The 72,089-nt window shown below is 38.3% G+C and overlaps 1 protein-coding gene across 1 annotated transcript; it reads right to left on the bottom strand.

The window, feature by feature from the left end:
* Window positions 1-21,608: 21,608 nt before the first annotated feature.
* LOC128579265 (band 4.1-like protein 2) lies at window positions 21,609-68,777 on the bottom strand. Its single transcript, XM_053581436.1, has 9 exons — window positions 68,720-68,777; window positions 62,033-62,108; window positions 60,318-60,542; window positions 49,840-49,927; window positions 44,893-45,030; window positions 44,250-44,347; window positions 39,546-39,706; window positions 33,562-33,708; window positions 21,609-21,736 (listed from the first exon to the last, which is right to left on the bottom strand). Exons 1-9 carry the CDS (start codon window positions 68,775-68,777, stop codon window positions 21,609-21,611), a joined length of 1,119 nt encoding a protein of 372 aa, XP_053437411.1.
* Window positions 68,778-72,089: the final 3,312 nt, after the last annotated feature.

Genomic DNA, 72,089 nt, shown 5'->3' with positions numbered 1-72,089 from the left:
AAAGTAGGGCAAAAAAAGGTTTTAGCTTTAAGAGTACTTTGTTATTTCATAATAATAAATCAATTTTCCTTCAAGATCAGAGTGCAATAACAATTTTCTTCCAATGCTACCTCCTTGTATTTCTCCAGGTTTATATAAATGACTACCGTTCACACATTTATATCACAAGAAAGTATTCATTTAAAGTCAGGGAAGAGCTCAAGAGCGAGGCAGTTGAACATTCCATGCACAATGTTAATACAGTATCCATAAGGGCCAGATAAATTTTGCACTGAAGGGATCTCTGGTACCACAGGCAAAGACTGTCTGTGATCCAAGTAGCCCTCTCACATGCATTCTGTGGGTCACCCAGGAACTGGACAAGCATGTGTGGGTGGTTCTGCACAAACTTCTCACCATTAGCTTAAAAACAACTGAAGGAAAGGTCCCAGAAATGACAGTCAGAATGATGATCCAAACAGATGAGAAACAGTCCCTGAGCTAATGGTAATATCTTTACTTTTATAAGGGAACTTGCTCTTATAGTCCATGTTAAAGCATATAGAATCAAAAAGAGAATGTCTTAATTTCAGAATCCTGCTATATGCTCTTCAAAGTGAAGTGGGTAACTGAAAATTATTATTGGGTCACCAGAAAATGCTTCAGAGCGTAAACTTACTCATAGAATTTTTCCTAATTAAACACACACACACACACACACACACGCATCATACACATATACACTGATAAGAATGTACACAAAAGTACTTTATTTTTAGCAAAATCTCTATCAATGTCTATAATCTATTGCATTATTTATCACACCTATAAGCTTGAAGAATTTAATTTTTGATTTTAGTAATTCAGCGTTGGAAATGTTGGTGTTATTTTTTAAACTGTAAATTTATGCACCGTATCTCTTTTGAAGCATGCATATTTTATTGGATGCATCTGAATTTTAAACAGCTTTCTCATCCAGCACAACTAGTCCTTATTACTGCAGCTGGCAGACAAATAACTATCGTGGTTGTTGCCAGGCCTCATGTTTGCTGTGTTCTTTTATTTCTTTTCATGTATCACTGTCTTCAGTCTTAACCATCCTAGGTACCTTCTTTAACATAAATTGGATGGGATTTTAAAACATCATTTAACAACAACAAAAGAAGCTTTTTACTTCTTGACAACCCAGAGAAATGGATTCCTCTAAAAGGAGCAGATTGCTTTAAAAACGACATGTCACAACTAAATGGTCATGCCATTGAGCTTTATAACAAAAGGTATTAACCTCTTGGGATTCCTACATGACCTCTCTTTGGCTGTCTGTGTCACCATCTTTAGTAAAGCACTGGCAGGTACCTGGCTACAGGCTACACTTATCCAGAAAGAAAGGTCAGAGGCGAGACGGCTGCAAAGATGAGCAATTCACATCTTCTTCTCACAGCCACCTTGTGATGCTGCCTACAGACAGAGTTCCTTTTGCTTATACGCACCTCTGAAAATTATGCCTATTATGCCATGATCTTAAAAAGGCAAATTGTCATTATTATTCATTCTCATAGCCTACTTTCATGCTGAACAATTATGACTTCAGATGAGAAATAACAGTTTCACGTCAAAATGCTCATACATTTATGGAAATACATAGCTGTCATTCTGAATAAAATTAGAAGCCTTCAATTTTCATCTCAAAATCATTCTGCATGCAAATAGTGAATACAAACAAAAAATTTGTATCATTGGTTTGAAATGTATTCTACACTCATAACAGAAAATCTCCAGCTAAAGCAATTAACAGCTAAATTATTATAAGCCTGTGCTTATCAGTGCTTTGTAAATGATGAGCCATCAATGGTCTACATTCAGAAGACAGAAAGGGGAAGAAAATGAGAACCTCCAAGCCTTGGTTTTAACTGGGATGTTGTAAAGTTGAAATACTCAATAAAGTTGAAAATCTTAGTAACTTCTTCTTTTTTTTTGGTAGAGACAGAGTCTCACTTTATGGCCCTCGGTAGAGTGCCGTGGCATCACACAGCTCACAGCAACCTCCAACTCCTAGACTTTCAGCGATTCTCTTGCCTCAGCCTCCCAAGAGCTGGGACTACAGGCTCCCGCCACAACGCCTGGCTATTTTTTGATTGCAGTTCAGCTGGGGCCGGGTTTGAACAAGCCACCCTCTGTATATGGGGCCAGCGCCCTCCCGACTGAGCCACAGGCGCCGCCCAGTATCTTCTTAACACCTAAAAAATATCCATGTAGATGTATAATGTGTAAGAAAAAAACAAATCACTTCACAATAAACTGTCAGAGCCTGGGATTGGCCAGGCCTGGGCCTGGCTTAACTATGTTCCGAACTCAGACCACTAAGCTACCTTGCTCAGGAGCAATTTCTCTTTGGTGTCTGAGGGCTATCTACTTCAGCAGGAGACAGAGAGACTCTTAGAGTAAAGCAGTCTTCTTAGAATAGACAGATCTTAGTCTTTAGTAGAGCTTGGTAATCTTCAGCAGAGAGATGCCGAGCTGGCGTTCTGCAGGCAGAGAGGAGACAGAGTCAGAGTAAGCAGGTCCATGATAGAATGCACATTTTCCTGACTGCCTTCTCCTGCAGCCTTATATAAAACTCATCTCGTGCCTCTCAACACACAGGCGTAGAGACTGCCAGTTCACCACTGCTCTCATCTCACGAGCTCTCATGCTTGTTAGGAGAGCTAAATCCCTCTCCATGCCCTTTCCACCCAGGTGTTCCACTGTTGAGCTATCCAGGTATTTCCTATAACTCTCACTCCTCCTAGCCTCAGGCTATATGGGCTGCTGCAATAAACATTTCCTTGTCTATTATTTTAGATAGAAGTTCTAGAACATCAAATAGTCATATTAATAAAATGTCATAATATATTTTATTTAAATATAAAGATTAAAATTATAACAAAAATATGTTCCCTTCTATTAAGTTTATGATGTTTTGGAAGCAATTAAGTATAGCGGCCTTCCATATTCAGGAGTTCCGTATGCAGAGATTTGTATCTATGATTCAACTGACAATCAATTGAGTTTATTAAGGAAAATAAAAAATAATAAAAACTAATACAAATAAAAAACAATAAAGTATAACAACTATTATATAGCATTTACATCACATTAGGTATTATGAGTAACACAGAGATGACTAGAAGTACAGGAGAGGATGTGTGTAGGTTACATGCAAATACTACGTCATGTTGTATAAAGAACTAGAGCATCCTAGGATTCTGGTATCTACAGGGTCCTGGTACCAGTCTCCTGTGGACACTGAGGGAAGACTGTATCTAATGTGCTTTAGGGTTTCTATTATTGAATCAATCTATTATTAGATTGACAGTTTCAGATATACCTACAATTGAGAGTCCTGAGAACAGAATAGTGTGTTGTGATTCACAAAGACTTTATCACAAGCCTTATGTGTGTTTCACATACACGGGCACGCTGTACTGTCACTTACAATAAGCAATTACTATGGATGTTATTTATCCCCATTATTTTAAGTAATGGAATACAATTTGAATATCAGCTAAAAGTTATATAGAAAAATTCCAATTAAAATTCATAAATTATTTCCTTGATAAGGAAAATGTGGAAAATGAATCAAGAAATTTGGACTTTCTGGTAGAATTCTTCCTCTAATTAGCTGTAGCCAATTTACAAAATCATAGTGAGGTAAAAAGCGGGAATTAGATAACATATTTCAAGACCTCTTCCAACTTTAAAATTTAAAATATTTGATGTTTTAGACAAAATTTCCCATTCTGTTGCATAACTAAAAATAAGTTTATATCCTGACTGCACTTTGTCATTGCAATCAAATGTTTAGCCACAAAGGTGAAAGAAAAAAAACTGAGAAACGATATAATCTGAATTCTGAATTATTAAAGATTATAGAACTGTTGTGATATAAGAAACAGAACTAGAATCCTCCCAAGAAGGACTTTTTATTGTGATCACGTCCTGAGAATAAGAACAGTAGATATCTTTACTCTTGAATAGTGTCTACAGAGTTTTCAAATAAAACATTATTTAAGGATTGCAGAGGTCAGCTGAAAAATGTACTTTGTCAAATGAGATGAATAAGCTATATCTACCTTACAAAAATAAGTGACAGTGATAAAAATTGATTATTCAAATTTTGATTTACATACTAAAAAATGAGCGTCTCAGGAATAGTGCTTATGGCAAAGAAATGCAGAGATATTTTGTCTCTGACAAACTGGGAAATGTATTCAGATGAATGAGTTGTACTTTTTTTTTTCATTAAATCATAGCTGTGTATAATAATGCAATCATGAGGTACAATGTGCTGGTTCCATATATAGTCTGAAATATTTAAACCAGACTGGTTAACATAGCCTTCATTGCATTTCCTTAATTATTGTGTTCAAACCCTTATACTCTACACTTAGTAAACTTCACCTGCACTCTTCCAAGATGCACCCTAGGTGTGGACCCACCAATCACCCTCTACCCTTCCTCCCCCTCCCTTCTAATCCCTTTCCCCCTTCCCCATATTCTTGTACTTAGACCAGGTTATAGCCTTCCTATGAAAGGTATAAATTACTTTCATTTTAGGGCTGAATACATTGGGTACTTTTTCTTCCATTCTTGGGATACCTTGCTAAGAAGAATATTTTCCAGCTCCATCCATGTAAACATGAAAGAGGTAAAGTCTCCATCTTTCTTTAAGGCTGCATAATATTCCATGGTGTACAAATACCACAATTTATTAATTCATTCATGAGTCAATGGGCACTTTGTTTTTTTCCATGACTTAGCAATTATGAATTGGGCTGCAATAAACATTCTGGTACAAATATCTTTGTTATAATGTGATTTTTGGTCTTCTGGGTATATACCTAGTAGAGGAATTATAGGATCAAATGGCAGTTCTATTTTTAGATCTCTAAGTATTCTCCAAACATCTTTCCAAAAGGAACATATTAGTTTGCATTTCCACCAGTAGTGTAGAAGTGTTCCCTTTTTTCCACATCTGTGCCAACATCTCTGGTTTGGGGATTTTGTGATGCGGGTTAATCTTACTGGAGTTAGATGATATGTCAAAGTCGTTTTGATTTGCATTTCTCTGATAAGTAAGGATGATGAGCATTTTTTCATGTGTCTTTAGGCTGTGCACCTGTCTTCTTCAGAGAAGTTTCTCTTCAAGTCCCTTGCCCAGCCTGAGATGGGATCACTTGTTCTTTTCTTGCTAATACGTTTGAGTTCACTGTGGATTCTGGTTATTAAACCTTTGTCAGAGACGTATCCTGCAAATATCATTTTTTCTTCTATGTTTAGTCTATTTTGTAGTATGAGATAAATCATAATGTGGATTGATTGTAAAAGCATGTAGTAGGTTGAGGTTTATTTTTATTTGTTTCAATGATCTTATGCCCTTATATTTCCTGGGAAGTCAGGAGGCTACTTTGTCTCAAGAAATGCCTGAGTTGAAACACTAGGGGATATTTATAAAACTGAAATATTTTGTCATTTTGATTTTTGCCCTCATTGATATTTTAGATTTTATTGGTAAAATGTTATTTTTGCTTTTAAAATATCTTGCCTTATATACAGTGTTAAGTTCTCATCTGATAATTTAAGAGCTACATTTATTTCAACCAGTGTGCTGTGAGAGGATCTTAGGTGTGCCATAAACATTTTTGAAGATCATTAAATTATTTTTGAGGTACATTCAAAGCATAGTAAGTATATCTTTTAATCACTGAGTATTTTGAGATTAGAAACAGATATTTGCTGTCAATTCAATTTATATTTCTTTAAAAACAAGTGGGATTACTCATTTTTATATATTCATTAATTATATTGTTCATAATTATCACTTCATGTCTTTGTCCACTTATGTCCATAGTTTTAAAATAATTCCAGTTTTTAGGAATTCTTTAGGAAATGAAAAGCTATACTCTTTATTAGCTGGAAATAAGATCTATTTTTATCTTTTCACCCCTACAATTTATTCTTCCATATGTTGTCTTTGTTTTCTGAATTTTAATATTTGGTGGTTTAGAAATACTCAAGTGTTTAACTAAATATTTACTGAACTGATAATTATAACATTATAAACTTCATTTCCTTTAGACACTTATCACTTGGCCATTTATTGAATTTTTATTATTGATACTTATTTAAAATATTTTTAATATGGTAATATGTCAAATTCTTATATATAACTAGCATATATTTCTAACTTAACTATATAGCACTTACTATTTTAAGTATTTTAGGTTTTATAATATGTCTTAAAATGTTGCCCTTGCCTGTATACTCTGATTTGGTAGTGAAAATAAATGACTTTAAAAAGATTCTTTAAAGTTTGTAGCCACTTACTATATTTAACATAGATACTTTGAGTTTCATTTATATAAATTGCTTCAAATGAGCTAGGTGGATGTAATGTATTTATGAAAAAATAATGGAATACAGTATATGTTCTAAGTTGTGAAGAATTTATTAAAAAATGCATTAAATAATAAAATTAAAAGTATGGACAAGTTGAATAACATAACTTCAAAGTGAAAAATTAACTATTTCCTAGACTCCTCAGTGAAGACCTTTAGCTCTACAGAGATAGTGAGATCTTAGCCAAATTTCTTACCATTTCTTCTATGCTTTGAATGTAATCACCAAAATTTACGTGTTGAACTGCAATCACCAATTTGATAATATTCATGACAGTATAGCTCATAAGAATGAGATTAGTATCTTATAAAAGAGCTTTGAGGAGCAAGTCCCTTCTTTCCCTCTCTTCCGCTGCATGAGGACACTGTGTTCATCTTCTTCAGAGGTTGCAGCAACAAGGCCCTCTCCTGGAAATGGGGCCATCCTAACAACACACTGAACCAACCAGCACCTTGATCTTGGACTTCCTGATGGAGATCGGTTGGAAATAAATTTCTATCATTTATAAATTATCCAGTCTGTGGTATTTTGTTGCAGCAGTACAAATGGACTAAACATTGGAAGATTTTATATATATATATACACACACACATAATATATATACACAGACATTATATATATAATCTATATGTATGTATATATTTTATATGTATGTGTATATGTATGTATATATATTATATAATTGTAATTATATATATTTGCTCATCTGATTTTAGTTCATATGACATAAAAATAATTATGTAGATATAGATGAGTCTAGATTCTTATAGACATGCATATGTAGGGAACTTCCTTTTAGTTTTCTCCATGTACTGTGTTTATATGTGGGTGTAAAAATTTCAACTTACCCCAAAGTATGTAAGTTCTCATTCGGTAACCACTAGCAGTCCTCCTATCACTCACTGTCAACAATGTATTAGCAGGTACTACAGAAACTGTTATATTTATTTTTCTTACTTAAAGATCACTATGAACAGATACAGGGCACATGATAAATCTGAAATCACCTTCTCACGGTGCCTCATTAAAAATAGCTCATAAAGATAAAACTTTCCAACTAGGACTGGATGTTTGAGCATTCCAGGAATGGAAATTAAGTGCTAGGAAACAAAATCAGAAACTGCAGCTGATTCCTTCTATTTGATTTTCTGCCTTTCTTTTTAATTTTTAAATATCTATTTAGAGTTTTATCTCCCAAGAATTCCTGTCAATTACAGAGCAGAGAATTCCTTTCAAAGGCAATGAAAGTTAGTAAGGCATAGCAAACAAGGGTTTTCTGTTAGCATTATAAAGGACAAGAAACATCCTATGATAATTTAATTGCTAATGATTATTTTAATTACAAAAAATGGACGTCAGAAAGAAATCTTAGCAATCTTTAGTTTTCCCTTTCCTAAGTGCAAATGGGAAATTATATAGTCAAAAAGAAAATAGTTTATTATGATTGGACATTGTTATTCAAAACAAAGAGAGAAATACGGGAAGGACGATTTTTCATATGAAATATCAATGTGATTCTGTCTCCATTTCTATTACCAAGCTGAAAATATTTTCATCTTTAAAAGTCATACAATCCTATTTTTTTCTCTTTTAAAGAAAACCATTACAAAATTACTTTGAAAATATTTTGGCCTTGAATTTCAGCATGGAAATTTATAAATCTGTATATATATAATAAAGGGTTTTAAATCAGAAATTGGCAATGACACAATGTACACATATTTCAAAACAGCAGGTTGTGCACCGTCAGTATACAGGCATACCTCATTTCATTGTCCTCTGCTTTACTGTATCTTGTAGAGACCACATTTTTTAAAATTGAACATCTGTGGCAACCTTGCATCAACAAATCTGTCTGCTCTATTTTTCAACAGCATGTGCTCACTTGATATAACTGTGCCACATTTTCATAATTCTAATAATATTTCCTTTTATTACTGTTATATCTGTTATAATATGTGATAAGTGATTTTTGATGTCACTATAATTGTTTTGCAGCACCACAAACTACATCCAAATACAAAAATAAACAGTCAATAAATACTGTGTGTGTTTTAGCTGCTTCAATGACTTTCCATTCAGTTATCTCTCTCCTTTTCCTTTGACCTCCCTATTGTCTGAGACAAAATATTGATGTTAGGCCAATTAATAACCCTCAGTGGTCTCTAAGTATTCAAGTGAAAGGAAGATTCACACACGTCTCATTTTCAATCGAAAGCTAGTAACGAGTAAGCTTTGTAGGAAGTCATGTCAAAAGTCTAGGTAAGTCTGAAAACTAAGCCTTTTGCACTGAACAGCTATCCATGCTATGAATGAATAGGAAAAGTTGCCGAAGGCAATTAACAATGTTACTCCAACAAACACACGTATGATAAGAAAGTGAAACAGCCTTTTTGCTGCTATAGAGAAAATGTTAGTGGTCTGGATTAAAGATCAAACTATCCACAACATTCCCTTAAGCCCAAACCTAACCCAGTGTAAAACCCTCTCTCAAATATGAAGGATAAGAGAGGTGAGGAAAGCTGGAGGTGTAGAAGCTAGCAGAGGTTGATTCAGGTGATTTATGAGGTTTAAGGAAAGAAGTCATCTCTATAACATAAAAGTTAAAGGTGGGTGGCAAGAGCTGATGTAAAGTTGCTGCAAGCCATGCAGAAGATCTAGTTAAGATCACTGTTGAAGGTGACCACACTAAACATATGTTTTGTTTCCATTGCACACGAAACAGCCCTATGTTGGAATATAATGCCATCTCAGACTTTCATCGTTAGAGAGAAGTCAATGCCTGACTTCAAAAATTCAAAGGACAGGCTGACTCTCTTGTTAGGCATCAGTAAAGCTGGTGACCTTAAACTGAAGCCAGCCAATGCTCATTTACCATCCAAAGTATCCTACTCTACCTTTGCTCTGGAAATGAAACAACCAAGCCTAGATGACAGCACATCTGTTTACAGCATGGTTTGCTGAATACTTCAAGCCCATGGTTGAGATCTATTGCTCAGAAAAAAAAAAGGAAGAAGATTCTTTCCAAATATTACTGCCCATTCACAATGCAAGAGCTCTAATGGAGATACACAGATGAGTATTGTTTTTGTGCTAAAACAACCATTCTGCAGCCCATAGATCAAGTAATAATTTTGATTTACACGTCTTATTATTTAAGAAATGCATTTTTCGGGTGGCACTGTGGCTCAAAGGAGTAAGGCGCTGGCCCCATATGCTGGAGGTGGCGGGTTCAAACCCAGCCCCAGCCAAAAATTACAAAAAAAAAAAAAATGCATTTTTCAGGTTATCAGCCACAGACAGTGATTCCTCTGATGGATCTGCACAAACTAAATTAAAAACCTTCTGGGAAGGATTCGCCATTGTGCGTGGTATAAGAAACATTTGTGATTCATAGAAGGAAGTCAAAATACCAACATTCACAGTAATTTGGAAAGAGTTGATTCTAAATATTATTGATGATTCTGAGGGATCCACAACTTCAATGGAGGAAATAGTGGCATATGTCCAGAAAGTATCCAGCCGTAAAGTCTCTTTTCCTATCACATGACTGGATACTTTCCAGACAGCCCTTGTACGTTGTAGAAATACCCAGGAAGGCATAAATAGATGTGGGGTGTCTGAAGATGTGACTAAATTGCTGCAATATCATAATCAAACTTTGATAGATAAGGAGTTGCTTCCTAAAAGTGAACAAAGAAAGCGGTATCCATCAATTAATAACCCCATTCCCTCCTCCTCTCAGCCTGTGGTAACCTATTTTAATGTGTAAGGAGTTTCTGTCTTAGGGTGATGGAAGTTTTAAAAATAGAAAGTGGTGATGTTTTCACAACTCTATGAATATACTTACTGCCTCTAAATTGTACACTTGAAGATGATTAAAATGGCAAATTTTATATTATATACATTTTACTAAAATTTAAAAAAATTATTAATGTAATATACCACCTCAAAATAAAGAAAGTAGTCTCTTAAGATGGAATCTACTCCTGGTGAAGGAGTGAACACATTGAAATAACAAGGCACCTTGAATATTACTTGAACTTAGCTGATAAAGGAGAGGCAGGTATTGTGAGACTTGACCCCAATTTTGAATGAAGCTCTACTATAGATAAAATGCTATCAAACAGCATCACATGTTACATGTGAATCTGTACTAAAAGGAAGAGTCAACTGATAAGTGAAATAAGACAACTTCATTAATTAAGAAGAAGCCACAGCACCCCAGCCTTGAGCAGCAACCATCCTGATCAGTCAAAACTGAGGCAAGATCCTTCCCAAGCAAAATGGTCATAAGTCATTGAAAGTTCAGATGGTCATTAGCATTTTTAGCAATAAAGTATTTTTTTTCCCCCAGTGGTTAAGACAGGATTTATTCAGAGAAACAAAGAATACAAAATCGCCAAAGCTCCTGGCAGAGAGAACCCAGGTCGGAGAACAAGTTCTCTCGCTCCCTCTGTCTTCGGGCTCTCTGCTCAGGGGAATATACAGTCGCAGGGGGTTATTTTGCCAGAACTCAACGGTTACATTTAAGGTGTGGGTACTCTAAAATGACAGACAGCCTTACATTTAGCAGCAGGGGGCTGGAATGCAGATGTTACATTTAGGGCCTGGGTCCTCTAAAGTGACATTAAGCCTTCCATTTAGCAGCAGGAAGCCAGAACTCTTAGGTCTTGGAAATTTATATGAAATTGACCAGCCCTATTGTATGTATTTTATAGACATAATGCTATTTCACATGTAACAGCCTACAGAAGTGTTTTTTTTTGTTGTTGTTGTTTTTATAAAGATGGACTGTCACTATATCACCCAGGCTTGCCTTGGCCTACCACAGTGCTAGGATACAAGGCATAAAACATTGCACCTGTCTTGTGATACAGTATAAACATAACCTTTACAGGCACTGGGAAACCAGACCAGTTGCTTGACTTGCCGTATTGCAGTTTTTGCTTTATTGTGATATTCACATTATTGTGGTGGTCTGAAACCAAAACATATACCTGGGGGTATGCCTACATACTATTTTTACGGGCGGTGCCTGTGGCTCAGTGAGCAGGGCGCTGGACCCATATACCGAGGGTAGTGGGTTCAAGCCCAGCCCTGGCCAAACTGCAACAACAACAACAAAAAAATAGCCGGGTGTTGTGGCGCGCGCCTGTAGTCCAAGCTACTTGGGAGGCTGGGCAGGATAATTGCTTAAGCCCAGGAGTTGGAGGTTGCTATGAAATGTGTGACGCCACAGCACTCTGCCGAGGGCAATAAAGTGAAACTCTGTCTCTACAAAAAATAAATAAATAAATAAATAAATAAAAATAGAGTGGTAATGATACAGTTAAGAAAACAGAAAATGTCATCATTTTGTTTTGTTCTCTTTTTATATTCTAGCTCCTACTATTAATCACACAGTTTACGTATAAGCTATATATATCTTTTTCAAATAATTGGAGTATAATACAATTAAAGTTACCTAAAATATCTTATGAGTCAGAATAAATTAGTCATTTACCTAAATTTATTATTTTTAATGTTAATCTACTTTTATGAAGAAGAAAACCTCTTTGGAATATCATATGTATTAATATACAGAAAAAGGGAAATGAAAGAACTAACAATATTCATTTACAGAATATAACTATAAAGTATAAAATTTAAACAAAGTCCAAAGAAGCAATATGCCCAAATGATAGTCTGTTCTAAAAATTATTATTACTACTCTGATGCTCAAAACATTTTAAACCCTTTCAAGAATGAGTTTACATAGAATTATATTTATAGTCATTGCCCTGTTGTACCAACTATCCCATAAATGGCAAATAGAAATTCTACAAAACACGTCAACTATCTTGAGATTCTGGACAACACCCAAAACCACGGCAGATACACCCACATTTGGAAGCACACAAGAAAATCGAAGTCCTTACATTCCATCATTCATGATGTCTAGCACATCAACCAAATTTCATTAGAAAAACATGATCAATATTCAATATAAGAGGCAACTAATGAAAACCCATTCTAAAGTAACCCAGATGTTGAAATTAGTAGGAAAAATGTATAAAGAGCTCTTACGTTTATACTCAAGGATGTAGAGGAAATTATGCTCAGTCTTAATACAGTAAGATACTTCAGCTGAAAAACAGAAATTATATTAAAAATCAGCCCTTCAGAACTGAAAAATGTAATAGCTGAAATAAAATTTCAGCAGATGAGACTAATAGCAGATTTAATAGGAGATTAAATCAAGGATGATTTAATTTCTGCTCTGTAGTATCCCTAGTATGTAGAATAGTGTCTAGCAAGCAGTGGGTTTATATATATATTAATATATTCAATATTTAATATTGACATATATTTTAATGTGAAATGTTGATATATATTTTAATTTAAAATACTAATATACTTCTACAATATATTTTATATATTAATCTTATATATTTATCATTTTTTCATTCATATATAGGGCATCCATAAAGTTCATGTGCAATTTAAAATAGTTATACACAAACTTTATGTGCACCCTGTATATCAAGTATGAGTGGAAAATGATACAAGAATACACAGTATATAGAAAGAACTTCATAAGAGTATTGTTTCTAAGAAAACAGAGCCCATTTCCAAATAGATGCTTGACTATAAGTCAATTCTAAGTCTATTGTATTCATAAAATTAAGTGTTTTTTCATATCAAAAACAATGCAGAAAAGTATAGATATGAAAAGATATTTGTGATATAATAGTCAATGAAAAAATCCTGTGGCAAAACAGTATTACATGTCATATATATTAATAGAGTTAAATATTTAAAACATTTTCTTTAAAAGTTAAATCAGTTACTTTAAAAGACTACTAGAGTCATTACTTCTATATGACCTGACCACCTTATTTTTTATTTCAAACTGCATAGCTAAGTTGGCCTGAATGATTTTTAAAAATCAAACACATTATCAAAAGACAAACATTTGCTAACATTACTAAAGCAAAATTGGGTAGTTACCACAAATATTATATGGTCTGTGAAGGCTAAAATATTTACTATCTCTCCCTTTCAAGAAAAGGAGCAAACACACTTCTTTATTGATGTTTTAATTCCATTCCTTTTAACTTGAATGAAATTCAAGATCAACAGTTTTCTTAAGGATATCAAATAACTGCATAAATTAATTATGAAACGTGCAAACAAGGAAGTAAGTGACGCCCATGCAGTCAGCTCAGCTCAGACAGATCACATGTTCACATTGCCCCTTTTCTCTCAGTGTCTGCAGCCAAAGACTCTGGAGCAGCTGGGGATCTTCTGCTCCTCCCGCCACAGCACAGAGGATAAAAGCACAATGCTCTGGAACTATTAAAAAGAGGTTAATAAAGATATGCACAGAACAGGAAAAAAAGAAGATACTTCAAAATTTTCTCTTTTTTCTTTGTGTGCTAAAAACATAATTTTTCAAGTGTATACTTCTAAAATGTGCCCAAGTTTTATGCACTCTGTCTGACATTGCTTCATTTTCTAATTCTGAGAGGCTCAAATGACTAGAATATCTGAACCTCCTAGGGCCTGGCTGTAGTTTTGGGTGCCCCTGTCACAGTGGAAATATGCATATGCCCTAATGTCATTTGTTCTGGTTATATGCAAACGTAGGTAACTAACTAGGGGAAAAGAAAATAATTATTATATCTCCAAATTAAGGGTAGTGGGCAGCACCTGTGGTTCAGTGGGTAGAGTGCTGGCCCCATATACCGAGGGTGGTGGGTTCCAACCCAGCTCCAGCCAGCTAAAACAGCAGTGACAATTGCAACAAAAAATAGCTGGGCATTGTGGCAGATGTCGTAGTACCCGCTACTCGGGAGGCTGAGGCAGGAGAATCACCTAAGCCCAAGAGTTAGAGGTTTCTGTGAGCTGTGATGCCACAGCCCTCTACCCAGGGTAATGAAGTGAGACTCTGTCTCAAAAAACAACAAACAAACAAACAAAAAAACCCAACAAATTAAAGGTAGCCAAATATAGACAAAGGTAGATTTTGAAAACTCATACTGTATTACTTAATGTGGTTTCGGAAAACTCGTGATTGCTTAGGTTTTCACAAGTATGGGGTCAGAAAAAGAAGGAAACTAACTTCCCAATTTTAACAAGCAAGATTTACTTGGGGTTATCTGTCCCAAACCCAGAACATGTTGAGGTCTTCAGAGCATCGATTTTCAACTGGTGGGCACAGTGGTCGAGGAGGCTCTTAGGTGCATTGTGAAAATTTTTAATGATCTTTAAATTATTTTCAATAGAAGTTCAAAGCACGGTGTATTCTTTTTTTTTAATCTTTTTATTTTTTCAACACAATTTAAGTGTGTTATATGAGTTTAGCTATAGATTTAAGTGTACTGTGTCTTAAAAAGGTTGAAAAGCACTGCTTTCAAGGTTCTGGGGAAGGTGAACATGCAAAGTTCAAAGAACCAGAGGAGCTTTGATCTTGGGTTGGGGCAGTATTCATTTTCAACAGTAGAAAAATTCTGGTATATCACTAAAACAATTCAAGGTTAATTATCATTGTATCATTTTATCCTGATAGCATGCCTGATAGGGGAGAATGTGGTAACCCTTACTGCAGCAGAGAAAAATGTGGTAATTCTGAAATGACTTCCTAAAATGCATGAAAGAAATAACGGATATGGCCAGATGTAAGACCAAGTCTTCTGACTTTAGAGTCTTATCTTTTAGAACTATTCTTCCAAAAAATAATACCTAGAATTCAAGAAAAGTAGAAATGCTTTTAGGACTTTAGATCATCTCATTTAAAGGACATATTATTTGGCCTATCAAAATCTAGAATAGAGATGTACTTTCTCTTACCTTCTGGAAAAATCTCTTCTCCTCATGTTTAACATGGAATGCATTAGGAATTCAATGAATGTGCTCTTTTTAATAAACATATGTGCTACTACAGTAGTGGCAGGGGGATACTTGTTTCAAAAACTAGTAATGAAAAGATAAAAATATAAACAATATTTTAAAACTGGCATGATTTCCTTCTGTTTTCTTTTGTGTGTATGTTTCAGTGGTTTGGCATTTTTTCTTTCGTATTAGATTTGAAAATTGCAAAGTTACTGTACATCTGTTTGCAATCTCATTTTGAAGTTTATTCCATTTGTAAGCCACCCCTAAAGAATAATTCTTACTTTGTTTCTTCAGGATATTGTGTGTGTAGGACTAGGTATATATAATCCTCTTCTCTAAGATTACCAAGTGATAAAGAATATTATTTGGGGGCGGTGCCTGTGGCTCAAAGGAGTAGGGTGCCGGCCCCATATGCTGGAGGTGGTGGGTTCAAACCTGACCCTGGCCAAAAACTGTTTTGCAAAACTGAAGCGTGAAATAGTAGTAGCTCTCTTCTTGGTACTCAAGACATCCTGATTTGATGATTTCATTTTAGAAACTTTACTGGAAAAGGGTCTGAATTTACACAGCAGGCTTAATTTCTTTCTCGAGAATAGGCCCTAAAATGCTGTGGAATTTTATTGATTTACTCTGAGAATCACTGCACTGCCCTTCAGGAAATCTGAGCTGAATTGAGAGGACACAGTGCGGTTGCTTTGTCAGACTTAGAGCTGTTTGTCTCACAACATTACACAGTATATATCGAGACTGCAGATACAGTTTGCTTGTCAAAAATACAGCTTTTATATTTAAGTCATTTTAATGGCAAGCTAGCATAAAAACTGATGATGAGATCTTCTGATGTAGATTTTATTGTGACAGGTTTATACTTTGCTTGGCATCCAAAATTTGATTCCTTACACAGATAGCCCTTGAGAGAGTGTTATTTGGTTATCCAAATCAGTGCTCATACGTTTTCAAGAAATCTTCTTAAAAAACCCAGTTCCACGCAGTGTGCCGTATCCCATACTCCTAACTTCCTTTAGCTTGGATACTTCTCTCTAACGTTTCCAAATTGCATAGTTTCCCTGCTCCTCTGGTTTGGGCCTGTTAGAGAGACTGAGTCTACTTAGAGGTCACAGCTTCTGATGTGGGCTTGGCCTTCCCACGGGGATGGATAGATACTTGACAGGCCCATGTCTTCACTTCCCTACTCACTGGTGAGGATTTCAGAATTGATGTGAAAATAACTGACCTTTGGCACTGATAATATGATTTTTAAGAGAGTTTATGTGAGAATAAAGAAAATGTAATATCCCAAAGTTATAGGTCAGCTTGGTCAAGCTGATTTCAGTTAGCCAAATTTTATTTAAAAAAATAAAACAAAGAAAAGCATAGCGGGCTAGAGACACCAAAGAGGGACTCTTTGCACTTTATGCGAACAGCTGGTAGGCTGTGCTTTCTGCTGGGGACACCCGCAACCCCACAGCTCACATGCTCCCTCCAGGAAGTCCCCTCTGAGTCCTCAGCACATCTGGCTCCACCTTCCTTCCTGGTTCCACCCCAAGCTCAGTGCTGCCTCTTGGCTGCTTGTTACTCAAGCTTTTCAGCACCTGGCAGGTACCTGGCACACAGCTCTGCCTAAAGCTTGGTGAATCCGGACCCTGGGGCGAGGCAGGGAGCCTCAAGAGAAATCAGATGTATTCTGAGAACCACCCCTTGAAGGCTACCACACATCCTGAATTCCAAATGCTGAGGGCCTGGGGACCTGCATTTTGTCTCTCCTATTGGATGGTTCTTATTCCCAGGCACTGGGGAAATGCAGGGTAAAGGACACACACCCAGGACCTTCTGCTACTGGACCTCTCAGCAGCAAAATCTCTAAAGGGGACAAGAGGACTGGGCCATCCTCCACTACTGAAACTTCCAGGATTCCTCAGAGCTCCTTGTTAGCCCCCTGGGCTCCTTCAAACCCTTAGACCCTTACTGCTTTGGGGTTTACTTCTGATTTTTGTTCTCTGGCCATCTGTTAGTTAAATATTTATTCAAAAATAAAGAGAAATGCATGCCAAATATTTAACAAGTTCCAGAATATAGTTGTAGGGTGGCTTAACCTTCTTAAGCATAGAGCCGGTGGAAGAACACATGATTTATTCTTCCATACAGATGAAAGGGTGGAGTGACGGTCCAGGCCTCAAATCCCACTGCAAGATGGCCATTCAATAAAAGCTCAGGACTTTCTTTATTCATTCATTGGCCTTATTTTTTATTTTTGAAAATTAATACATCCATGGGATGGGTTATTAATAGCTCTTCTCCTTAACCACTGCTCCATAAATGTCTCTGAAAAAGGAATGATTTCATAGCCACAGCTAGACTACTGAGTGAGGCCAAGAGTGATGAAGAGAAAGAGAGCAGGCAGAAGTGTCTTTATTGGCTGCCGCAGGGACCAGGGATACTAGGGAGGGAGACCAGGAAAGCCTTGGGCTGGAGGCCCCAGGTGTTTTTGCCCAGAATGAGTGTTGCTGCTGCAAGAACAGTTCCTCCCTGCATGGGGGAGGCTGAGCCCTTGCCAAGGGGGTGCCGGTAGGCCCGTGCTTGTGAAGTGGCTGTAGAAGGCAGTCTCAGCAGGAAAGCCAAGGGCAGGTATATGTCCACTGCTAACAATCTGCAGACTTGATTGGCTTTACTAACCCAGAGCCTCTGAAAGCTTGAAATTGGTGGTTGATGTTTAGAACTCCAGGGATTTCACATAAAAATGTTTCTGGCTTCTTGGGAAATTTCAAAAGGCTTTGGGCCCTCAAGCTGTTTGGCTGACGACCCATGGTCAGCCAGAGCTGCTGGCCTTGTGACAAAAAGGGCCTGGCTCTGGGTGCCGAGTTCCCCCCAGACCAGGTCAGGAATCGGAGTTACATGCTATATGCTTTGCTGGGTGGGCTTCCTACCACCTGAGCATCTGGTCTTTCTTCACCCACTGGGAAAGACTCAGACTAAGGGGAGGCAGGGAAAGCCAGGGAACATGGGACAAGGCAGGGGTGGATGCTGTCAGGTGGAGTAAAGGAGACACTCGCAGGTCTGAAGGCTCAGGTGACCATCCTGGCTCTGCTCTGTTATGCCAGGAGCAAGAGGGGAGAAGGCCAAGACCCATCTGTAGACTCAGCTGTCCCTCAAAGACATTTGACAAATGTCTTTCTACAATCCTTACAGATCCCTAGCCTGCTGGGGGGGCTCTCCACCCCATCCCAGCTGTGCAAACCCCAAGGCAACCTTAGTAGATCTGGGACAAATAGGCCTGTATCCTTTAAGGACAGGCAACATCTACTTTAAGGAAGTGAGTGCCCAGGAGGGTCATTACTTGGTTTTTCTGAAGAAAAGGAACCCAGAAAGGTCCTGATTCACCAAGCTTTAGGCACATCTGTGTGCTAGGTCCCTGCCAGGTGCTGAGAAGCTTGAGTAACAAGCAGCCAAGAGGCAGCACTGAGCTTGGGGTGGAGCCAGGAAGGGAGGTGGAGCCAGATGTGCTGAGGACTCAGAGACGACATCCTGGATGGAGCATGTGAGCTGTGGAGATGCTGGTGTCCCCAGCAGAAAGCACAGCCTAACAGCTGTTAACATAAAGTGCAAAGAGTACCTCTTTGGTGTCTCTAGCCCGCTATTCTTTTCTTTCTTTTAATAAATTTTTTATTTCAAATTAATATGAGGGCACAAATTTTTAGGTTATATTGTTCTTACTTCCAAACTAAAGTTCAAGATGTAGAGGAACCTCTCACCAAGGGGGCTTGCTAAACACTCTATCATTGTGCACATTAGGTGGGATCCACCAAATACCTTCTCTCCTCCCATCAACTGCCCTTCCCACATCCCCCTCCCATTTCCTTCCTCACCTCTCCCCCTTTATAGACTATATTTTTCTTTTGTCATTTATACAAGGATGTAATTGTTTATATATTGGTTTCATATTGGTACTGAGTACATAGGACTTATTTTTTTGAGATACTTTACTAAGAAGAATGTATCTCCATCCAGGTAAACATAAAAGATGTTAAGTCTCTATCTTTTTATGGCTGAATAGTATTCTATGGTATGCATATACCACAATTTGTTAATCTGTTCATGGGTTGATGAGTGTGTGGGTTGCTTCCATGACTTGGCAATGATGAATTGAATTTCAGTAAACACTCTGGTGAAAATGTCTTTGTGGTAAAATGATTTCATAGATGCCTAATAAGGGGATTGTGAGATCAATGTGAACCTCCATAGAGTTTATATTAGTTTGTAATCCCACCAGCACTGTAAAAGTGTTTCCTTTTCTCCACATCCACACCAGCATCTGCAGTTTTGGGAGTTTGTGATGTAGGCTAATTTTACTGGAGTTAGGTAATATCTCACCTGAGTGGTTTTGATTTGCATTTCTCTTATGATTAAAGACGATGAGCATTTCTTCATGTGTTTGTTGGCTATTCATCTGTCTTCTTTAGAGAAGTTTTTGTTCAAGTCTCTTGACCACATAGAAGTGGGGTTGTTTGCTCTTTTTTGTGGTGTTTAATTTGAGTTCTCTATAAATTATAGTTATCAGGATTTTGTCAGATTCATCACAGGAGAAATTTCCTTCCATTCCTAAGGCTATCTGTTTGCTTTGTTTGTGGTACCCTTAGCTACACAGAAACTTTTAGCGTGATCAAATCCCATTTATTTATTTGTAGTGTTGCTAGATTTGCCATGGGTATATTCCTCATATAGTTTTTCCCAAGGCCAATATCTTGAAGTGTCTTTTCCTCAAACTCTCTTCTAGAATTTCTATTGTTTTATGTCTTAAATTTAAATCTTTTATCCAGCGAGAATAAATCTTTTTCAGTGGTGAGAGGTGCTGGTCCAGTTTCAGTCTTTTACATGTGGCTGACACGTTCTCCCAGCATCATTGGTTAAACAAGAATTATTTTGCCAAGTGGGTCCTTTTTTTAGGCTTATCAAGATCATATGGCTGTATGTGGCTGGGTTCCTCTTTAGATTCTCTAATCTATTCCATAGATCTGAAGGCCTCTTCCTTGCAAGTTTTAGGGCAACACTCTGCCTGGTAGATGCTGGTGGTGTTAAATGGTTTTCTTGAGCTTCTATCTCCTATTGTCATCATTAGGATTCCGAAAAGCCAGCCTGTTGTCTGGTTTAGGAGGCTGGAGACTCCTGCAAACTTTTCTCATTTGATGGCTCCTAATTACTCAGGAGCAGAAGTGGCTAAGTCTTCAAGGTCCCTTTCCATCCTATAGTCGCTTGGTACCCACCCCCGACGGCATTTCCACTGTGTGAAAAAGAATAGCACCCTGGGAATCCACAGTGGTGTCAGCCAAGCCAATATGGACTCTGAGAGTCATTAACTGTGTCCTAGAGGAGGCTTTCCTGAAGATGTGGTCACTCCACTGTGTCTTCTGTAAGTGATTTATTCATAATTGACCATGAAAAGAAAATGGAAAAAGGCAGGGCAGTCCCAGAAAAGTAGAGTGGAGGGAAGACAAAAGAGCCTGTGTGGCCTTTTGTGGCCTGCTGAGAAAACCAGGAGGAAGGAGCTTGAGGACCACCCAATGCAGACAAGCCACATCTTCAAATCCCCAAGCCATGGGTCTCACCTACTCCTAACCTGGGCAGTCAGGGGATCAAATAATAATTGGAACTCTTAGAACACTCCCAAGTTTTGGGGTTGCCCATGATCCCACCATGAACTGAGGACTGGAGGCAAAGGTGTGTTTCCCCAGTTTAGAAGGATGTATCGAGTGATTATAAGATGTACTGAGAGTTGCAGAGACAGGTGGCTTTTAATTCCATCTTTTCTCCCTTATTTGTAAAATACTAATTACATTACATCATGTCTTTTGATTAGTGAAACTTATTTGGAGTAGTCTATCTGATCCTTCCCATCTCAGGAGGGCAAGTCAGTCCTTCCCACTGACTTTTGAGAATTGAGAGATTTCACTTAAAGCAGAAAAATAGGCCCTTCAGCCAGGAAATTGTGAGTCTGTGATTCTGTGGGAAAGGAGGACTTCACAGAGCTGAGTATTAAAAAAGACAGGCTTCCACCCAGGCCATGCGAACACTGGGCTGCTAATAATGCAATGATCAGACCCTGCAACTTCTTTTCATTCTTCATTTTGTCCCATTTTTGAAAAATCTTACACATATTCCTGACTTGCAAAAGAGTATGTGAAACAAAATTTAATTGAAATAAATTACACATTGCCACATTCCCACATAAAGGTTGTGAGAAGCCAGTGAAATCCACACTTTGATGAATTTCAGCTCTCGCTATGCCAGGAGCCTTTTGCCATGTACAGGACAGGGCATCAAATGGGTGTTTTGCCGTCCTCATCCACCATGAGGAGGTGTTTGTCCTTGAATGCTGAATTAGCAGCCAATATCATGGCCATAGCCACAGATAACGGTGTTGGTCTGTCGGACCTGGCCTCTGTTTCTGAGAAATATGCAAGCATTAGTACCTTTGACAGATGAGAAAACTGAAGTCTTAGCATTAGGAGCTTGCTCAAGAGCATGCAGCTGTTAAGTGCTGGAATTGGAGCTGTCTCCCAAGATGAGAACCAGGTGCTCTCCTTGCTCCTGGGAATCCACAATGGTGGCAGCCTAGCCAGTTCAATCATTTGAATCTGTTTGAAGTAATTTGGGGCTTCAAGCTAATGCTGGACATGACATTAACCTGTTGTTTTGAGATGTTTATCCTTGATGCATAGTATGCTGAAAACTTGTCTGTGTTTGCAGAGAGAGGAGATATGATAGACCTTACCCAGCCAAAAAAAGCCTTTTTTTTTTTGTTTTTTTGGAAGGATGCTCATTGCTCTTTACCCATTCCAGTTTTCTAAACTTCTTTGATAGGGGTGAGGGGGAGGAGTTTAGAGAGTTTAACCATTTGGGTAAGATTTCTGAATGGTTGTGGTCAATGCTGCAACAATATGGCTGTCAGATAGGAAATAAAAGAAGGACAGCATGGGCCTTGGTCAGGTACATGGATACACTTGTGTGTTTGGAGTGACCATCAATGACCAAGATCAGACTTCCTGAGGCTGCATCCCTGTGCATCATGCAGAAGAGTGTGTGCAAAAGCTCTTAGCAAGTGAGACAGCAGGGTGCTAATAGTGATGGTGAAAGGAAAAAAGACATAGAAAACAAAAAAGAAAGGCTGACATGCTTTTTTATTCAGGGCTTCAAGGAACAGAATTGGGTTTTTATTTCTAGATACTAGAAAGTGAAAATTTCAGTGTGGCTTTTTGTTTCGCATGTATTTAAAAAATAAAATAAACTACTGGTTGTTTGAAAGCAAATGAGGCTCCATCTGTCCTTCCTGAAACATTTGCCCATCCCCAATTTTAGCCAAACCGTGTGTGTAAACAGTGTCTTAATTGACTTCAGGTTAAGGAAGTCTGGAAAATAAGTTAAAATTTATAAAACCATAATGGACATCCTTGAGAACTCTTCACAAATCCAACTACAGGGATTTATTTACCAACCACAAACTGGGTGCAGGATGTTTGCTACATATTCAGTGGGTGGAAACAAATAGCAGAAAGATTGGACTAGTGTGCTAGAGGACTACATTTGGGGAGAAAAGATTCTCCCTGCAAAGCAGAGGGCCTGTCCCAGATGATCAACAGATGGTCCCAGATGATCAACCCTCACAATGAAGTTGGTAATGGAGGCTCATTTAGATCTCTTTCATGTCTAATCTCTCTCTGTGTTTAGCGTTGTGTCTATTTTGAGATTCAGAAAAGAAATATTTGAATTTGCAAAGTAAATTGTCTTTTGGTTGTTTATTAATGATCATGTACACTTTTCTGTTTGATCCCTTGGAACTAAATCTCGGCCTTTAGGTTTCACATGTAAAGCGGGATCATGGACTTCTTTGGTAGTTCAGAGAGGCAGCATCTGGAGCCACAACGCCTGGTTTCAAACAACAGCTGCCCCAGTTCCTGCTTCACCTGGGCACATTACTCACTGTCTTTCCTCCTCAGTTTTTGCACCTGAAAAAGGGGAGGATCATAATGGGACTTACCTTTAGGGTGGTGTGAGGGCTGAATGACACACAATCTCTCATCCCATTCTTAAAACAAACAGATAGCATCTGATTAAAAATAATCTCTCACCCATGAATGATTCTTTCCCCCTTTTGGCAATGTTGTATCTTCTTTCCTTTTCATTTTAGTAAATCATTTTGAAGGATTTCCATAGCTTGACTGAATATACTTGCTGGCTACTAGGAGTTTTATGACCTGGGGGTGGGGGTCAGTGAGGTTGCTTCTAACAGTCCGAGTTGCAAAAGGTAGAAGAACATGTTTGCAGAGGAGTTTAGGGGGCAGGTAGGGGAGATCAATTTGTGTAGACTAGATGCCTCCTGAACAAAATCCCCAGTATCTTAGAAAAGCAAACTAATCCAGATGGCTGACTGGCTGGAGAGGCAGAGTTTAGCCGCCTCTTTCTGTAATAGGAGGTCACCTCTACTGTCCCCCACTTCAAATACACATGCCAAAAAAGACAGACTTAGCATCTGGGACATTTATCCCAAAATTTAACATTTGTAGTGCTCCACGACGACTGCACATTGAAAAGTTTATGCTTCCCCATCATCCCTTTTTATTTTGTAATTGTCTGTTGTTCACAGTACTGATTTGTAGAATTGGGCATGATAAAGAGTAGCTATTTTAAATTTCTCCAACATGCCCATCTATATGTATATATACTGCGGGTATGGACCAAAGTGTCTCATTTCTTTATGAAAGGAGAGATGTGCCATTCCCTCTCACACATTCTAGACTGACGTAAAAACAATACAATGGCCCTGAATGTTGGTAAATGTGACTGCTCTTGTGATACTGTTTTTGGTGAGATGAGTACAACCCATATGGGCTCCAAGAAATACATTAATGTTTTCATGAAAGATGTTCACAGGTAGTAAATTATCTGCAAATAACCTTGGGTATCAGCTTTCAGTGGACTGGATATTTATTTACTTAAAGCATTTCGTGTTGGTGGTTTCATAGGTCTGCTCCTACCTCACATGTCATTTTGGAGGAGGCAGTGCACAGCACAACTTTGGCAAAAGCCAAGTTACAATATTGGCTCCCCTCCCATTTTAAAATTGTATGATGAAACAAACTACAATTAAGGGTTGGTGTGTTCATTTTAAGTGACACAATGCAAAACAGGAAATGACTGAACCAGTAGAGATCACTCACTAGTTTATTTAACTGGGTGTGTACGGGCAGGCAACTCCTCTGCTGAGAGAAAAAGCACACAAAACATCACCCAGTCCTCCTGACATTGCTATTTAGACAAGGGTGCTACAAAGCAGAGATTGGAAACACTTAACACCACAGATGCCTGGCTGCTGAAGACCAGCAGAGATGCCTCTTGGATGCCAGGCAGCACTTATCACTAGGACCTGGCACTGTGGTGGCTGTTTCCAGAAAGTTCTTGCCAGACCTTTTCATTTCTCAGGAGAAAATGGACATCCATTTGGTTATGTGATTTTTTTTTAAGTTAATTTGGGCCATTCATTACTTTTTTTTTCTTTAATAGTTTTGGGGACAGAAAAGTAAAATTAAATGTGTGAGTGTCTCCAGCTTATAACTTTTGGAAAGGATGGATGCATTTATGTGTACAGGAGTGATGGGATCTATGATACTGCCACTGGGCCACCATGGGGAAAAGAATGTGGACTTTGGGGACTCATAGTCAGATTGGGCAGACATATCCCTGCCCCATGAGGAAGCGTTAAGGTGGAGGGAGAAAGTAGTGAATGAAAAGGCAAACAGACCCTGATTTGCATTCTCTTCCCCATCCTCTTCAGCACCCCCATGAGCACATAGGCCTTGCAGAAATGGGCTATTAAATAAACATATTCTGCTGAGACAGGGGATTAGTCCAAAGTTACAGCAGATCCTTGTAAAAGGGCATTCCTATCCTCAGTTCCCCTGGTAACTAACCAACACCCAACCCTGTAAATCTAACCTGGCAAAGGCTTGCTTTTCTTCCCCACCCCAACTGAAAGAAAGGTATAAAAACTCTCTTCTTTTGTCATGCAGGTGCAGAGAATTTTCAGATGTGAACCTTTTTTGGTCATCCAGCTGATAAAGGACCTAATACTCAATTGAAACAGTGTGTTGGCTTTTTCTCTACAATTCCACTTGCATTGGGTACAGCATTTGGAGGCCCCAGTGAGATCTCGCTAGCTGGAGTGTCCGAATACATGTGACGCCCCCTGGAGAGGGCAGAAATTAAGGTGAGGCACATCCCTAGATATTCCAGGCCCTGTAATTTCCTGAAATCCTCTTGAGGGCTCTGAAGAAACTCAGATGGATTCCACCAAAATCCTGGGTCTGAAACTCTCTCTCAAGAGGTAAGTGTTCTTATTCTAAGTGTAGTTTATTTATGTTCAGGAAGTAACCTTACATTACCAAGAACAGGCCACCGAATAGTCACAGAGACTCCAGTGCCCTGGGGATGCTGCTAAGTGCCCCAGGGAGCCACGTTAGTGCACAGGAAGAATGACAGGCACCCAAGAAGGAGGCACTGGGACTCCTGAATACTGCCCAGGAGAGACCCATGAGGGAGAGACAGGAGCTCCTGAGAGTTGGCTCATGCTGGATAGACCTGTCCCAGGTTCCTGAAAACAGCAGGATGCCAGTGGGGAGACTCAGCCTCAGAGGCACATTTGATCTGTTCTTTGTTCATGAGTTTGTTTGTCGTTATTGTCATCAGTGTGCTAACTATTCTTAGTGTCTGTTCTGATTTCTATTCTTTTTGATTGGGTTCACAATTGTGGGAACTCAATAAAGTGAACACCTGACACCCCTCCAGTGCATGTTAAAGAACTCAGTGCTGGCTTCTCTGATGATTATGGAGTCCACTATTCTAAGAACCATCTCTGAGTCCTCTGTGAAGTTCAATGGCCCAGATTCAATGTAGGGTGGCCTTCTAATGGCTCCCTTGACCCAACTCTCATGACTGTGGTCCATCAAGTGGTCACTGGGAAGCCAGGTCATCTGGACCAGTTCCCATACATTGATCAGTAATTGATTTTAGTCCACAATCCCCTTCCCTGGCTTTGTGTATGTGCAGTGGGTACAACAAAGCGAGACCACTCAAGGAGAGAATAGGCTCAGATGCACCTTGTAGCTACCAACTGGCCGGAGGAAACTGGCATCTGCCCTGGGAAATATCTAAGACAAAGTAAAATCGATGCAGGGTCCCCACTATTTTAATGGAATTAGGTGTCTGATCAACCCCTGGATGTTAGATTGCTGGCAGGACTGGTGAGAGGTGTAGGAGAGTGTGTGTGTGTGGTGGGATTGAGACTGGACACGAAATGTAGATTTCCCCATTTCCCCTCACAAATCCTAGGAGAGTGTTGGTTTACCTTCTGTGGCTAAGTGACAGTTTGTGTAAGAAATCGAGGGTACCAAGGTTAAGAAATGTGTTGGAATTGTGTGCATGTGAATGCTTGGAAACTAACTGAGATGGGTAATAATAGGCAGGAGGAGTTCATGCCCCCTTCCCCTTTTCGTAGGGAAAATAACTGTGTGCTGGCTGCTGTCTGTATCCCTGTATATAAAGTGTTTGCAGTTTGTCTGAGGGAAAGGGATGAGAAGCATGTGGAGAAAGGCTGCCCTGTTAAGAACTGTGCTGAAAGATTTTGGAAAAGGGCTTGTGGAGAGACTACTGCAACATGTCTCCGGGAAGACTGAGAACTTTAAACAAGAATAACTTACATGCCCTGATGTTCAGGTGATTGTGGCATTATTTAAGATAGAATTTGTTTTAAACCTGTTACTAAAGTTAAAATGTTCAAAGTTTATAGAACTGCTACCTCTATAATATTTCTAAGCTTGCTGGATTTGACCATGAGCTTGTGTTCTTGATTTTAAATCTCTGAATTGGGTGAGCTCATTCCCCTACTTAGGCCAGCAACTGCAGGGCGCAGATTAGCCCACATGACTTTTTTCTTCCCTGCTCCAACTTTTCCCACTGGCTATTCTGAAAGAAACTGGATGTTCCAGGTTTTCTGCTTTCTGTTTTGGATGCAGATCCTGTCCTTGATGGCCATCTTTACTATGTGGCCATGTTTGACTTACGGGGACAATGAAAAGACATCAGAAAGAATACTTATGTTATGGTATTGTTGCTGGAGTTTCTTTCTTAAGTGAATACTTAGTCTCATGGTCTAAGAGTTGAGCCTATGGGACACAGATGAATGATAAATTGTGATTTTGTTGGACGGAGGTGCAGGCAGACAGAGTGAAAAATGCCAGAGCTTCTGGTCATAGGGAAGAGGCCCAAGACAGAGGTCTCCTGAATGGGTCCTTTTTCTAGGATTAATATTGACACTAAGAGAAATTTTGACCAGGCTTGTTAGATGGGAAGACGCCTTTAAAGCTGATTGAGTGTTTTAATAAATGAATGAATGCAGTCCCTTCACTGGGGCAAGGTTATTAGGTTTTTGTCATAGGGAGGGGATTAGGATATTTACTCTTTGTTCAGGCTGCTTTAATCCTGGATTTGCTTAGTTCAGAGGGTGTAGTCTGCAGGGTGCAACCTGTTTGTGCCTAGAAATGGGAATGTGATTTCTGAGCTCATCTGAGCCTAAAAAATGGGGTGTCCCTGTCTAGCTCTGAGTGGAAAAATCCTGTATCAATATTATATTCCACAAAATGTCTCTCTTTTGTAAAACATAATAATTTGATTATTTAAATTATTTGGGAAACTAAGTCTTTGTCAAAGAATAAGATTCTTGCCTTCTAAATTTTCTAATTATTAGTTTCGCCAAGTAAATAATTAACTTCATAGTAAACTGTGATCTTGTTTTCTATTAAGTAGTTTTTTTGAGAGTAAAAAACAAATAGGCAGAAAGGAAAATAGCATTGTGTAAGAAAAGGATCTTATGTGGTAAATTTTCTCCTGAAACAGAGTGATTATTTAAGAAAGTAATAGGCAGGAAAATTTAGAACATTTAGAATGTTTTCAATTGTCTGTGCTGGATTGAATACAGTTCATAAAATTATTATTGAAAGAATTTACATATAATCCAGATGACTATCCAGTACTGCCCTTAAAATCTTTTGACTTGTCATCTTGTTAAAGAAATGTTTTCAGCCTGTAATATTTGACAAAACTTCCAAAATAAAAAGTTTAAATTTGTTCTTTTTGAAATATCAAGACCATTGAAAATCTGAGAAAGACATATTAAACTTACTCAATATACCAAAAATGTATAGAAAATATTGTTAAATATGAAATAATTTTATATAGATTATATTTATATGTATATTCCAATATATGAAAAATTAGTCTGTCTTAATATATATTATCATTAATAATTTTAATTCATCACAAAAAGTATGTTTTGTAACTGACTGAGTTTAAAGTTTATCCTTCAAGAGAAATTATTAAAAAAGAATGAGGAATTCTCTCCAATTCAAAATTTTGGTGTCTTTGATAATTAAATAGCATCGGGCTAAAGGCAAACTTCTAAGACTTTAATTAGAAAACTAACCTGTCTGTAAGTGTTCTTAACCTAACTTCAAACGGAACAAAAATCAGTTACATGGAACTCAGCTGGTTTGTTATGTTTTTTTGTTTTAAACATTGCTGATTCTTTCTGTGTTCTGTTTTCCAGAAGTCAAGAAAACCATTTTCTGTCTTTTGAGCTTCAGGAATGTATATACTTATAGGCAGAATGTGAAACATTTGTTTTTCCTCTCTCCTTAATTTCTCTTGAATTTGAAAGCCATCTGTAAGTATTCCTAATTTCTGACAATACAATTATTTGCATAAGTTCAATAAGAATATATTTGGTTCTATAGGATATTATAAAAACACTGGTATTTTACCAATGCTTTGACTGGAATAGCATTTTCAGAGGTGTCCAGACTGCCTTAAGGAATTAAAGTTGACTTTATAAGGCCAATAAAAAATAAGTTCATTGAAAAAACTGGACAGATACCCATCAATAACATTTCCTGGTCTGTATTAAATAAAGAATGTCACTTTTTGACACGTCTGGGAACCAAAATTTGCTTGGGCATCTCAAAAGACAAAGAATTTATCCAATGCATGTAGGTATCTAATTACACATATGAAATCTGGGCTCATGGAAGGCTTTCAACTCTAACCTGAGATTCCTTATAAAAAGTTTCAGCAAAGGCAATTTTAAAGGGAAGAAAGGCCTAGGTAACTAACAATTATTTTGATGCACTTTATGTAAATGATCACACCCAGTATACTGAAAGTACAGCTTATTTTTGCAATTGAATTAGTTCTGCTATCATTTGTTTTTAGTAAGGTGAGAAATTAGAAAGAGAAAAGTAGTTCAAAGAAAAAAAAGAAACTGTAGCCCACCTGTATTAGATTCCAGCCTTGTCTGCAATGCCAGCTCATAAAATGAGACATAGCTGTTTTACTAAACTGATCTGTTCAATTGGGACTAAGAGACGGGCCAAAGAATAAAAAGCTATATACAGTAATTATATTTACTCTGAAGACTTAAGTGTCAACAAAGGTCACCTGTTGGCCACACTGAAAACAATTGTGTAGTATTAAACGTTATCTGTTTTGTCTATATAGATACCTTGAGAAAAAAAACTGGAACTTGAATGAGAATTTCCCAGTAAATGATGTGAATGTAACATGGCCTCATAAAAGGCCCAATATTCAACTGATGTGCAAGAATATTCACTTCAATTGTCCAGAACTTTGGATCAGTTCCATAGGAACACTTAAACCTAGGTATTATCTTAAAAACTGTGCTAAGTCTGTAGATAAGAATACTAATGTTCTCACTGTGAATTTCCAGGTGAATCTTAGCCTTGAAATCCAGAACTTGCTGATATTTATACTTCACTGCTAAATGGTTTCGTTCTCTTATACTGAACGCAACTTTGACTATGGCCTTGTCAGTATAACAAAGCCAGAGAGCCGCAAACATATCCAAGGTGGCTGAGGTCAGGCAGAAGCCAGATGAAAGCCCTGAGAATTTCTGTGAAAGACTAAGTGAAACATACAAACTGGCCAACCATTATATGAAATTAGTAAGGGAGGAGAGAAAGGGTCAATTGAGTAAAAATCAGCCAACCAATAGCCTTTAAGCTGCTAAAGGAAAAACTATGAACAGCCCTGGTGTCAGGCCTCCCTGACCTGGCCAAGCCCTTTTGAACTATGCATATTAGAGAGAAATAGAACAGCTGAGGAAGTGCTCAACCCAAATGTATTATCCTTGGCAAGACCAGTTGCTTATCTCTCTAAGCAACTTGCCAAGGGCCCAAAGAGATGGCCTCCATACCTAAGAACACATGTAGCCCCTGCCATACTACTGCTGGAGGCTGATAAATTCACTTTGGGACAAAACTTAAGAGTCCAAGTACCATATGAAATGGTCACTTTTATGAACACCAAGGGTATCATTGGTTGATCGACTCATGCTTCACCAAATACCAAAGCTTTCTGTATGAAAATCAGAGGTTGGTTATAGAGGTTGCATATATGAGGCCATACACTTAGGAAAGAAGCAAAAAGAGAATTAAGAGACTTCTTGAGAGACACTTTTACATTCCTCTACGTACATTTGCTTGACTGTAAGCAAGGAAAAAAATCAATGAAGAAAACACAAACACTTTTTACAGGTTAGCAAATATAAAAAGGAAAGTGGTATATGCTGCGGGGAAATGGATAAAACTACTGATCAAATTGGATTTGGCAGTTACATGAGACCTTCAGTCCTCCTGCCTGTTCCTGTTCTTTGAAAGGTGGTATCTGTGCTTCTATGCTCAGTGAATGTGCAGCATTTGTTGAACACAGCTTCCATTTCCCCAGCCTAGATGATGTCATAGAAAATAAACCCCTGATATTACCAGGACCTGAAAACCTACAGGGAGAACAATGTGTAGGGATATATTCTCTGACTGTTACTTTAGTTCTTTGAATCTGCTTTTATCAGATAAACATTTCATTTTTTAATGAGTCATAAATTTGTAAGGAAAAGCTAAAATTAAACTCCCTTTAGAATTATTGTAGGAATCCAGCAATATACAAAAATTGAAAGAAATAGATCTTGATCTTTAAAAACTTTCTTTACAACAAATGGTGCTGGCACAACTAGATAAACACATGTAAAAGACTGAAACTCAATGCACAACTTTCACCACTTACAAAAATTGATGCAAGATGGAAAAGAGACTTAAATATAAGACACAAAATGATAAAAATCTTGGAAGGAACTGTGGGGAAAACTCTTGACGATGTTGGACTGGGGAATGATTTTATGGACAAAGACTTCAGCAGTCATTTCAACAACAAAACAAAAAGACAACTTCAGAACAGGAAAAGATATTTGTAATGTATGTATCTGACAAAGGGTTGATAACTAGAATCTACAGAGAACTCATATTAATCAACACAACATAAACAATCCCATCTACCGCTGGGCAAGAGATATGAACGGAACCTTCTCTGATGATGACAAATGCCTAACATTTGAAAAAAATGCTCATCATCCCTGATCATCAGAGAAATATAAATCAAAACCACCCTGAGACATCACCTAACCCCAGTGAGAAGGGCCCACATCACAAAGTCTCAAAGCTGCAGATGCCGGTGTGGATGTTGAAAGAAGGAAACACTTTTACACTGCTGTTGTGACTGCAAACTAATAAAACCTTTGTGGAAAATAGTATGGAGAATCCTCAAAGAACTCAAACTAGACCTCCCAGTTGATCCTGCAATCCCATTACTAGGCATCTACCCCAAAGAAAAAACATCCTTTTATCATAAAGACATTTGCACTAGACTGTTCACTGCAGCTCAATTTACAATCACCAACATATGCAAACAACCTAAATGCCCAAACACACAGGAATGGATTAAGAAGCTGTGGTACATGTATACCATGGAATATTATGCAGCCATAGTATTCTTTTGTATTAATTAATTATTATATTAATCTTTTGTATTAACCTGGATTGAGTTGGAACACATTCTTCTTAGTAAAGCCTCACAAGAATGGGGAAGCAAGAATCCAATGTACTCAATTCTCATATGAAGGGAGTAGATGACCTAATACAAGGTGGAGGTGCTTTAAATTAAGTAGGCAAAGTGCAAAAGATACTTCATGATACGCTGTGCTCTTCTGTTTCAGATCTAAGGAGTTACTCTACTGGGTGAATTGTTGGAATGATTACAAAAACATGTTTCTGACAGTGTCTCAGAAGTTGAAGGATACCACCTTATTGGACATAATTTCTATTGTTTCAAATCTAATGTTTAAACAAATAATACTTCAAGATTAAAGTCAAAAATTATTTTACAATGAAATGCAAACAATTTAATGTCTCAGGCTATATGAATTACTTGTACTTGTGGCATGAGCCAAGGTCCACATGGTCCTTGAGACCTCCTCCATGCTGCATACTAGGGGCTACTGGTATAAGATTCCTCAGGCACTGGCAGCTACTTTATCTGGCAGGTTCACTATAAATTCATGTTGCATGTCTTTGAAATTTTCAAAGTTAGTTTTAGAAAACATTATAAATGCACAGGCTGATTTCATTTTTTTTTTTTTTTGTGAGTATGCTTACTTCCCATGTTATGTTTAAAAATAAAAGTTACTTTGTGCAGACACGGGAAAGAGATCTGAAGAAATCCAAGACTCTTCAAATCAATATTCCAGTGATTTTAGTCGTAGTTGAAAAACACTTTATAGGTTACTTGTTCATTCACTATGGTGTATGCACAAAATAAAGCCAATGGCAACACACCTTCTTCTACTCACTCTTCACAAAACAGTTACATTTCTTTAAGGATGACTTGATCAGTTATAGTTTAAAATTTTTCATAAAGAACATCTTTGTTCTTGTTGAAAATTGAAGTCAACATAATTAAAATCACCAAGTCATAGGGTCCACTTTAAAATGTACTTGTAACAAAAAAAAGCTACATTTTGAATCATTTTAGCTTTCATAATTTAGGAATCTTGCCAGATGATTATGAAGACAGTTGAAAAGTCCAGTAAATTACTTACTGGAATTAATACAATTTGCATGAAAATATCTTGCTAAAAAGTTTAGAGACCACAGTGAAAGCCAGCAAGAGCCTACACATATTTGAAAGTTGGAAAATTTTATCAGTTAGAGAAAATACATGGCTAATTTTGAATATTTGATTTCTGAAACAGAAAATGCCACAGATAACCTTGAGTCTAGGCAAACACTTAAAACCACATATGGTACTAATGTTCTGTACCTTTCAAAAAGTGCAGGACTTTAGTCCTCTTGGTGTCTTTCTGCTGGCCCTGTGTGATACGATGGCAAAGATGACGACGCCAGGGCCATTTGATGTTATCTCTCCAGGAACGTCCTTCATAGCACTTGTCCAAAGGACCGATTTCATCTAGTAAGGAAGGGAAATTTTCAATTACTTTAGAATATATAAATGTTAACATTTTATGGAAATCCCCATTAAACAGATCAACAGACAGCATGTAAACTATTAACAGGAATGGAAATACTGACTGAGTTCTTTGAAAATGAGACTGTATACAAGAAACTTAAGTTTTAGATTTTTACCAAAGTCTGAAAGTACTCTGCATTGTAACCAACTGAACTACATAAGGGTCTCGAATCACAGATTTATAAAGGATATACCCTTATCATGGAGCAGAACAGTGGGAGGGTCTGTAATATCAGCTGAAATACCACAATCTGGGCAAAACTTCAGAATTAAAATTGTAGAGTACAATTCTTTGGAGTTCCTTTGATCTTGCCTGGATACACTTCTGAATCTATCTAGTGCAACGAATAGTTATATATTAAAATGATTCCCTTCAATAAATATTAAAAATTACTCCATAAGGCCATTTTTAATGTGAACACCATTCAAAAGATAAGAAAACCAAGGTGAATTTGAGGAATTTAACTATGTTCATATTTAACAGTTTTCTTTTTTTAAATCTCTGTCTTCCGTGCCTCAATACAATGGACAGTAAATCAAATATGTAGCCACCTCCCCCGCCTAGCATCCCTGGCACTCGTGTGGTCTCTCTTCATCTCTCCTACTCGATGACACCATAGGGAAGCTACTCTCATCTTTCCACTGAAGTATTTTCTTAGGCCAGGGACCTGGACATTTTCTAGGCCTCTTCTTCATCCCTTATTACCATCATTCCCAACAGGGTCCTTAGATACATTTCTGAATGTGAACCATTAGCCCTTTTCTAGTTCCACTTCACCTTTCAAAAACTCACCATCCCTTAACAAATTTTCAGAGGTTTTCTTTTTAACTTTAATAATATTTTAATAATTTTCCTTTGGAAATTATGTGTACGGCCATGATTAACTCCTTATCTTATGGTTATGATTTCAAAGCACCTATTACAAACACTCAGGAATGTTGGATAATGAAAAAATATACCATACACAGCAGTTCTCAACGTTTGTGTCATGACCCCTTTGTTCAATTTGTAACAACGTGGCCTTTAGGAAGGTTGAGAACCACCGCCATAAAGAGAGAGACAAGATGGCTGACCAGATACACTAATGCTGGATCATCTGAGAAAGTATTTTAGATGAAAAATAAAGAATCAATCACAGATTGGGTATAATTTCTATAGAAAAGCATCAAAACCTATAGATGATTCCATAACAAAGTTTCAGAGTAGAACACAAAGGAGGAAGACATCCTAGTGTACAGTGAGAAGGGTAGAGAGAGCAATTTCTTCTCTTTCCCCCACATCTCTGGCAGTTGATGGGCTCTGTACCTGCTGGAGAGACTTTCTCCCCACATGAGCACACAGGCTGCTGCCACCAGTGAGCTGGGAACTGCTTGTGGACAGGTCATGGGCCTCCCAACCCACAGAGAGTACTTTCTGCCCCCAGAGACTCAAAAGGGGATGGCAGGTGCCATACTGCTTCTCTACCTAACTTGGGCAATTGTCCTTCTCAGAGCTCTTCAATTCTTCAGGTTTTGTTCTGTTTATTTCCACACACAGATTTCTCCAGCCCAGACTGTGAAATCCACAGGGTTCTAGGTGATTTGCTTGACTCCAGAACAAGGACCTTCTGCCCAGGGTGGGCATCTATTTGTACTCCTGCAAACAGACTCTTTTCCTGCCCTTCTCACACATGTCACTGCCAAGAGCAACCCAAAGGCAACTCAACACCAGCCCCTTTCTCCCACACATTGTCAGGACCCATTCTATGCAGTCTCAGAGACATGCCCATAAACAAGCACTAACAGTCAGATTAGGCTTCAAGTTCTTCAAAAGAACACTTGCAACATGAATGTTTATACCACCACAGTCCACAACTGGAAAGATGTCAAAACAACCCAAGTGCCTATCAATTTATCAGTGGATAAATAAAATATGATATATGTATACTATAGAGTAGTGATCATTCATTAAAAAAATGGTGATCATCTATGTTTTTTAACAACCTGGGTAGAACTGGAGGCCATTCCACGTGGTATATCACAAGATTGGGAAAAACAGCACATATACTTCACACTAAATTGCAACTAGTAGATCGATAGTTATGTGCACATCTGGAACTAAATAGAAATCAGGTAGGAGGGAGGGGAAAAAGACGTTGAGTAAATTCAACCTAACTGGTCTAATGCACACATTCTGGGTGAAGGGCACACTTACAACTTTGACTTAAAATGTATAAAAGCAAATTATGTAACTAAAACATGTGTACCCCTGTAATATAGTGAAATAATACAAAAGACCTAATACAGGTTCAAATGTAACATATTAAAATTTGTAGGAATGTCAAAATAAAAGCTGACAAAATGCTGACTCTGCATCCTTTAAGCACTCAGCTCTCCCTCACTTACTCCCTTAGTCCTGCCACCTCTGCTTCCTACAATGCTTTAGAGACTCCGGCCGTTCCACTGGCTGCCTCCTTCTCACACTTCAAGTCTCAGCGGACTTGCTTCTTCCTCAGTAGGCCTCCCTTCCTCTGTGATCCAGTCTAAGAAGCGCCCCTGCTCATACTTTCTACTTTCAGAAAATTATTTCCCTCGCACACCCCATCGGTCACCATGCAGCTTGGTGATTTGTTCTCTTAAATGGATGACTTGCCTTCTTTTTAGTTCAATTTTCTAATCCTGGAGGATTTGCCATATTAAATTGCTGATCTACATTGATTTTTATTTTGATATATGTTCTTTAGATAGTACATTTATTTTTACTTTCTATGTAATTACTAGAGGATTTATTTTACCTTGCCAAACTTCAGTCGGAGGATTATTTATATACTTAAATTATTCTAGTGAAGAAAATAATGCTCAGTTCCAGGCTACTGCCTAGCTTTTCATGGGGTAAAAAAAAGAACACAGCCCTAAACCAAAAGTTCACTGATTGTTTGGTCATGTGTTGGCATCAAAGCCTTCCTTTTTTTTTGGAGACAGATTCTCACTATGATGCCCTGGGCAGAGTGCTGCGGCGTCACAGCTCATAATAACCTTAAAGCCCTAAAGTCTTAGACTTAAACCATTCTCTTGCCTCAGCCTCTCAAGTAGCTGGGACTATAGGCAACCGCCACAATGCCGGGTATTTTTTTGCTGCAGATGTCATTGTTTAGCTGGCCAGGGCTGGGCTCAAATCCACCAGCCCTGGCGTCTGTGGCTGACGCCATAACCACTGTGCTACAGGCGCCGAGCCAAACGTATGGGAGAGGGCACCTGAATTTGACTTCCTATTTTTTACAGTAACAATAATGCTTTTGATGACTTGCTCATCAGAAAAATTACAGTGTCCCAAGCACAGCTGGAAAAATAAGGGATTACTATGCTGTACATTGCTTTTCCTTATAAAAATTATTTTTTTCAGATACAAACCTTCTGTCACCCTCTTTGCTAACTGTCCATACGACATGGTGGGATTCCCTGAGCATGGTTTATACAAAGAGAAAAAAAATCCATTGGGTTATTGTTCTCCTAAACACTAAAATTCACCACATAGGAGTTACAGAGCCTCAGAGTTTCAAATAACTGCTGAAAACAGAGTTCCAGAAAGAGCTATAATTTCTCATGGGACATTAAACAACAGTGACTTCATTGATTCAGCACTTGCATAAATTCTCTGTGGCAAGGGGTAAGACTTGTAAAATATTTACATGGAATGGCACTTTTCTTTCCTTAAAAAAGGCTCAGAGTAGGTAATGAGGTAAAAGATATTCTGACATATGTAGTACATTCATAATTCACTTTCTTTTTCTTTTTTTCTTTCAGATTAATACTATAGTACAAATGATTAGGTTACAGTGTTTCCATTAGTTAGGTAAAGTCCCTGTTGTAGTTGTGTTCTACACCCGAAAGGAGTGCCATATACCTTTATGTTGTGCCTGTTAGTTGGGGGAGTATAAGTCACTGAATTTCAGTTCTTACTATTTGCAAGTATGGACATCTGTTTGAAGCATGGTTCATGGTTCTCTTATATAGTTATGTTTTTTCCTTTTTGTTCTTTGGAGACAGAGTCTCGCTCTGTCTCCCTGAGTAGAGTGCTGTGGCATCATAGCTCACAGCAACCTCAAACTCCGGGACTCAAACCAGCATCCTGCTTCAGTCTCCCAAGTAACTGGGACTATAGGCATGTGCCACCATGCCTGGCTAGTTTTTTCCATTTTTAGTGGCAATTATGTCTTCTTCTTGCTCAGCCTATTCTTGAACTTCAAGCTCAACCAATCCACCCACCTCAGCCTACCAGAGTGCTAGGATTACAGGTGTGAGCCACTGCACCTGGCCTTGTATAGATTTTATGTGGCCTCATGATATTACATGGGACCTTCACCAGAATCAAGATTTAATAACTATATACAAAAATGCCCAGCAACAAATTCTAGGATAGATCTGTCTCTATGTGTCCACCTGCATCAAGGTGTTTTCTAGGAAAAATAGATCAACACCAATGGATGCCAATACTGCACTGATGAGAGAGCTGTCTTCTTTCTTAGCAGTATCTTGTTTACATTACCTAATTATTTAAAATATAAGTTGTTACTTATTCTAAAATATATCAAGAAATAATCAAAAAGATTTCTGCTAATGAACAGTATTAAAATAAAATTTCAAAATTGATATTACATATCTGTGCATATATACATATAAGTATATGTTTCAAAATTATGTGTACATATGATTATACATATATAAATGGGAATAATCAATGAAAAATGTATTAAAACTATTTCTTCAGGTAGAATATTGTCCATACTAATCACTTTCTCTTACATAGAAATAAATATTAAGTCCTTCATAAGGCATTCTAATTTAAATCTACTTTTAACTCTTTTATAGAAAACGTATTAACCCCAAAGCAGGCCAGGTAATGAGATGCACATATGAAGTAACATCAGTTTATTTCCATGTGTAACTCATATAAAACTACAAATATGTACCTGATTATAATTGCAATAGAAAAAAAATTCACATTTAAACATATCTCCCCTTGGGTTGAAGAACAAATAAATTGATTTCCTTTCTTTTTGTAAAAATGCTGTATTTAAAATTATTCTCTTGAAACAATGAACATTTCATACTATGGGAAGTCTTATAAGCTTCAGTAGGAGTTTTTTTAACTCAAAAATGTGATAATGGTAGAAGTGTTTTATGTTAATTTGAAGTAAGGTGCATATGCTAAAAGCCCTTAGGATTTCATTTATTAATTCAAGTTCATTTATCATTAAATCCAAGTTCTAGAAATTGAACCAAATAAACCACACCATAATCAAGTCTAACAACTCATAAGCAAGAACTCTTAAGGAATATTTTTGTTCAATAAGAACAAAGTTGAGTATCCCTTATCCAAAAGTGTGGGTCCAGGAATGTTTCAGATTTTGGATTTTCTCAGATTTGGAAAACCTGCATTATGTACACTTCCTGGCAGAGCATCCCAAATTCAAACACCTGAAATCCAAAATGCTCCAGTGACCATTTCTTCTGAACACGTGTTGGCATTCAAAATGTTTCAGACCTTGGAGCACTTTGGATTTCAGATTTGGGATGTTCAATCTGAACTAAGAGAATGTATCTTTAGACTGACATTTTTAAAGCACTACAAAATTATTTCCTTGTGAATATGTGTAATGAGCATTTTCTTTACTCAAGGAAAGGAATGGCTATCCCTTTAGTGTTTCTGGTGACACTGTTAACTAGATCATTATATTCTAACCTCAGTAGTTTCAAGAAAGGTAAGTGAAATCCAAAAGTATCATAAATGTATTTACCTTCAATGAAAGGCGCATAGATATACATGGGAGGAGTACGCTTAACCGTTGGTGTTTCCCTGCGAGTAAAGGCGTTTGCCTGGCAGACCTGTGCCAGGGTCCGGCCACTGTACTTAAATTTGTACCAGGCGAGAAATCTTGCTTTAGGTGCCTGCTCCAGTCTATACGGGAAAGAAAGAACCTAAGTTAGATGTGAGGGCTTAAAGAAACTTTAAAACTACATAGTTTAATTAGATAATATCTCAAAAACAATGCCACCTAAGCTTTCTCATGAGAAAAGAACATTACAAATCCTCCTAAACAGACAGTTGTATGACAGGAATAATGTGAGTAAATTTACATTCGTGGATACACAAATGAGATGTCTTTCTCAACCTAAGCAAAGGAGCAGAGATTGTCACTGTTTATCAAAGGTTATTTATTTGTATTAGATTAAATCATTTCCATATATACCCACTTGAATTCTTCCTGCCAGCTGTACATGCTAAGTAGCAGTCCATTACAATTACTGTTCCTTAATACTTAAGTCTATTTCTTCTGGGGAAAAAAAAACCTAACTTGGGAATTGGCTCCATCCACTGATTCTTCAAGAACACAACACACAGTTGCTCTGCAGAGAAGCAACTGATGCAACTGGAGGATGCAAGATCCTGTCTTGTTAGCACAATTCTACTTTTTAAACCCTGGGTTTACAATAAAATTCAAATTTCCTTGAGGCCAAATATATCCAGACTTTTGTAAAAGCTTATGTTCAGTAAATAAGACAATCTTTTTGGAATAAAATGGACATTATTTTGTTTTCATTATCTGATCAAGAGCTTACTAAACAAAGACAGTCTCAGAACTCTTGTACAATTCATTAAATAAGACTTCAGTTGGTAACACAAGAATATGGAGAGCTCTTTCAAAATTTTCCTATTGTTTGCCCAAAGAGAGTGATTGCTTAAAGAGCTCTTTACCATTTCAAGTATTACTAGACCTTCAGTAGGATTTTTTAGAAATCTTCTGCAATGAAAGCTCTGGAATTCCAGGTGAGTCTAAATGTCATAAATACAAGAAGGGATCCTCCATCAACTCTATTCACCTGGACAAACAGCATATCAGAAGTAATTGATAAAAAAGAACCCATACACTCTGGCTTTCCTGGCTTGTATCTATTCATGGAGAGGAATAGAGGTGTTTCCTGCTTTTCAAAGGAAACAAAGGTGATGCTACAGAGAAGTGCAATTTGCCAATGGTCAGTGCTTCCAATCGTGCGTTCAAAAGTCTCCCATGAGAATGCTGGAACTGCAGAAATGTAGACTAGTTACAAGACTCCCTTTGTAACATCAAAATCACTAGAGACATCTATCATTTCACTTTGGTATTATAAAAATAACTAAAAATGACTAACCTTTATAAAAAGTTTAAAGGCCTTGAGGAAGATGTGCATATCAATGATGCATCAAAAAGGAATTCATACATAAGAAGTACATGACCATTTGAATTTTTTAAATCTTGCCATTATAAATCAAATATCATTAATAATTTTTATGGAGTATAGAAGAATATTTAAAAATCCACTTATCTGACTCAGCTCCCTTAGCACAGTGGTTATGGTGCTGGCCACCTGCGCTGAGGTTGGTAGGTTCGAACCCAGGCTGGGGTCAGCTAAACAACAATGACAACTGCAACAAAAAAATCGCCAGGCATTGTGCAGGCACCTGTAGTCCCAGTTACATGGGAGAATGAGGCAAGAAAATCACCTAAGTCCAGGAGTTTGAGGTTGCTATGAGCTGTGATGCCACGGCACTCCACTGAGGGCAACATAAAGAGACTCGGTTTCAATTTAAATAAAAATCCACTTACTTACTAAAGTTAATTATACATTTAACTAATACAAGTATTTCCACAGAGCTCTCCATGAAGCCACCAGTGACACCAACACACATGGGATTACTCCGGCCCTACAATGCCAAGTTTAAGAGATAGTTTAATGTTAAGCTACAAGACTGTGGTGTTAATCTCTAGTTCAAATGACAATAAGAACAATTTAGGCATTAAGAAAAATACAAAGAGGATCCTATCTGCTGTTAATAAAACTTAGCAGTATAACATCCTGGATATGTTTACAAACACTTGGAGCCACACTACCTGGGTTTGAATTCTACATCCACCACTTACTACCTTAGGGCATGTTTCATAGCTCTTCTGTTCCTCATTCTCTCCATATGGAAAGGTTTGATATAAACCTTAAAACAATCCTTGTACAGCCCTTACAATTTCATTACATACCCAATCACAAAAAGCAGCTTTATTATATTCTCATTCCACTACTATCAACAGAAAGATTTGTTTATTTGATGACTTCAATCTGCAAGCCTCTATAATTTTCTGGAAAAAAAATCATTTTGCCCTTTGATCTAAAACAAAACAAAAACCACTGATCTGATTCAGAGCTCTGTAGACAAAATACATTTGCCTTTTCTTTGTTATCTATACTGTTTTACATAGCTTTGTTACGTAATACAATGCTATACAAAGTTTGAAATGTTAAAAGGGATGTTGTTAACCATTATCTCAATGGTTTGCAGGATCAAATTGGTTTACTTTTACACTGGAGTCCATGGTACATTAGCAAAAATAATGAAGGAGAATAATGCTAACATATCTCAGAAACTCTTGCTAGAACAATGTAAGAAGAGGACAACACAGTGGTGGAAAGTGTGGGCTTTAGAGTCACAGGGCTGGGCCTCCGTCTCTGCTCAGTGCCTGGCTGCTGTGTTCTTCTGCAGGCACCTGCCTATAAGCACCAGCTGCCTTGCCTGGGCTGAGAAATAAATGAATCATTGTAATAGAAATCAATCAATTCTGTGTCTCACAACAAGCAATGCTCAATGTATGTTAGCATTTGTCAATCCTTTCTAAAAGAATTATTGCTATTATTACCATTATTGCACAGCAAAAGCTGCTGTCATCTGTCTTACATTTGTGCCATAAATGTCATTTACTACCTTTATAGAAAACAGGCTACTCTGGAATTGAGCAGAAATTGGTCATAGCTACCAGGAGAAATTATCAACTTGTCAAAGAATTATCAGATCAGTGTAACTGAATCAAATGGATTCAACGAGTTGTTATGAGTTACATTTCTCCTTCAAAAGAAATATGGATGAGTAGTCTCCAAAATATGGGTTATTTTAATTTTACAAAGGAGTAATTTGTGCCAGCTGATAACTCACTTTCAAAATAACAAACTGTGTTATGTTATCAAACTAAGAATAATGGTGATAATTATAATGAAGATAATCTCTATGAACCACTAAAAATAATTCTGCTTTGTATGTTTTATCCTCATTTGATTTTCAGAACAATCTTATCAGGAAGATATTATGGTTATCACCAAAGATGGATGATGAAATTTGAGGTCAGAGAAGCTGAGCCACTTACCACAGTCACACAGCTAGTGCGTGGTAGAACAGCCTTAGCCCGAAGCCCAGAGCAAAGACCTTAAAGACAAATGATTTAGACACAAAGCTGGGTAGAATGGAGTGATAGAAAACCGCAGAAATGGATAAAAGAAGGATAAGGAAACTACATGTAAACATGTGTCGTTGAAGAGAAGTACGAAAGGAGATAGGACATAGCTAAAGATGGATAGTTAGTCAAAGGAATTTGTTTGTTTGTAAAAAATCAAGACATGAACATTTTTATTGGGCAAGGAAGCCAAATACATGCAATGGAGCGTAAAAATTTTATTGTATAAAGCAGGATTCTTTATGAGGCACGAAATGAGGGATGAAGGCATAGAAATCGCTATCTCCTCTTTGTGACAGGAGATGAGGGGAAGAATGAAAGCTAGTTGGAGAGGAGGAATGATGCTTAGGTGAGGGATAAAGGGGAGAAAGAGAAGGTGCACGACACTGACAACACTCATGACCCACAGCTCCTACCAACAGTGACCCACACGATGGACGGCATCAGAGGAGTGTGGCAGGGGGGACCAGGAACTCAAGCTGCCTGTGGACATCTGGAATGGCAAAGTAAGCAAAAAGACTGCTTGATTGTCCAGTTCCACTGAGGATCTGGCTTATGCTGTGAATTACTTATCTGTAATAGCACTAATCCTCAGAATTGTGTTAGGTTCTGTTACAAAGAATACTTTGCCTGTGTTGCCATCACTGTGCTGCTTAAGGTGGAACTGGTAGCACAGGTACAGAAGGGGTACAGTCAGCACAAAGACTCATCCGGGACCAACAGACTGGGAAGGTCAATGTGAAGACAGGTCTCGGCATGAGAAAGGACTGTTCTGACGATGTAGCCAGGGGGCAAGATGACAGGCCTCAGGCTGGTTTTGGAAAGAAGTTAAGCCAAGAAGGAGCTGACAAGATCATCTAAACGGCAGCTAAGATGAGTGACAGTAGAGAGAAAAAAGGTAGAAGGTGCAGGGCAGTGTGGTAGTGGTGGGAGGAAAGTGGTTTGAGTCAGGAAGTGGACTTCTGGACAGCTGCAGAGTGACTCAGGCCTAAATGGCTGAGTATAAGACAGGGCTTTAGGCCACAAAAATGGACATGGAAGGGACTGCAGACAAAAGAGATAAGGCACAGAGTAGATTAGAGAACCCAAAGACACCAGGGTGGATGAACCTAATATACTATCCATGTTACCGTCTCTAAATCAGTAGAGGCTACCAAGGACAATACCACACTACATTTCTAAAATTACCTGAAAAAGGTATGTTGCTCCACACACTGCTTCCAGAACCTTTTGGCTGCCTGGGGACTTGGCATTTGAAATGTAATGGTGCCATCAAATTTGTTCTTCTGGAATAAATACACAAAATCTATCAGCATATTCCCTTAAAAGGCAATGAGAAGCTACTGAGAAGCATGGATTTAGATGGCTGTATAAAAAGTCTTTCTTCTTGAAAAAGGTAAATATTGTATATCTAATGTACTCATATAAAAAGGACTTTTCATAGATTGATACACCATTTTCCATGAAAATCAAGTAGAAGTTATTCAACATCAACCAACCGACCAACTTCAGTGTCCACTAAACTCCTTTTATTGCATTCCTATTCATCTCCACCACTGAATTAATTTAACAACAAAAACCTATTGTTCCTTCCCTACTGTGTGCTAAGATTTGTGACTTTTTCTGTGCATGTCTCTGTGTGTGTTTTTTTAGTAGCAAAAATATGCATATGCAGGCTGATCTTCAAAAAGACTGTCTTTTTTATAATGGAATACAGAATAGTTCATTTTCTTAAAATTTTAGTGGGAAAGAATTTATTTAGCTCTAGGCTGTAAAGCTGCAAACTGACGCAAGCGATTAGATATGCCAACGGTGATGAACGATTGCTTACCTCTTCAAGCCTCAGTCTCAGTAAAAACTCACTGCCCTTACAGGAGACCTTTGCGATGTTACCCCAGTCAAAGCGACAGAACGTCAGCTCTTCTTTATAGATGAACACGCCATTGCCAGACACACCCAGCTTGATGTTCTGCAAAGAATAACCGAATTAACCATAATTAGAGCTGTCAAAGTTATATAATCAAGAAGCTAAAGAGCTCTCTCAAAGAAAGAATGGCAACTTAATGCTTTTGTATTTAAATTATAGTAATAGTACACAAATTAATAGAAACTGTAAGACATAGGCACATCTGAAATCTATTTATCTTAAGTACTCAGCTTTGATTTGCCAAACAGTTATTGCAACATGAATATAGAACTCAATATTCTTTCTGTTTGTTCATTTTTTGTTTTGAGACAGAGTCCCCTGGTGTCAGAGTTTATAGCAACCTCAAACTCTTCGGCGCAAGCAATGATCTTGCCTCAGCTTCCCAAGTAGCTGGGACCACAGGCGTCCACCAGGAGACCTGGCCATTTTTAGAGACAGGGTCTTACTCTTCCTCTGGCTGGCCTTGAACCCATGAGCTCAGGCAATCCACCCACCTCAGCCTCCAGAGTGCTAAGGTTAGAGGCATGAGACACCACGCCTGGCCCTAGGACACAATATTCTTCAAAAGCGATAAGACATATGTTCTCCAGCTCTGAACAATAAGAAGGAAGAAAGGAAACAACTGTATCAACTATCCTGAAGGTAAAGAAAATAAAATACGCTTCCCTGAAGGCTATTCAAGGCATTAGAAATGATCTGTTGGTCCACCCTAAGATGCACTCAACCATCTTATTTGAGGCCAATTTAATTCAGATAAATCACCCTGAAGTATTTATTTATTCAGATAAATAAATTATGTGAATTTTATTTAATTCAGATAAAGCTGTTGAAATGATGTCAGTAGTTCACAAAGCACAAATCCACCACAGAAAATTGCACTGAAATCTCTGAATTCTTTCAAGAACTTTTTCAATAAGTCAGAGTGCTGACATTAACTTCTCATCAAGCATTCCTTTGACTGGCATACTTTAAAAGACTATTATTGAAGCTCTTCGTAGTTTTCATTCCCCCAGAGCTTTCATTTAAAATAGATGATAATTGAGAATAACAAAGAGCCTAAAGAGCTTTTAGAAAACTAAATCAATCGACAGCCAAAGTGACTAATTGCCTCCTCACATTTCAAGTAGTGCTAAGGGTCTAAGATGCACAATCTATAAAGTATACAAATATCCATGGTCTTTGGGGGAGAACTGGATCTCATCCATGACATATAGAATTCCAATCTTAGGTGCACATCTGGAAGTAAAACTCAATAGAAACCCAGTAGATAGGAGGTGGGGAAATGGGTTAGGTGAATTCACATTTAACTGGTATAATGCCCCTTTTTGGGATGCAGAACACTTTTAACTTTGACTGAAGTGATCAAAAGCGTATTAGGGGTAAATCATGTCTACCTCTATAGTATTCCCAAACTGAAAAAAGAAATATCATGTCTACCCATTTTGTATTCCCAAACTAAAAAAAGAAATATAAAATTAAAGAATACTACCTAAAAGTATCCACATTCTTAAAAGTCAATAATAGGAAACAAGCTGTCAAAAAAAACATGCTGAAACAAACACCATCTTCAGTCTACATGTCACTTCATAAAGCATAATGTCTTGACTACCTTTACTAAGAAAAATTCAATAGAATTTACATGTCTAGAAAATACAAGGACAGGTTGAGGAAGTTAATGCCAATTGCTTTCTCTGCTGTGATACTTGAATAATTCATACAAACAAAACTATATTAGATCAACCCAAGCATGTTTTTAAAAATCTAGTCTATTCCTTTACTCACCCTGTCCTTGCAGCCACAACTCTCTCTAGGTATAGAATAAAAAGGTGGAGTGAATCAGGTGCATGTGCCCAAGTAACTTTGCCAAAACCATCCCTGCCCACGTCCACAGGGAGCAAGGTGGAAGATTGCTCATGGTGTCATGTTCTCACCACAAGAGAGGAAGCAACCCAAGTGGAAACACTGCACAAGACATCTCCAGTCCTAAGGAATCTTTGGACAGGACAAGAAAGCCATTTTATCTGACTTAAAAATAAGGGCAATGCAGATTCAAGTAAATTGGTTGATTTTGGTATTGCTCTACAGCATGGTTTTAGGATTATTAACATTTGTGTGAATAGAAATTCAAGATAAGTGCCAGGGAGTAAAAGGGGAAAAGCATGTCTTAAGCCCTCATATGTGAGTTCTGCCACCGGGCAGCAAAGGCAGAAAAGGAAAGTCTAAAAAGAAACACCTGCTCTGCCTTGCTCACCACCTCAGGACGCTGCCCCATGTGGATAACAGCGGGTCCCTTGATGGCTGGCTGCCAAATGGGTTTGGAAATTTCTCACAAGAGATCATGGAGAAAAATGGAGGGGAGGTCAGAGTATTTTACACTCAGATTCCCTCCCTGCATGGTGGCATCACGCTGCCTGTGTTCCTCTGACACTGGCTCCTCTCAAGACAACCATCTCCACACATCTGCCTTCTGGGTTCAGGTATGCAGTCTGCTCTGCCACCTTCAGACCTGGGGAGGTCAAAAGGGATGCTGACACAGCCCGGGGGACCACAGTCGATGGTTTGTGCTGCTTTGTGGTTTGCTTGCACCTGTGTTAAGACTCCTTTTATTCCAGACTCTTCTAATTATCCTAACATGAATGCACCAGTAAGAACTCCTCTAACATTGGATATTTTTTCTTCCATTCATGATATACTCTGCTAGAAAGAAAAAGTATCCAATGTACTCAGTACTATTACAAAGCCAATATATAACTACCCACACGTTCACACAAAAGATAAAACACAACTATAGCCCAGGATGAAGAAGCGGAGTGGGGAACGGTGAGGCTGGTGGAGGGAGGGTAATCACTGGGACCTCACCTATGGTGCATATTACAAGGGTACATGTCAAATCTATTAAAAGTAGAGTAAAAATGTCTTAACATAATAAGTAAGTGAGGTGAAGGCTATGTTAACCTCACATATGCTTGATGTAAGCATTCCAAATTGTATACAAAATTAGCACATTGTATCCCAAAATGTATTCATGTACACTGTTATGATTTAATAAAACAATTTGTTAAGAGGAAAAAAATATACTGTACAAATTGCCCTGGCTGAGAAGGGCAGATTAAAAAAAGAACTCCTTTAACAGCAATAAATAAATAAATCTGAACTCAAGACAATAAAAAAGGATCAAATAGAAAAAGGAACAAAACTATAAAGTACATGAAAACTTCTTTTCAATTGCTATAGAGAGTCTGTTCAATAAGCCACAAACATCTTACTCATCAAATATTATCTAACAAATCAAATAGCTAACAAACACAATGGTGATTACTTTGACTTTTTTAGTCTTCTGCTCTTAACTACAAAGCAAACACTGATATTATAATAGGGCCTATAACTTTTTAGCTTTCTTTCTAAGATATCACATTTAAAAACAAAATCTCGACGCTTTGTGACATTGTAATCTGAGAACTGGCTTCTCAATGATCACGAGATGCAAGATTTGCATGTGGCAAGCGTAGTAGGGTTTAGAGAAGGAGAAATGTGCTTGGGAGGTCTTTTGGGACCCATGAGTCATAGAAAGGAAATCTGTTTCAGTGGAAGCTTTCCTAGAGATTTCCTAAATCATGCAACCTGGGCTGCTAAACTGCAGGTAGGTTTTGACAGAGTCCTTTCAAACCTCACAACTGTGGGTTCCCTCAGTACATTACACTGACTGTGGATACATTTCTCAAAACCAAATCCGTCTTTCACCTGGGCTCCCATTCTCTTCCTTGACTCTCCCCACTATGTAATTACCTAAGCTAGAATCATGAAATAGGTGACATTTGTCACTAGTAATAACCATAGTATGCATTTACAGATTTCATTTTCATTTCTTGATGAAGAGGGTTCACCTGTTCATAACTGTTATTATATCAAAGTGACTGTCACTAGAATATCTGTGTATCTATGCTCACAAAAATAGGTATATTATCGCCTAGTTTATTGTATGAAATGGCCTATGAAGTATTCTGTCATGTTTTTATGTTTCTCAATTCAAACTCCTTTTAAATATACAAATAAACATGTTTTCAATTTTTGTAATTATTTTTTCAGAAATTTGATCTTTAGGATTTTATTTTTCAGGAGTATGGCATTCAAAATCGTATCTTCAAGATCATGACCAGTGCTCCACCATTATTTTTGAATACCTGATCTTATTACCTCTCACATGAGACTGAGGTTCCTATATCATGTGAGCCTGGGCCAGTGTACTTGATCTTCCACAAAATCCAAAACAGACCTATAGGAACGAGCCCAAGACTAGGGCTCCTTCACAGCCCAGAAGCTTTTGGAAGCAGTCAGAACTGTGCCACCTCAGCCCTGTTAGGTTTACAAAGATCTGCTCCCCTCTCCTAATACAAATGTGGGAGAGGGAGTGGGGGTAGAAACAGCACTTCCCCTAGAAGCTGGGACTCAGTATAAACCAGGATAAGAGGTAAAAAAGGCTGACAAGTTGTGCTTAGAATAACTACCCATGAAAAGATATTCATTAAAAAGACTACTGAAAAGAAGAAGTAGGGGGAGAATAAATGATTCCTCCCACTACCAAAACCCCATGATTAACCGAAGAAATATTAGAAATCCTCAAGGGAAGGCCAACAGTCTTTTCCCAATAGTGAACTAGGCCATCCTTTTGTTATTTCCTTCTTTCCTCCCTCCCTCCCCCTTCCTTCGCCTCCCTCTCTCCCTCCTTCCCTCCCTTCCTTCCTTTCTCTCTCTCTTCTTTTTTATGAAACTAGTCTATTCTAAACCTAGAGCCCTGGGAAAACTTCAGTGAACACACTGGAGTGAAGTTACTTTCCATGACAATGACAGTACCTTGGCCTCATGCAGATGAACCCCGTACATGGGCAGTCCCCTGGCGTGCTCTATGAACTGATAATCAGCTTCTGCTGAAGCTATGCCACTGAGAATAAAAAGAAACAATATTATGGTTGCTTTGAATACATGCAAAAAAGAAGTGTTTAAAACAGAGCCAGGGGTGGCTAAGATTAGATAGTTTGGAGTAGAGGATGTAACCCAGGAAAGTTGGCAGAAGACCAGGAAATGGGAAAACAGACTCAACTCTCAACTCTAGCATTTTTCTCTTAAGATCATCGCATCTAGGGCAGCAACTGTGGCTTAGTGAGTAGGGCGCCGTACCCATATACCCAGGGTGGTGGGTTTGAACCCAGCCCCAGCCAAACTGCAACAAAAAATAGCCAGACGTTTTGGTGGGTGCCTGTAGTCCCTGCTACTCGGGAGGCTGAGGCAAGAGAATAGCCTAAGCCCTAAAGCTTCAGGTTGCTGTGAGCTGTGACACCATGGCACCCTACCAAAGGTGACAGAGTAAGACACTATCTCTGAAAAAAAAAAAAGTAAATAAAAAGGATCCTCTCATCTTAACGTGCTAACAGCAATGAGTCACATACCTCCACCCTTATGATTTGTATGTTAAGAGAGTTGATTTTTATTATTTCTACTGGTGAAGAAAGCCACAGAATTAATGGGTATAAGTTAACAGAGAATTTTTTTAAGTGACTTCATTTCTATGATATAGAGAAATTCTTACTCCCTACTTTTATGTTGCTAGGACTGACCATAATGAACACTGAAATGACTTGCATTTCATTTTATACCTATGATAGATAATCACATTCTGTCCACACTACAAATATTTCTATTCTTAACCCTAACTCAACAAATTTTAAGCTCCTAGAGAACAAGTCCATGTCCCATTAATCTTATATTCCCCAAGGCATTTCAGTACCTGATAATTCATATGAGAACTACACAATAAAGGCCTGTTGATCGCAACTTAAACCACAGTAACATTTTCAGAGTGAAATGTTGTATTTATTTTTTAAAGAAAAGTCAAAAAATGTGGCCTGTTTTCTAATATGTGAAAGTTTCTTGCAGAACATTTACAAAGTATTTTATAAAACTACATTATCTTTCTTTCTTTCTCTTTCTTTCTCTCTTTCTTTCTTTCCTTTTTTTTTCTTTTTGCCTGTTTCCTAATATGTGAAATTTTCTTGCAGAACGTTTACAAAATATTTTATAAGTCTACAATTTTCTTTCTATCTTTCTTTTTCTTTTTTTTTTTTTTATTGCAGTTTTTGGCTGGGGCTGGGCTTGAACCCATTGCTTCTGGCTTATGGGGCCAGCACCCTACTCCTTTGAGCCTGAGGCGCTGTCCTATAAATCTACAATTTTAAATAACAGAACAAATTATAATTGTGCAGCTAGCTTTTAAAAACTTGTGTAAAAACCCATTCTCTTTTCACACAGATAGAAACATTCCCAAAGTATATGGTATTGAATTACTAATGTAATTTTAGTAATCTTTAGCGAAGCCAAAGAGGTCATCTTATGTGCATAAAGTAACTATCTGCTTATTGGTAGGTTCTTTCAGATTTTTTTTTTTTTTTTGAGATGGAGTCTCACTCTGTTGCCCTACCTAGAGTGCCATGGTGTTATCACAGCACACTGCAACCTCCAAATCCTGGGCTAAGTGAACCTCCTGCCTCAGTCTTCTAAGTACATGGAACTACAGTGTGAGCCATGACATATGGATAGTTTTTCTGTTTCTAGTAGAGACAGTGTCTTGCTCTCGCTTAGGCTGGTTTGGGATGCCTCAGCTCAAACAGTCCTTCCATTGGCCTCCCAGTGTGCTGGGATGACAGTGTGAGCCGCCACACCCAGCCCCACCTCCACATTTCTGTTGCTATTTTCCTGCATCCATCACCACCTACACTTCTAATTCAAATCTCAATACCTTGTCCTTTCTTTTTTATTTACAAATCTCAATGCTTTGTTATCTCCCTGGCATTTTACCATAGTAATAAAAACCATTAAAAGGCAGAAGAAATAGAAATGCCAAACATGTATGTGTATATGCTTGTTTCCAGTGTGTATAGGTTAAAGGAAGAGGAGGTGTCCTAGGGAAAGGTGCATTCATCCAGTAAATGAAGCGTTTGAACATGAGCATAGGGTCTCATATTATAGTCACCCAACCAATGACAGGAGATCGCAGGGTGCCGCGGACCGCCAGTCGAATGAGTCTCAGTCCGAGGGCTTTCAGGGCGAACGGCTCAGGTTGATTGGAAGGTCGACGCAGGGTGATTTGACAGACTACTACACACCACGAGTGATGAGGAAAGTAGCTGTAACTTTACTGAATTTTAAGAGTGTCTTTTATACATTTTTGACAAAGCATTACAAATCACAAAAGACATTTTTATGACTTGCAGGTGGTCACAAGTTCTTATCTTGTTTTACAGATGTAAGCATTCAACCATCTATCTTACACAGTGTTTTGCCCGCAAGGGGGAACAAAGGCAGCTGTGAGGTAGCTGATAAGCAGCAGTTACTTTTCAGCTTCCTTTATCTAAAGTTGAATGTGTTTTTTAACATACAACACTACTTTCTTTCATAGTTTTATTTTCATGATTATATATAGTTGTTATGATTAGAAGTGTATTGTGAATCATGTAAGTGATTAGAGTGTGAAGGAAACATGAGAAATAAAAGGATATTGTATGAAAACTAAACTATGTTGAAAGTGAGGTTAGGAAAGACAAGGTTAGAGATAGGGGGAAAGGGTGGGTGGATATCAGGTTGGAAACATCTTGTCTGTGGTATTTACATTCTTTTGATGCACTGTTTCAACTCACTGACTTTTATGGTGGGAACGTGTTCCCTTGGAGACATTAAGCCTCCTTTGGTAAAAAAAGATTATGAATTAGTAAGGCATTGTGTTTATTTTTAGTTCCTCAGAGCAAACAGGCAACAATCAGGCATTCAGCTCACCAAGCAGGTTTCAAACAAGTTTCAGGGTAAAAGTCCTTTAGGCTTTTATGCCGTACCTCGTGAGTTTTTACGTTCACTAAAAGGCATGCTAGGCAACTTATGCGCTGCTGTCGCAAGCCAGGGGGACTGGGGGCAACGCTCCGGGGAGCACTCACCGCCTTACCACAGTTTTTACAACGCGGACAGAGCCATCCCGCCACGGCTTGATGCCGGGGGTGCGGCATTTCCCCCCTTTTTGTTAATGAAACGTAGTTCAAAGAGGTCTTGGCGAACAGCCTTTAAGGAGGAAAAGACACAACGAAGGAGACATGGTAACAGTAAGACAACACAGAATATCAGGCATCCAATAATAACAATAAACACAATGTACTGAATCCAAGATATAGGATTTAAAGACTTAAGATTGTCAGAGAGTGATTGAGCCAGAGCATCGAGAGATGTACTAGGTAGATGAGCTTCACTGATGGCAGTGATATCCTTTTGGAGGGTATGTAAGTTATGTGTAATATCATTATCCTTCCACACACCTTGTAAATGTGCCTTTGTTTTGTTCCAAGAGGTGGAGAGGTTATAAGGTAGAGGAGTGACACAGATAGCTGGAAAAGCAGAGTGACATCTAGTTTGAAGTTTATGTTGTATGAACTTTATATCTTGTCCTAGAGCTAAAACTACTTCTTGTAAGATGTTAAGTTTCGCTTCAAGTTTATTATCTATGCTGGTTTGAGTCATTAAAGCTAGAGTGATGTTGCTGCTGAGAGAATTAACAAAGTGAGCTGTGTGAACTTCTTGAACCAAAGCAGTAGTGGCTACCGCAAATGTTGTAACTATAGAAATTAAAGTTAAAATACCGAGAATTAAAGCAGCTACAAACCTCTTAGGTCGAATTAATTGATTAACAGTATGTAAAACTTGTAAAGCAGAATTATCATACCAAGGATCATTTTGTAAATTAACAGGTAACATTACATAAGAAGGTTTTTTTTTACAATTAACATAACATTTAGCAATCTATTATTTACATGAAATATATCAGAAGAAGCAATACAATTGGTTATTTTTACAAGTTAAAAGATTTTAAAGGAAATACATAGTCAACTGGATCACATGTAAATTCTTTTACAAATTCTCTTTTATAAGTTTCATTTAACTTGCACAGACCATCTACAAACATTCTAAACTTTCTTGAACTTTTGCTCTGTCTTTTACTTTCTTACATAACTATTCTGTTTCAGGACAAAATTTATCACACAAGATTCTTTCTTTATACAATGCCATTCTCCTTTCTGTTTAATTTCTCTTACTCTCAAAAACTTACTTTCCACTAAACAGAATTCCAGTTTACTATGAAGTTACTTATTTACTTAGCCAAACTGATAATTAGAAGGTTTAAAAGGCAAGAATTTTATCCGTTGACAAAGATTCAGTTTGTAAAAATATTTTTCTTATTTATACAAATTACTAGTGGTAAAGAGTCAATAATAAAGGTTCTAAACCTCACCCTTGGGATTTCGTCAGTGCTGCTGTCTGGGGGCTGTAACACTTGGGAGGCAGGCCCGCCCTACGAAGGGCAGGGGGGCCCTCAGCTTTCTTCCCCGCTGGGTCTTTTCAGCCGTCTTGGAGTCAGTGGAAATGTGCCCGGTGCCGGTGGTTTTGTTTGCTATCGGCGAGTGTACTTTCATTTTCTCCAAGCGGCGGGTGAGATCTTGCAGCAGCCGCTGGCGTCTTTTTTTGTGTTGTCTTTTCTGAATCTGAGTTAACTACTCCTGGAATAACTTCAAAGTTTTTAGTATAATTTGAACTTCTCTCAATTATAATTCCAACTGTCCCCGGCAAAAGTTGCCCTTTTACTGCAGTGGGGATTAAAGTAACACCGTCCCATTTGGATAATAAGACATTCCTTTCACTTGCTAAATTTAAACCTGCACTCCCAGGAGTGCCCCGTGAAAGGTCATGAATAGTAAATTCAGGGGCTTGAGGATTCAATGTAGATAAAGGCTGTGTTTTACAAGCTACAGCCTGCTCTCCCTTGGAGTTTGGGTTGGGAGAATGCCCCTTTGCTAGTTTTTTGATCTCCGTACGTCCTGATCCTCAGGATCAGTGTCACCCTTGTCATTCAAGGGGGTTCCATCCTTATGAAATTTTGATTTACATTCATTTTTCCAGTGTCTGCCCTTCTTACAGCGAGGGCATAAGCCGGGTGGTTCCCCCCTCGGCTTATTGGTATGGGACTGTTTACAGTCCTTCTGCATATGTCCTGGCTTGCCACAATTGTAGCAAGTGTTAGTAGGAGCTGTTGGCTCCTTGCCTCCTTTATTGAAGGAGTTTTTCACATATGAGCTAAATTTCTGCCCTTGCATTGCTGCAGCATAAGCCATACCCTGGGCTATAGCTGGTGAGGCATCCATGCATGCTTCTAACTGTTTGAGCAACAGTGATGTGCCCTCAGACGGGGGGAGCATTCTGTTAATGGCTTCTTCCAGCCTTGAAATAAAGTCTTGGTACGGCTCCTCCGCACCTTGCTTAATAAGAAAATGTATGAGCTCCTCCAACCGTTTGAGGGACACATTGAACCCATTTTTAACTAACAAACGCTGTAACATGACACTGAATATACGTTCTTCCTTGATCAATGCGTGCCCCATGAAACCTGTTGATTACTCACGCTTAACCGGTCAGCCTTTACCGGCGGGACTCGAGCTCCCTGGTGAGAGTCGCCTTCAATCTGAAAAGAGAGAAAGAAAGAAAAAGAAAGATCACCTGTCCTTCAAGTCCCTGTTCGAGGGCGCCAGCTGCCGCGGACCGCCAGTCGAATGAGTCTCAGTCCGAGGGCTTTCAGGGCGAACGGCTCAGGTTGATTGGAAGGTCGACGCAGGGTGATTTGACAGACTACTACACACCACGAGTGATGAGGAAAGTAGCTGTAACTTTACTGAATTTTAAGAGTGTCTTTTATACATTTTTGACAAAGCATTACAAATCACAAAAGACATTTTTATGACTTGCAGGTGGTCACAAGTTCTTATCTTGTTTTACAGATGTAAGCATTCAACCATCTATCTTACACAGTGTTTTGCCCGCAAGGGGGAACAAAGGCAGCTGTGAGGTAGCTGATAAGCAGCAGTTACTTTTCAGCTTCCTTTATCTAAAGTTGAATGTGTTTTTTAACATACAACACTACTTTCTTTCATAGTTTTATTTTCATGATTATATATAGTTGTTATGATTAGAAGTGTATTGTGAATCATGTAAGTGATTAGAGTGTGAAGGAAACATGAGAAATAAAAGGATATTGTATGAAAACTAAACTATGTTGAAAGTGAGGTTAGGAAAGACAAGGTTAGAGATAGGGGGAAAGGGTGGGTGGATATCAGGTTGGAAACATCTTGTCTGTGGTATTTACATTCTTTTGATGCACTGTTTCAACTCACTGACTTTTATGGTGGGAACGTGTTCCCTTGGAGACATTAAGCCTCCTTTGGTAAAAAAAGATTATGAATTAGTAAGGCATTGTGTTTATTTTTAGTTCCTCAGAGCAAACAGGCAACAATCAGGCATTCAGCTCACCAAGCAGGTTTCAAACAAGTTTCAGGGTAAAAGTCCTTTAGGCTTTTATGCCGTACCTCGTGAGTTTTTACGTTCACTAAAAGGCATGCTAGGCAACTTATGCGCTGCTGTCGCAAGCCAGGGGGACTGGGGGCAACGCTCCGGGGAGCACTCACCGCCTTACCACAGTTTTTACAACGCGGACAGAGCCATCCCGCCACGGCTTGATGCCGGGGGTGCGGCATTTCCCCCCTTTTTGTTAATGAAACGTAGTTCAAAGAGGTCTTGGCGAACAGCCTTTAAGGAGGAAAAGACACAACGAAGGAGACATGGTAACAGTAAGACAACACAGAATATCAGGCATCCAATAATAACAATAAACACAATGTACTGAATCCAAGATATAGGATTTAAAGACTTAAGATTGTCAGAGAGTGATTGAGCCAGAGCATCGAGAGATGTACTAGGTAGATGAGCTTCACTGATGGCAGTGATATCCTTTTGGAGGGTATGTAAGTTATGTGTAATATCATTATCCTTCCACACACCTTGTAAATGTGCCTTTGTTTTGTTCCAAGAGGTGGAGAGGTTATAAGGTAGAGGAGTGACACAGATAGCTGGAAAAGCAGAGTGACATCTAGTTTGAAGTTTATGTTGTATGAACTTTATATCTTGTCCTAGAGCTAAAACTACTTCTTGTAAGATGTTAAGTTTCGCTTCAAGTTTATTATCTATGCTGGTTTGAGTCATTAAAGCTAGAGTGATGTTGCTGCTGAGAGAATTAACAAAGTGAGCTGTGTGAACTTCTTGAACCAAAGCAGTAGTGGCTACCGCAAATGTTGTAACTATAGAAATTAAAGTTAAAATACCGAGAATTAAAGCAGCTACAAACCTCTTAGGTCGAATTAATTGATTAACAGTATGTAAAACTTGTAAAGCAGAATTATCATACCAAGGATCATTTTGTAAATTAACAGGTAACATTACATAAGAAGGTTTTTTTTTACAATTAACATAACATTTAGCAATCTATTATTTACATGAAATATATCAGAAGAAGCAATACAATTGGTTATTTTTACAAGTTAAAAGATTTTAAAGGAAATACATAGTCAACTGGATCACATGTAAATTCTTTTACAAATTCTCTTTTATAAGTTTCATTTAACTTGCACAGACCATCTACAAACATTCTAAACTTTCTTGAACTTTTGCTCTGTCTTTTACTTTCTTACATAACTATTCTGTTTCAGGACAAAATTTATCACACAAGATTCTTTCTTTATACAATGCCATTCTCCTTTCTGTTTAATTTCTCTTACTCTCAAAAACTTACTTTCCACTAAACAGAATTCCAGTTTACTATGAAGTTACTTATTTACTTAGCCAAACTGATAATTAGAAGGTTTAAAAGGCAAGAATTTTATCCGTTGACAAAGATTCAGTTTGTAAAAATATTTTTCTTATTTATACAAATTACTAGTGGTAAAGAGTCAATAATAAAGGTTCTAAACCTCACCCTTGGGATTTCGTCAGTGCTGCTGTCTGGGGGCTGTAACACTTGGGAGGCAGGCCCGCCCTACGAAGGGCAGGGGGGCCCTCAGCTTTCTTCCCCGCTGGGTCTTTTCAGCCGTCTTGGAGTCAGTGGAAATGTGCCCGGTGCCGGTGGTTTTGTTTGCTATCGGCGAGTGTACTTTCATTTTCTCCAAGCGGCGGGTGAGATCTTGCAGCAGCCGCTGGCGTCTTTTTTTGTGTTGTCTTTTCTGAATCTGAGTTAACTACTCCTGGAATAACTTCAAAGTTTTTAGTATAATTTGAACTTCTCTCAATTATAATTCCAACTGTCCCCGGCAAAAGTTGCCCTTTTACTGCAGTGGGGATTAAAGTAACACCGTCCCATTTGGATAATAAGACATTCCTTTCACTTGCTAAATTTAAACCTGCACTCCCAGGAGTGCCCCGTGAAAGGTCATGAATAGTAAATTCAGGGGCTTGAGGATTCAATGTAGATAAAGGCTGTGTTTTACAAGCTACAGCCTGCTCTCCCTTGGAGTTTGGGTTGGGAGAATGCCCCTTTGCTAGTTTTTTGATCTCCGTACGTCCTGATCCTCAGGATCAGTGTCACCCTTGTCATTCAAGGGGGTTCCATCCTTATGAAATTTTGATTTACATTCATTTTTCCAGTGTCTGCCCTTCTTACAGCGAGGGCATAAGCCGGGTGGTTCCCCCCTCGGCTTATTGGTATGGGACTGTTTACAGTCCTTCTGCATATGTCCTGGCTTGCCACAATTGTAGCAAGTGTTAGTAGGAGCTGTTGGCTCCTTGCCTCCTTTATTGAAGGAGTTTTTCACATATGAGCTAAATTTCTGCCCTTGCATTGCTGCAGCATAAGCCATACCCTGGGCTATAGCTGGTGAGGCATCCATGCATGCTTCTAACTGTTTGAGCAACAGTGATGTGCCCTCAGACGGGGGGAGCATTCTGTTAATGGCTTCTTCCAGCCTTGAAATAAAGTCTTGGTACGGCTCCTCCGCACCTTGCTTAATAAGAAAATGTATGAGCTCCTCCAACCGTTTGAGGGACACATTGAACCCATTTTTAACTAACAAACGCTGTAACATGACACTGAATATACGTTCTTCCTTGATCAATGCGTGCCCCATGAAACCTGTTGATTACTCACGCTTAACCGGTCAGCCTTTACCGGCGGGACTCGAGCTCCCTGGTGAGAGTCGCCTTCAATCTGAAAAGAGAGAAAGAAAGAAAAAGAAAGATCACCTGTCCTTCAAGTCCCTGTTCGAGGGCGCCAGCTGCCGCGGACCGCCAGTCGAATGAGTCTCAGTCCGAGGGCTTTCAGGGCGAACGGCTCAGGTTGATTGGAAGGTCGACGCAGGGTGATTTGACAGACTACTACACACCACGAGTGATGAGGAAAGTAGCTGTAACTTTACTGAATTTTAAGAGTGTCTTTTATACATTTTTGACAAAGCATTACAAATCACAAAAGACATTTTTATGACTTGCAGGTGGTCACAAGTTCTTATCTTGTTTTACAGATGTAAGCATTCAACCATCTATCTTACACAGTGTTTTGCCCGCAAGGGGGAACAAAGGCAGCTGTGAGGTAGCTGATAAGCAGCAGTTACTTTTCAGCTTCCTTTATCTAAAGTTGAATGTGTTTTTTAACATACAACACTACTTTCTTTCATAGTTTTATTTTCATGATTATATATAGTTGTTATGATTAGAAGTGTATTGTGAATCATGTAAGTGATTAGAGTGTGAAGGAAACATGAGAAATAAAAGGATATTGTATGAAAACTAAACTATGTTGAAAGTGAGGTTAGGAAAGACAAGGTTAGAGATAGGGGGAAAGGGTGGGTGGATATCAGGTTGGAAACATCTTGTCTGTGGTATTTACATTCTTTTGATGCACTGTTTCAACTCACTGACTTTTATGGTGGGAACGTGTTCCCTTGGAGACATTAAGCCTCCTTTGGTAAAAAAAGATTATGAATTAGTAAGGCATTGTGTTTATTTTTAGTTCCTCAGAGCAAACAGGCAACAATCAGGCATTCAGCTCACCAAGCAGGTTTCAAACAAGTTTCAGGGTAAAAGTCCTTTAGGCTTTTATGCCGTACCTCGTGAGTTTTTACGTTCACTAAAAGGCATGCTAGGCAACTTATGCGCTGCTGTCGCAAGCCAGGGGGACTGGGGGCAACGCTCCGGGGAGCACTCACCGCCTTACCACAGTTTTTACAACGCGGACAGAGCCATCCCGCCACGGCTTGATGCCGGGGGTGCGGCAGCAGGGGGTGCACGTTGGCTTGATCAGAGCTAGGTTATCCAAAAATAAAACTGGATAATCCCCCAAACTGTGCTCAAATGTCTACAAAGTGTTACAAGAGACACTATTTAAATCTACCATGACCCGTCTCCCTCCAGGAAGCACAACAACGTACATATGTGCTTTGTAGAAATTCAACACCAAGTCCTCCATCTTCTTGGTATCAATGGACCCAAAATAATAATCATTATGTGGCTTGATTTTGTTGAGGACCTCATCATCCACATAGTTTCCACGTTCCGCTTGGATGGTGTACGATTCCAGGAGGGCACGAGTCACAGGGGGGCAGGGCAGGCGCCCAGAAACAATGTCTGCCCGGATCTGGAGGCATAGGAGGTATCTGTGAGGAGCAGAGGGAAAAAAGGGGAGAATAATTAGTTAAGACTGCAGCACTTCTATTCCTTCAATCCTGATGTCCCTTTGGAAAGAAATATACAACATAGACCCCCTTCATATCCATAGAAAAAAAGGGTATTCTCTATGAAGAAGCCTCCTCTCACTCCTTGGGCTTCTAAACTTTGGTTTATTTACAGAAACTAGTTTCAAAGGCTAATGAATAGAATGGTAATGTTATTTATTTGTTTTTCTTTCTTTTGATATAGACTCCACCCTGTGTTGCCCTTGGTAGAGTGCCGTGACATCACAGCTCACAGCTCACAGGTCTTGGGCTTAAGTGATTCTCTTGCCTCAGCCTCCCAAGTAGCTGGGATTACAGGCACTCGCCACAATTCCTGGCCTTTTTCTGTTGTTGTTGTTGTTGCAGTTGTTATTGTTTAGGTTTCCTGGGGTGGGTTCAATCCTGGCACACTGGGTGTACGTGGCCGGCACTGTAACTAACCACTGTACTACAGGCGCGGAGCCTAGAATGGAAATTCTTAACTGCTGTTCTGGTCATAGTCGATGATTACTGTTAGAATAAAGTAAAAATGCCAATCACATCAACTGTCTTCTTGGATTTAAAATGTTAACAAAAATTAGAATGCCACTCTAAAGTTCTGAAGATTAATGAAATTTTAAAAATAATGAGAGTCTTAATCATTGGCTAGAAGAACCTAAGGTTACCCTTCTTTATCATCTCTACCTCATTCATGTTACTTTCTCTTTTTCCTAAAAGAACTTTAACAAGTTTCTTGCCTCCTTTCCTTAACAATACAGGAAGGAGCCTATCCATTAAGGCTACAAGACTGTTTCTCCATAGCCCCTGCATTTACACCAAAAGTTACCATTCAAATTCTCAGAAACAGTAAATATTCTCTTCTTACTAAACAGAGTCCTTTATTTTTGCAATTGCAGTGGAGTGTGTTTTAATGGGGCACACAATCTTAGGAGATGGAATTGAAATAGCTACTGACTCTACAAGGGAAAGCCTACTTAGTTTGGTGGTTTGGCTGAGATCAGGGAACAAAAAAAAAAATTACCAGTTTAAATGCCTTTTAAAAATAGTTTCAGTTTTCTATCTTTATATCGCGTTTGTTACATGAGACTAGTGCACAGACCCACGAACTCTAAAGTAAAAATCACCAGTATTAAAGTTTCAAAGATTAAACATCAGTGACTTTTTAAAAGACCACAAAGAAAACAAAGTTGCTTCATTATATCATTTTTTTATGTTTCCATTTCTCAAATGGAAATCAAAAAGCTAAAGGGAGTAAACTTATTTTGAAATTGACAACATTTCAAACTAATTGGGATTACTCAATTCTAAGGAAACTTTTAAAACTTTCCTTAATAAAAAACTGTTAGGTTTCAACCCTGAAATTACTACTATTCTCCCAGAAAAAAATAAATGCTATACGGAAAGATTAATTTTCAAATGCAAATATAAAGTACCTGGAAATACTCTCAGTCATCTGAGAAGCACAAGATGGATAAAATTTTACATTAAATGTAAAAAGCCAGGAGCGATCTGCAATAATTAAATATCATGATTATTTAAACAATCAATAGAATGATTTTTTTTTTTTTTTTTTTTGTAGAGACAGAGATTCACTTTATTGCCCTCAGTAGAGTGCCATGGCATCACACGGCTCACAACAACCTCTAACTCTTGGGCTTACGCAATTCTTTTCCCTCAGCCTCCCAAGTAGCACGGTATACAGGCGCCCACCACAATGCCCGGAAATTTTTCTGCTGCAGTTTGGCCAGGGCTGGGTTTGAAAACACCACCCTCTGTATATGGGGCCGGTGCCCTGACCACTGAGGCACAGGTACCACTCAGAAGGACATTTTTGATAAAACTTTAAGGTCAATGTTTAAATGGTACAGATCAATCTCACTGCAGATCCGTGTGCAGAATTTTATTTTATTATTTTAAAAATTAACACAATTTACCAAACTAAAAGAAAATAAAAAATAAATTAGAAATCAATTACACAAATAACCCATCATTAACATGAATAGGTTCACTTCCTTAGAAACATTTATTTCTACTTTCATAAATGTTTACGTGGTGATCCATTATGCAAACATTTTAATATGACCTCCAAGTACTAGCTTAGAGATACGATTTCTTTTAATCACAGGCTTTTCAGTTGCTAAATATTCTCTGCCATTTGTTAAAAAATAAAAATTAAAAAAAAGCATTTCAAGATTTCTACTTTGTTGGTGGAAGGGAGTAATACTACTCATTGCATTACTAGTAGGATGCAGTATTTGAATAAAGTGTGAAAGGGATACCAGAAAAGGGAAGGTTTGGTAAAACTTCACAATACTTAAAGACAACAAAATTGTTCCCCAGGCTTTATACAAGAAGCATAAGTACCCTCAAATAACTTCAAGTTTTCTGTGTTGTGATCTAAAGGATAATCATTCATATCATAAATGACTTCTTAAAAATAAATCTTACCATTTATGCATTAAAACTTAATGTTGTGATGTGTCTCATTTTGAATGCTCAAAATAATAAAACTATAGGGAAAGGGGCAGGTGTTACTTTTCTAAGGGGATTCAAATCACTCCATTAGACTGAATTTAGAGTTCTGCTCCAAGTTCACAGGATTTTTAAATAAAAACAAGGCTGTGCATATACACCTTAAAAGATCTTGCCAGATCTCTAATTTCTTGACTTGAAGTTTCTTTAGTCCCATCTTCTTCTTCAATGTGTCATTTTATCTTTTTCTCCTCACCAGCACACTCCCTTTCCTCTAACTCAATAGTCCACAAATAGTTATTGACTGGCTACTGTGGACATAAATGCACTTTTGCTGTATTTGGGGCACTACGTCACTGTTCTACTAATAATATCAATCCTATGTCAGAGTTCACGTTTACTTTACACATATAAAAATAGGATACTGGGATACAGGATTTTTCTAAGTATTGTTAAATATTATGTCTCTTGCCTTGCAGCACTTTGGTGACAGCATCAAGCATCCAAGCACTGTGTATGAAAACATACGTTTTGGAGGTGACTGTCACTCCAGAGTAAAGCAATATCCTCACAGGATTATCGTTTCATAATGGTTAATTTTTGATTTTTTTCTAGGTATTAACACAGCACTTGAGTGCCTGGCTATGACTACAGGAATAAATTTCTAATAGAATGCCTATGTTTTCTAAAAGGTAATGAAATGTATCCATAACACTAGTCTTTTTCTAAAGGGACAAATACAAATTGTATATATTTCTGGTTCATAATACTATGTTGTAAAGTATGAATACATTCTGGGATGGCTAAATCAAGCAAATTAACATAGTTGTTATACCTCAGATATATTTTTGTGTTGAGAACACTCAAAATCTACTCCTAATCATTTTCAAGTTAAATTTTCATTTCATTTTATATTGCCACATCATCATTTTTACCCGGCTATATAGCAACAGACCTTCTAGCTATAAACAGTTTATATATTAATCATATGCAAGCATTCAACAGATGGAGTCTTTTCAGGTAACTTTTAGAAAACAAAGGTTTTAAAGACAAATTTTCAACAAGAACAATGAGGTTGATATTTGTCACAAATAACTCAAAAATTAACGTTTACCTTTGCTAATTATATTTTGACTGAAAGCTACAATGAAATCTTGGCAGAGATGAGGCTTAGAAAACTCATCTGGTGAGAGTGGACATTTGAAGGCACTCAGAGATTCTATGGGTACATGGGAAGAAAGGGGTAAGCAGGCCAAACTATAAACCCAGATTCAAAGAGTAAAAACAGTGGCCCTTGATTGTGGAACTAAGGAGAAGTAAAGACAGTGAAGGTATCAGAGCCCTGGAAAGATGCTCGAGTCCTCACTCTTCCAGAACATCTGCAACCAGTGTTCTTTTACTACTCTGGATCCACAGATATGCTGACTAAACTAATTAGACACTTCCAAATCAAAGCCACACCCATGGTATATGTCTACTAAGAATCAAATCTACAAAAATCATCACAAGATCGCATGTCTTCTTGCATGAGAAGACCATTTTCTCATTCTTTCCCAGAAAAACAAAGTCAGACACTGTGAGGGAACATTTAGGAATGTGAGTCTAGAACTTCCTAAAAAATAGAAGACCCTAAGCCAAGTTCAAAATAGTCACAATTCTACAAAAATATCATTAGCATTATTAACTCCTAAGATGGTATTACATGCAAAACAGAACTGATTAGTCTAGCACTATATTATTATCCCAGCTTATATTCCTATAAATGTTACAGATAATAAAGGGATGAATAGATGTAATGATTAACTTAACAACCCCAAAATATGATTTAAATACTCACTTCGCATTTGTGTTTTTATCTTTCTTGTGGGATCAAGCCATATCTGCAGGAGGACAGAAAAGGTTAATGAACCCAGAAGAAAAACTCCACAGTCACAAATAGAACTATTTACGATTCACCTACTTGTTAAAGTGTAAGCACAATTTCATAAAGTCCTATTCCAAGCAGCTTTCCTCTGTTAGCTTTTCACTAGGCTAAGTAGTGACTTGGTTTTCAGTGCATGTGTTTACGTGTGTTGAGTTTCTGTGTGCTTTAATTAAACACTAAATGCTTCTAAGGTGACTCTTATGGCCTCGTTCTCTTGGATCTGAAATGGACCTACACTTCAGATCTGAGGATGCAACAGTCTTGGTTAACCAAGTCTTCTGACATTTCCCTACAACATTTTAATACACGTTCTCAGAGAAAAAGTGTTCCAAATGAGGCTTGATCCTCTCATGACAGAAAAATCTGGGAAAAGAGCGCTAGACAATGTATCCTAATAGCATATGTCTACTCATAGGATACGAGCAGTGTTAGAAAGAAGCTCAGAATATATGGTTAAAATGTCCACAGAGAGTGGGATTGGTCAAACTCATGCCTAAGTCACTATGAATCCGGGCAGTCCCCTAATTACAGATATCTGATTTGCATAAAGCTTGCACTTATGAATGGAGGCTATTACAGTAGGCCCCGAAGTTACAAACATCTCACTAACCTACAACTCATACTTAGAAATGGAGGCTATCACAGGTAATGGATAAATGTATCTGTTCTATCTTACATACAGATTCAACTTACAAACAAAACTATACAACCTACCTCCTTCATAACCTGTATATTTGAACACTTGTGGGAACACAAACCACATGGGCTTATTAGGACCCCATAACTCTCTTGACTTTTGTAACAGTTCAAACTCTCTCATACCTATTTTATCCCCTTCATCAATATTTCCCTAACTTTCAAGTGCATATGAATGAATCAACTGAACATCTAGTAAAAAATGCAGCCTGGAGTTTATCTAACAAGTTTTTACATTGTGCTAACACTGCTGCTCCTGGGACTACCTTTTGAGTAGGACAGCCCAAAATTTCTTTTGACATAGAAATGATTGCTTTTTCCCAAAGCAAAATGTACACAGACAGTTTTCAAGTCTTATTGGCTTATCAGCCTACACTGAGTTGTCAAGTCAGCACCCTACAGAAAGCCCTAGCAGGGAACTGATTCCACATACTGCTCCCCATCCAAATACTGCTCCCCATAATAACAAGCAGCTCTAAAAATGAACAGCAAGACCCAGCTGCCCCCCACACTGATTCACAACTACAAATCCCCACCCTACCGTATTGTCTTCAGTATCAAACCTAATCTCTCTTGTCCATTTCAAATTTCCAAGGCAGTGATCCCTATACCTATCCCTGCGTCCTAAATTTTTTTTTTTTTTGACTTTGATGACAGCAATTTATTTTCTCACAGTCTTGGAGGATGGGAAATCCAAGATCAATCACTATTGTTGAAACTGCAAGGGTTTGAAACAAAGTAACTCTGATTAAATCAAGCTAATAGAATAGTAATACATCTCTGTGGGAAATAAAACAGAATGTTACACAAATCTATCCAGGAAGAAAAAGCATTCTTTGCCTACGTTACTTTAGGATTGGATTGTGTCCACAACAAACAGGAAGACCTTTTTAAAATTTTATGGAACAAAAGTTAAAAAATCAAATTAGATTATATATGAATAATTTAATTCACTTCCAAATATATTTGAACAATGATTTCCTGAAACCTGATTTTCTCAGAAAGGACATCTCAGTTTTTATTCCCCAGAAGTTTTCAGTTAAAGCCTAGACAGAAAGTATGTGCCTAATGTTTGTGTATTTTCATCTGACATTTTTCTAAGAGGAACTATGATGTATTAGGAATTATAAATTATTATTTAGCATTAGCATATTTATGACCAAGAATGCTATGCTAAACCCCACCCAAATTTGTCCTTATGTTAATATCATCTGACTTAATGACCTTAACCTCTCCTTGACTTCAGCCATAGCCTTCATGGCCACAGGCCAGGCCATGTCATCACACTTCTCAGAAACAGTCATTTCCTCTCATCTAAGTTTTCTAAACATATTACAACTGTGCCTAATCTTCAACATCTTTGCAATTCTACCCCTTCCCTAAGATATTTTTTCAAAGCCAATCTACTATTTCAGATTCAATTACTTTCCTTCCTAAGATCCTCTGACTAATCATCTTGATTACATCTCATCAACATCTCCAATTTTCTCATTGCTTTTTCCTCTAACGGTAACTACCATAAACACAGCCAAGAGAGAACCTATCCAATACTCCATTTCTCCACTATTATACCCAGTTTGATGAAGGCAGTTAGAGAAAAACGCACGAATATATTCTATTGTCGTCACAATTTTATGATCTCCAATCTCAGTCAATAGCAACCCCTGTGCTAGCTCTTGGGTGGCTGTCTCTCCTGGTCACACTGCAACCCTACTCACTCGTAAACAGATGGTTTTGCCACTTGTTTCATAGAGATTTTATACTGCACTTTGTACAACTCAAATTTTTTAACCACTACACCACCTCTTATCCTGTTTCTTGCAGACTCTGGATGAGGTCACTCTCTTCACTCGAGGCTAATCATTTTCATGAATTTAGAACATTTTCTCATCATCACTTTCCTCTGTCATCAGCCATCTATGTTTCTTGGTCTTTCTCACAGGAAAGCCAAAGCTATTTACAATAAAGCAAATCCTCCAACCCCCCCAACCGTTAGTCAACTCTCTGCATTGTCCAGTATGATAGCCACCACTCACCAGTCATGCCAGCCATATTTCAAGTGATCAACAGCCCCCTGTGGCTCCTTGTGGATACACCTTACAAATAATACTCTAGAAACAGAAACTAATCCATGTCCCAAGAACTTTCTGACATGAACAGACAGATGGGGTCACATGCTATACTAACTTGGGTTATTTTAAAAACAACATGATTAAAATCCTCCTCTTATATTTCCCTGTAAGAAATTTCAATGTTTTCTAAAAAGCAAAACAGGGGGTGGGAAATGGAGATAAAAGTGGAAGGCACTACGACAGAGTGATCAGGGGGAAACCCAAGCATCACTGCTGGCCCTGCATACTAAAAAGGATACTCACTACACAGAACTAGTGTCTCAGCCCTAAGTCATATTTAGCAGTGATGAGAAAAAGGCAAGACAGAAGTGCAGGAAACAAAATGTGTTAAAAGTTCCATCATGCAGTTAAAGATAAATGCCTTGTGTTTTCACCCTTACCCTCTGTCTAAGCTTTGCTCTGTGCTCTATTTTCTCATGCCTGAGACTTCAATAAAAGCCTGTGAGGGACATAGAGAGGGGTGATGGCCTCCCCAGGTCCCTCAGTTCAACACAAATGGACTGAGTAGATGTTATTCATTTGCTGTCAAGTTGCACCAACAGCTACTGGACAGGGCAGGTATTCCAAATTCCCACCAAAATGAAAACGTCTATTGGAAGTACTGGGGTACATCGTCTAATGTCGCCTTCTCTTCTGTTCTTTTCATGGCCAGGCTCTTAAAATAATAGTTCACACATGTGCTGAAATTCTACACCATTAATTTTCTATGGCTTCACCTACTCCTTGATCCCCAAGCATTATCTAGCCAACAACCTACAAACACGTCCAATTCGGCAAAATGACAATTAAATTTACTCTCCAGTGATTAACTCTACCCAAACTGCTACTTTTCCTCCAAAGACCTATGTAAAGTCTCCACAAACTCCCCAGCGTCCAACTTTGACATTTGAACTTACCTTCCATACTCAACATCACACCCCAGAGGTGATGGGTCATACAGCCTGCCAGGCACATTCCCCACACAGTGTCTCTGTGTCTTCCTCTTCACCCCTAATACCACCTCCCTGGTATTCATCACCTCGGGGCTAGATGGTCACAATCGTCTCCTGACCTCCCTGTCTCTGGTCTCAGGTCCCTGTGTAATCGCTTTCAACTCCAGGAACAAGTTCTTTCTGAAATGTAAATCTGACCAAAAATCTTTCTTCTTAAAATCTGGATTCCTTAACATGAGATACAATATATTCCAAAAATGGTCTCTGCCTATCTTTCCAGCTGCTTTCCCAGCATCTCCATCAGCACTCCCCACAGAGCCCCCAAACTAACCTGGGATTCCAGCTGAAAGAGAGCACTTGCTGAGAAAACACGGCTTTAAAACTGATCCCCAGCTCCTCTTTCCCATATGCCTGTGCCTCCTGGGTCTTTTCTATGTGGAGATGATGACACTGCCACCTCCGGCATCCCCAATAGACAGCTTAAAATGCCTCATGTGTATCAGGACCTTCCATGCTGGAGCCGCTGCTTCTCTTGTGCAGAATGTCCCTTCCCTGCTCACATCCAGAATATTGCCCCTAATTTTCAGTAGCTATGTCAACACTAAACTGTTCATCTCATTCCCAAATTGATAGATCTGCCTTTATGTAACACAAAATATTCATGCCAGGCAGTAAAACTTCAAAAAGTGTCTCCTCTCTACTCCCTAATAAATGTCAGGCAGGTATTTAGGACAGAGTATATTAGGCTCTCATAATGAATAGAGTTAGATTATAAGGAGGTTATACACTTGATAATTTTAGCCTCACCAAATGGTTAATCCATTTTCTGTTCCAACATACCTGAGCAATATGACATCTCATAGTCCACCTGGTAACATCTTATAACATCTTTCAATAAATCTCCAGTCCTATTACATCTCCTGCTATAACATCTTTCAATAAATTACACAAATTATGCAAATTAAACAATGAGCTAGTATTTTTTTTAACTGGGAAGGGGACAATAATGGCATGCCCAGTAAACATAATCATTCATATGTATTAGTGTATTTGGTGCGTATTTAGGAAGAATGGAGGTAGGATGAGAGATAAATAAGATTCCTAATTAATTAATTCCTAATTCTGTCTCTCCCGTGATTCTGATATGAAAAAGGAAGTCCCTTTTGAATAGCACTGGCACAGACCGGCACACTATCACCATCTGTAAGTTAGCTCAAGTCACACATGTATTAATGTCATAATAGAGTGATCAACAGTCAAACTCATAATAGAAACTCTGCCAGCACCGTCCTTCAACACCCTATACAGAAAGTCTTGCAAGAGGACTTTCAGAATTTGATGACATGGAAAATTCCTCCGAGAAAAGATGGTACACTGCTATATTCCCAGTTATGATAGCTACGAAACAGTGTGCCTATTCTTAATGAACAGGAAGTTCACAATTTTGCATTTTGCTTAAAATCTACTTTTTTCTACCTAGTTTTGCCTGAGTTTCAAACTTATCTATAACATGTTTTGCCCTAGGCACCTTGGATTAAATATTTAACTTCTCTATGCCTCACATTTTCACATTGTGGCTAATAATCATTACCTTGGAAGCCTCTTCTGAAAACTCCCTGAGACAACATGTAAAAGGTGTTGAGAACTGTGCCGGCCACACAGTGCCAATCCCAGAATGATCAGCTGGTAACAGGCATTTCTACTCTAGTACTAATGTCTTTGTAGTAAATGCCACATCTGGTTCTTAAAAAAAATAAATTATAAATAATTATGCCTAGTTATAGGCCTCAACCCAACAAGTACGGTATTTTCATCCAGAAAAAAAAAGCATCTCATGCACTAGGTACATTTGAGATGGATTACAGAAAGAGCATTTTTCATGCTAGATGCTATCTTTTAAGACACATCCAAAATTAAATTCATTTGTTTACTTATTCTTTCCAGAGGTTATCTGAGCCAAAGTTCAAACTGTTGGAAACTATATTCATTCTATCCCCTTCCACGGCCCATCAAGTCTTCCTTCTCCTAAATAAACTCCTCCAACTTCCCAAACCAGGCCTTACTTATTCTTGGTATCTGCCATCCTTTGCTCATACCGGTCAATCATTAGATTGATTCTGTCTAATTGCAAAGACTCTCTTATTCACTTTTCTATTTCCATTGCCACAACCTTAAAGCCATGTTTGTGCTTTCAGTAATCACCCTTATTCAAGTCCCCTTTCATCCCATTCTTAGTGTTAGCACAAGTGTTTTATTTATTTATTTATTTATTTATTTAGACACAGTGTCTCACTCTGTTGCCCCAGGCTAGAGTACTGTGTTATTAACCATCTCACAGCAACCTCACACTTCTAGGTTCAAGTTAACCTCCTGCCTCAGGCTCCCAAGTGTCTAAACTACAGGGATCTGCCACAAGGCCCAGCTACAAAGTGACCTCTTGAAAGGCAAAAGTGCTCATCTCACATACTTGCTTCATCCTATCAATGACTTACCATTTGGTAGGATAAAAGAAATTACCCAAGTCTCAGTGAATAGCCTAGATACCCCGACATGATCTGACCCCTGCTAATGCCCAGCCCTACCCTACAGGCTTCTATAGAATTTTCAAGCAGATAGCTGCCCTAAACTCAGGGTCCCATGTCTGTACTTTCCTATGTTCTGTTACCCAGCCAAGGTCCACTCACACCATAGGTCTCTGCTCAAACAACATTCCCTCTTAAGAACGGTCTTCCTAGATGGAGTCCCGGCACCCCGGCACCCGTAACATGGTGGTTATAGCGCAGGCCACAAACACCAAGACCAGTGGGTGAGTTCAAACGAGCCCAGGCCAGATAAACAATGACAACTGCAACAACAAAAAAATAGCCAGGCATTGTGGCAGGGACCTGTAGTCCCAGCTACTTGGGAGGCAGAGGCAAGAAAATTGCCTAAGCCTGAGAGTTTGAGGTTGTTGTCAGCTGGGCACTCTGCCGAGGGTGACAAAATGGGACACTGTCTCAAAAAAAAAAACAGAACAGTATTTCTGTTTAGTGTCCATAATTTTTCCTGTAGAGCAGGAATCAAAATGTAGTCACTGAGTAATTAGTTCTTTCCTCTGTCTCCTCAACTAGAATATAAGCAGAGACATCTAGGAGGCCAGGGTCTTTGTGTTCATGGTTCTCTATTGGATCCTTTGCCATTTTGCCCATAGGGAGGGTTTTTTTTTTTATTGTGTAAAAAACCACATAGTATAAAACCTTCCATTTTAAACATTGTTAAGGCACAGTTATGTTAACTATATTCTCATTATTGTACAGCAGATCTCTAAAACTTTTTCATTTTGCAAAACTGAAAC

Source organism: Nycticebus coucang, unplaced genomic scaffold (assembly GCF_027406575.1).
Source record: "Nycticebus coucang isolate mNycCou1 unplaced genomic scaffold, mNycCou1.pri scaffold_43, whole genome shotgun sequence".
NCBI lineage: Eukaryota > Metazoa > Chordata > Mammalia > Primates > Lorisidae > Nycticebus > Nycticebus coucang.
The sequence above is the reverse complement of the archived record's forward strand: the minus strand, read 5'-3'. Positions and strand labels throughout refer to the sequence as shown.

Excerpts from the sequence above, each read along its gene's own strand:
- LOC128579265 (XM_053581436.1), bottom strand. The coding sequence starts at position 68,777 with ATGTGCCTGGCAGGCTGTATGACCCATCACCTCTGGGGTGTGATGTTG. Across the intron at positions 62,109-68,719 it reads TGTGATGTTGAGTATGGAAG|ATCGCTCCTGGCTTTTTACA; the intron begins GTAAGTTCAAAT and ends TAATTATTGCAG. Across the intron at positions 60,543-62,032 it reads ATGACTGAGAGTATTTCCAG|ATACCTCCTATGCCTCCAGA; the intron begins GTACTTTATATT and ends TGCTCCTCACAG.